The sequence below is a fragment of the Calliopsis andreniformis genome, unplaced genomic scaffold (assembly GCF_051401765.1).
Source record: "Calliopsis andreniformis isolate RMS-2024a unplaced genomic scaffold, iyCalAndr_principal scaffold0015, whole genome shotgun sequence".
In the NCBI taxonomy this organism is placed as follows: domain Eukaryota; kingdom Metazoa; phylum Arthropoda; class Insecta; order Hymenoptera; family Andrenidae; genus Calliopsis; species Calliopsis andreniformis.
In genome coordinates this window covers 5,118,857-5,190,945 of record NW_027480428.1, presented here as the reverse complement: position 1 = coordinate 5,190,945, position 72,089 = coordinate 5,118,857, and positions in this window count along the sequence as shown.

The following is a 72,089-nucleotide window of genomic DNA, read 5'->3' as shown; positions in this document are numbered from 1 at the left end:
GGTAATGGCATATCATTGTTCCGGTCAACCTAGGCTTCACCCTAGGGCGTTGCTCCAACACATTGAATAGTTAGGGCCATAGAAGTCAACGCCCGAAGCATAAAATGCAATAAAAATACAACAGTGGTTCCATCATATAACAGGAATAATTGCAACCAGTTTGAAAGTGATGACCAATTCTACGTTCCGGGCAACCTAGGCTTCACTCTAGGGCGTTGCACCACCAGACCGAATAGTTAGTGCCTTAGAAGTCAACGCCAGAAGCATAAAATACTATATAAATACAACAGCGTTTGCATTGTATAAAGCGAATAATTGCAACCAGTGTGAAAGCTATGGTCAGTTCAACATTCCGAGTAACCTGGGATCCACTCTAGGGCGTTGCTCCACCAGATCGAATAGTTAGGTCCATAGAAGTATACGCCAGAAGCATAAAATACGATATAAATACAACAGCGTTTGCAACGTATAAAACGAATAATTGCAACCAGTGTGAAAGTTATGGTCACTTCTACATTCCGAGCCACCTAGGATCCACTCTAGGGCGTTGCTCCACCAGATCGAATAGTTAGGTCCTTAGAAGCAAACGCCAGAAGCATAAAATACGATAGAAATACAACAGCGTTTCCATCGTATAAAACGAATAATTGCAACCAGTGTGAAAGTTACGGTCATTTCTACATTCCGAGCTACCTAGGATCCACTCTAGGGCGTTGCTCCACCAGATCGAATAGTTAGGTCCTTAGAAGTAAACGCCAGAAGGATAAAATACGATATAAATACAACAGCGTTTGCATCGTAAAAAACGAATATTTGCAACCAGTGTGAAAGTTATGGTTATTTCTACATTCCGAGCAGCCTAGGATTCACTCTAGGGCGTTGCTCCACCAGATCGAATAGTTAGGTCTTTAGAAGTAAACGCCAGAAGCATAAAAAACTATATAAATACAACAGCTTTTCCATCGTATAAAAGGAATAATTGCAAACAGTGTGAAGGTAATGGTCATATCTACGTTCCGGGCAAGCTAGGCTTCACCCTATGCCGTTGCTCCACCAGATCGAATAGTTAGGGCCTAAGAAGTGAACGCCAGAAGCATAAAATGCAATAAAAATACAACAGTTTTTCCAATCTATAACAGGATTAATTGCAACCAGTTTGAAAGTGATGGTCATTTCTCCTTTCCGGGCAACCTAGGCTTCACTCTAGGGCGTTGCTCCACTAGATCGAATAGCTAGGGCCTTAGAAGTCAACGCCAGAAGCATAAAATACAATATAAATTCAACAGTTTTTCCATCGTATAAAACGAATAATAGAAGCCAGTGTGAAAGTTATGGTCATTTCTACATTCCGGGCAACCTAGGCTTCCCTCTAGGGCGTTGCGCCACCAGATCAAACAGTTAGGGCCTCAGAAGCCAACGCTCGAAGCATTAAATACCAAATAAATAGAACAGTTTTTCCATTGTATAAAACGAATAATTGCTACCAGTGTAAAGGTTATGGTCATTTCTACGTTCCGGGCAACCTAGGCTTCACCTTAAGCCGTTGTTCCACCAGATCGAACAGTTAGGGCCTTAGAAGTCAACGCCCGAACCACAAAATGCAAAAAAAATACAACAGTGTTTCCATCATCTATCAGGAATAATTGCAACCAGTTTGAAAGTGATGGCCAATTCTACGTTCCGGGCAACCTAGGCTTCACCCTAAGCCGTTGTTCCACCAGATCGAATAGTTAGGGCCTAAGAAGTCAACGACAGAAGCATAAAATACAATATAAATATATCAGTTTTTCCATCGTATAAAACGAATAATAGCAGCCAGTGTGAAAGTTATGGTCATTTCTACATTCCGGGGAACCTAGGCTTCACTCTAGGGCGTTGCGCCACCAGATCAAACAGTTTGGGCCTCAGAAGCCAACGCTCGAAGCATTAAATACCAAATAAATAGAACAGTTTTTCCATTGTATAAAACGAATAATTGCTACCAGTGTAAAAGTTATGGCCAATTCTACGTTCCGGGCAACCTAGGCATCACTCTATTGCGTTGCTCCACCAGATCGAATAGTTAGTGCCTTAGAAGTCAACGCCAGAAGCATAAAATACAATATAAATACAACAGCTTTTCCATCGTATAAAACGAATAATTGAAACCAGTATGAAACTTATGGTCATTTCTACTTTCCGAGCAAGTTAGGCTTCACCTTAAGCCGTTGTTCCACCAGATCGAATAGTTAGGGCCTAAGAAGTGAACGCCAGAAGCATAAAATGCAATAAAAATACAACAGTTTTTCCATCGTATAACTGGATTAATTGCAACCAGTTTGAAAGTGATGGCCAATTCTACGTTCCGGGCAACCTAGGATTCACTCTAGGGCGTTGCTCCACCAGGTCGAATAGGTAGTGCCTTAGGAGCCAACGCCAGAAGCATAAAATACAATATAAATACAACAGATTTTCCATCGTATAAAACGAATAATTGCAACCAGTATGAAACTTATGGTCATTTCTACTTTCCGAGCAACCTAGGCTTCACCCTAGGGCGTTGCTCCAACAGATTGAATTGTTAGGGCCTTAGAAGTCAACGCCCGAAGCATAAAATGCAATAAAAATACAACAGTGTTTCCATCATATAACAGGAATAATTGCAACCAGTTTGAAAGTGATGGCCAATTCTACGCTCCGGGCAACCTAGGATTCACTCTAGGGCGTTGCTCCACCAGATCGAATAGTTAGTGCCTTAGAAGTCAACGCCAGAAGCATAAAATACGATATAAATACAACAGCTTTTCCATCGTATAACTCGATTAATTGCAACCAGTTTGAAAGTGATGGTCATTTCTCCTTTCCGGGCAACCTAGGCTACACTCTAGGGCATTGCTCTACTAGATCGAACAGCTAGGGCCTTAGAAGTCAACGCCAGAAGCATAAAGTACAATATAAATATATCAGTTTTTCCATCGTATAAAACGAATAATAGCAGCCAGTGTGAAAGTTATGGTCATTTCTTCGTTCCGGGCAACCTCGGCTTCACTCTAGGGCGTTGCTCCACCAGATCAAACAGTTAGGGCCTTAGAAGTCAACGCCCGAAGCATAAAATACAAAATAAATAGAACAGTTTTTCCATTGTATAAAACGAATAATTGCTACCAGTGTAAAAGTTATGGTCATTTCTACATTCCGGGCAACCTAGGCTTCACTCTATGGCGTTCTTCCACCACATCGAATAGCTACGGCCTCAGAAGTCAACGACAGAAGCATAAAATACAATATAAATATATCAGTTTTTCCATCGCATAAAACGAATAATAGCAGCCAGTGTGAAAGTTATGGTCATTTCTTCGTTCCGGGCAACCTAGGCTTCACTCTAGGGCGTTGCTCCACCAGATCAAAAAGTTAGGGCCTTAGAAGCCAACGCCCGAAGCATTAAATACCAAATAAATAGAACAGTTTTTCCATTGTATAAAACGAATAATTGCAACCAGTATGAAACTTATGGTCATTTCTACATTCCGAGCAACCTAGGCTTCACCCTAGGGCGTTGCTCCAACAGATTGAATAGTTAGGGCCTCAGAAGCCAACGCCCGAACCATAAAATGCAAAAAAAATACAACAGTGTTTCCATCATATAACAGGAATAATTGCAACCAGTTTGAAAGTGATGGCCAATTCTACGTTCTGGGCAACCTAGGATTCACTCTAGGGCGTTGCTCCACCAGATCGAATAGTTAGTGCTTTAGAAGTCAACGCCAGAAGCATAAAATAAAATATAAATACAACAGTTTTTTCATTGTATAAAACGAATAATTGCAGCCAGTATGAATCTTATGGACATTTCTACTTTCCGAGCAACCTAGGCTTCACCCTAGGGCGTTGCTCCAACAGATTGAATAGTTAGGGTCTTAGAAGTCAACGCCCGAACCATAAAATGCAAAAAAAATACAACAGTGTTTCCATCATATAACAGGAATAATTGCAACCAGTTTGAAAGTGATGGCCAATTCTACGTTCCAGGCAACCTAGACTGCACTCTAGGGCGTTGCTCCACCAGATCGAATAGTTAGTGCCTTAGAAGACAACGCCAGAATCATAAAATACAATATATATACAACAGTTTTTCCAGCGTATAAAACTAATAATTGCAACCAGTATGAAACTTATGGTCATTTCTACTTTCCGAGCTACCTAGGCTTCACCCTAGGGCGTTGCTCCAACAGATTCAATAGTTAGGGCCTTAGAAGTCAACGCCCGAACCATAAAATGCAAAAAAAATACAACAGTGTTTCCATCATCTATCAGGAATAATTGCAACCAGTTTGAAAGTGATGGCCAATTCTACGTTCCGGGCAACCTAGGCTTCACCCTAAGCCGTTGTTCCACCAGATCGAATAGTTAGGGCCTAAGAAGTCAACGACAGAAGCATAAAATACAATATAAATATATCAGTTTTTCCGTCGTATAAAACGAATAATAGCAGCCAGTGTGAAAGTTATGGTCATTTCTACATTCCGGGGAACCTAGGCTTCACTCTAGGGCGTTGCGCCACCAGATCAAACAGTTTGGGCCTCAGAAGCCAACGCTCGAAGCATTAAATACCAAATAAATAGAACAGTTTTTCCATTGTATAAAACGAATAATTGCTACCAGTGTAAAAGTTATGGCCAATTCTACGTTCCGGGCAACCTAGGCATCACTCTATTGCGTTGCTCCACCAGATCGAATAGTTAGTGCCTTAGAAGTCAACGCCAGAAGCATAAAATACAATATAAATACAACAGCATTTCCATCGTATAAAACGAATAATTGAAACCAGTATGAAACTTATGGTCATTTCTACTTTCCGAGCAAGTTAGGCTTCACCTTAAGCCGTTGTTCCACCAGATCGAATAGTTAGGGCCTAAGAAGTGAACGCCAGAAGCATAAAATGCAATAAAAATACAACAGTTTTTCCATCGTATAACTGGATTAATTGCAACCAGTTTGAAAGTGATGGCAAATTCTACGTTCCGGGCAACCTAGGATTCACTCTAGGGCGTTGCTCCACCAGGTCGAATAGTTAGTGCCTTAGAAGCCAACGCCAGAAGCATAAAATACAATATAAATACAACAGATTTTCCATCGTATAAAACGAATAATTGCAACCAGTATGAAACTTATGGTCATTTCTACTTTCCGAGCAACCTAGGCTTCACCCTAGGGCGTTGCTCCAACAGATTGAATTGTTAGGGCCTTAGAAGTCAACGCCCGAAGCATAAAATGCAATAAAAATACAACAGTGTTTCCATCATATAACAGGAATAATTGCAACCAGTTTGAAAGTGATGGCCAATTCTACGCTCCGGGCAACCTAGGATTCACTCTAGGGCGTTGCTCCACCAGATCGAATAGTTAGTGCCTTAGAAGTCAACGCCAGAAGCATAAAATACGATATAAATACAACAGCTTTTCCATCGTATAACTCGATTAATTGCAACCAGTTTGAAAGTGATGGTCATTTCTCCTTTCCGGGCAACCTAGGCTACACTCTAGGGCATTGCTCTACTAGATCGAACAGCTAGGGCCTTAGAAGTCAACGCCAGAAGCATAAAGTACAATATAAATATATCAGTTTTTCCATCGTATAAAACGAATAATAGCAGCCAGTGTGAAAGTTATGGTCATTTCTTCGTTCCGGGCAACCTCGGCTTCACTCTAGGGCGTTGCTCCACCAGATCAAACAGTTAGGGCCTTAGAAGTCAACGCCCGAAGCATAAAATACAAAATAAATAGAACAGTTTTTCCATTGTATAAAACGAATAATTGCTACCAGTGTAAAAGTTATGGTCATTTCTACATTCCGGGCAACCTAGGCTTCACTCTATGGCGTTCTTCCACCACATCGAATAGCTACGGCCTCAGAAGTCAACGACAGAAGCATAAAATACAATATAAATATATCAGTTTTTCCATCGCATAAAACGAATAATAGCAGCCAGTGTGAAAGTTATGGTCATTTCTTCGTTCCGGGCAACCTAGGCTTCACTCTAGGGCGTTGCTCCACCAGATCAAAAAGTTAGGGCCTTAGAAGCCAACGCCCGAAGCATTAAATACCAAATAAATAGAACAGTTTTTCCATTGTATAAAACGAATAATTGCAACCAGTATGAAACTTATGGTCATTTCTACATTCCGAGCAACCTAGGCTTCACCCTAGGGCGTTGCTCCAACAGATTGAATAGTTAGGGCCTCAGAAGCCAACGCCCGAACCATAAAATGCAAAAAAAATACAACAGTGTTTCCATCATATAACAGGAATAATTGCAACCAGTTTGAAAGTGATGGCCAATTCTACGTTCTGGGCAACCTAGGATTCACTCTAGGGCGTTGCTCCACCAGATCGAATAGTTAGTGCTTTAGAAGTCAACGCCAGAAGCATAAAATAAAATATAAATACAACAGTTTTTTCATTGTATAAAACGAATAATTGCAGCCAGTATGAATCTTATGGACATTTCTACTTTCCGAGCAACCTAGGCTTCACCCTAGGGCGTTGCTCCAACAGATTGAATAGTTAGGGTCTTAGAAGTCAACGCCCGAACCATAAAATGCAAAAAAAATACAACAGTGTTTCCATCATATAACAGGAATAATTGCAACCAGTTTGAAAGTGATGGCCAATTCTACGTTCCAGGCAACCTAGACTGCACTCTAGGGCGTTGCTCCACCAGATCGAATAGTTAGTGCCTTAGAAGACAACGCCAGAATCATAAAATACAATATATATACAACAGTTTTTCCAGCGTATAAAACGAATAATTGCAACCAGTATGAAACTTATGGTCATTTCTACTTTCCGAGCTACCTAGGCTTCACCCTAGGGCGTTGCTCCAACAGATTCAATAGTTAGGGCCTTAGAAGTCAACGCCCGAACCATAAAATGCAAAAAAAATACAACAGTGTTTCCATCATCTATCAGGAATAATTGCAACCAGTTTGAAAGTGATGGCCAATTCTACGTTCCGGGCAACCTAGGCTTCACCCTAAGCCGTTGTTCCACCAGATCGAATAGTTAGGGCCTAAGAAGTCAACGACAGAAGCATAAAATACAATATAAATATATCAGTTTTTCCGTCGTATAAAACGAATAATAGCAGCCAGTGTGAAAGTTATGGTCATTTCTACATTCCGGGGAACCTAGGCTTCACTCTAGGGCGTTGCGCCACCAGATCAAACAGTTTGGGCCTCAGAAGCCAACGCTCGAAGCATTAAATACCAAATAAATAGAACAGTTTTTCCATTGTATAAAACGAATAATTGCTACCAGTGTAAAAGTTATGGCCAATTCTACGTTCCGGGCAACCTAGGCATCACTCTATTGCGTTGCTCCACCAGATCGAATAGTTAGTGCCTTAGAAGTCAACGCCAGAAGCATAAAATACAATATAAATACAACAGCATTTCCATCGTATAAAACGAATAATTGAAACCAGTATGAAACTTATGGTCATTTCTACTTTCCGAGCAAGTTAGGCTTCACCTTAAGCCGTTGTTCCACCAGATCGAATAGTTAGGGCCTAAGAAGTGAACGCCAGAAGCATAAAATGCAATAAAAATACAACAGTTTTTCCATCGTATAACTGGATTAATTGCAACCAGTTTGAAAGTGATGGCAAATTCTACGTTCCGGGCAACCTAGGATTCACTCTAGGGCGTTGCTCCACCAGGTCGAATAGTTAGTGCCTTAGAAGCCAACGCCAGAAGCATAAAATACAATATAAATACAACAGATTTTCCATCGTATAAAACGAATAATTGCAACCAGTATGAAACTTATGGTCATTTCTATTTTCCGAGCAACCTAGGCTTCACCCTAGGGCGTTGCTCCAACAGATTGAATTGTTAGGGCCTTAGAAGTCAACGCCCGAAGCATAAAATGCAATAAAAATACAACAGTGTTTCCATCATATAACAGGAATAATTGCAACCAGTTTGAAAGTGATGGCCAATTCTACGCTCCGGGCATCCTAGGATTCACTCTAGGGCGTTGCTCCACCAGATCGAATAGTTAGTGCCTTAGAAGTCAACGCCAGAAGCATAAAATACGATATAAATACAACAGCTTTTCCATCGTATAATACGAATAATTGCAACCAGTGTGAAAGTAATGGTCATTTCTACGTTCCGAGCACCCTAGGCGTCTCTCTAGGGCGTTGCTCCACCACATCTAATAGCTACGGCCTTAGAAGTCAACGCCAGAGGCATAAAATACAATATAAATACAACAGTGTTTCCATCATATAACAGGAATAATTGCAACCAGTTTGAAAGTGATGGCCATTTCTACGTTCCGGGCATCCTAGGCTTCACTCTATGGCGTTCTTCCACCACATCGAATAGCTACGGCCTCAGAAGTCAACGCCTGAAGTATAAAATACAATAAAAATACAACAGCCTTTCCATCCTATAACCGGAATAATTGCAACCCGTGTGAAAGTGATGGTCATTTCTACGTTCCAGGCAACGTAGGCTTCACTCTAGGGCGTTGTTCCACCAGATCGAATAGTTAGGGCCTAAGAAGTGAACGCCAGAAGCATAAAATGCAATAAAAATACAACAGTTTTTCCATCGTATAACTCGATTAATTGCAACCAGTTTGAAAGTGATGGTCATTTCTCCTTTCCGGGCAACCTAGGCTACACTCTAGGGCGTTGCTCCACCAGATCAAACAGTTAGGGCCTTAGAAGTCAACGCCCGAAGCATAAAATACAAAATAAATAGAACAGTTTTTCCATTGTATAAAACGAATAATTGCTACCAGTGTAAAAGTTATGGTCATTTCTACATTCCGGGCAACCTAGGCTTCACTCTATGGCGTTCTTCCACCACATCGAATAGCTACGGCCTCAAAAGTCAACGACAGAAGCATAAAATACAATATAAATATATCAGTTTTTCCATCGCATAAAACGAATAATAGCAGCCAGTGTGAAAGTTATGGTCATTTCTTCGTTCCGGGCAACCTAGGCTTCACTCTAGGGCGTTGCTCCACCAGATCAAAAAGTTAGGGCCTTAGAAGCCAACGCCCGAAGCATTAAATACCAAATAAATAGAACAGTTTTTCCATTGTATAAAACGAATAATTGCAACCAGTATGAAACTTATGGTCATTTCTACATTCCGAGCAACCTAGGCTTCACCCTAGGGCGTTGCTCCAACAGATTGAATAGTTAGGGCCTCAGAAGCCAACGCCCGAACCATAAAATGCAAAAAAAATACAACAGTGTTTCCATCATATAACAGGAATAATTGCAACCAGTTTGAAAGTGATGGCCAATTCTACGTTCTGGGCAACCTAGGATTCACTCTAGGGCGTTGCTCCACCAGATCGAATAGTTAGTGCTTTAGAAGTCAACGCCAGAAGCATAAAATACAATATAAATACAACAGTTTTTACATTGTATAAAACGAATAATTGCAACCAGTATGAATCTTATGGACATTTCTACTTTCCGAGCAACCTAGGCTTCACCCTAGGGCGTTGCTCCAACAGATTGAATAGTTAGGGTCTTAGAAGTCAACGCCCGAACCATAAAATGCAAAAAAAATACAACAGTGTTTCCATCATATAACAGGAATAATTGCAACCAGTTTGAAAGTGATGGCCAATTCTACGTTCCGGGCAACCTAGGCTGCACTCTAGGGCGTTGCTCCACCAGATCGAATAGTTAGTGCCTTAGAAGACAACGCCAGAAGCATAAAATACAATATATATACAACAGTTTTTCCAGCGTATAAAACGAATAATTGCAACCAGTATGAAACTTATGGTCATTTCTACTTTCCGAGCTACCTAGGCTTCACCCTAGGGCGTTGCTCCAACAGATTCAATAGTTAGGGCCTTAGAAGTCAACGCCCGAACCATAAAATGCAAAAAAAATACAACAGTGTTTCCATCATCTATCAGGAATAATTGCAACCAGTTTGAAAGTGATGGCCAATTCTACGTTCCGGGCAACCTAGGCTTCACCCTAAGCCGTTGTTCCACCAGATCGAATAGTTAGGGCCTAAGAAGTCAACGACAGAAGCATAAAATACAATATAAATATATCAGTTTTTCCATCGTATAAAACGAATAATAGCAGCCAGTGTGAAAGTTATGGTCATTTCTACATTCCGGGGAACCTAGGCTTCACTCTAGGGCGTTGCGCCACCAGATCAAACAGTTTGGGCCTCAGAAGCCAACGCTCGAAGCATTAAATACCAAATAAATAGAACAGTTTTTCCATTGTATAAAACGAATAATTGCTACCAGTGTAAAAGTTATGGCCAATTCTACGTTCCGGGCAACCTAGGCATCACTCTATTGCGTTGCTCCACCAGATCGAATAGTTAGTGCCTTAGAAGTCAACGCCAGAAGCATAAAATACAATATAAATACAACAGCTTTTCCATCGTATAAAACGAATAATTGAAACCAGTATGAAACTTATGGTCATTTCTACTTTCCGAGCAAGTTAGGCTTCACCTTAAGCCGTTGTTCCACCAGATCGAATAGTTAGGGCCTAAGAAGTGAACGCCAGAAGCATAAAATGCAATAAAAATACAGCAGTTTTTCCATCGTATAACTGGATTAATTGCAACCAGTTTGAAAGTGATGGCCAATTCTACGTTCCGGGCGACCTAGGATTCACTCTAGGGCGTTGCTCCACCAGGTCGAATAGGTAGTGCCTTAGGAGCCAACGCCAGAAGCATAAAATACAATATAAATACAACAGATTTTCCATCGTATAAAACGAATAATTGCAACCAGTATGAAACTTATGGTCATTTCTACTTTCCGAGCAACCTAGGCTTCACCCTAGGGCGTTGCTCCAACAGATTGAATTGTTAGGGCCTTAGAAGTCAACGCCCGAAGCATAAAATGCAATAATAATACAACAGTGTTTCCATCATATAACAGGAATAATTGCAACCAGTTTGAAAGTGATGGCCAATTCTACGCTCCGGGCAACCTAGGATTCACTCTAGGGCGTTGCTCCACCAGATCGAATAGTTAGTGCCTTAGAAGTCAACGCCAGAAGCATAAAATACGATATAAATACAACAGCTTTTCCATCGTATAATACGAATAATTGCAACCAGTGTGAAAGTAATGGTCATTTCTACGTTCCGAGCACCCTAGGCGTCTCTCTAGGGCGTTGCTCCACCACATCTAATAGCTACGGCCTTAGAAGTCAACGCCAGAGGCATAAAATACAATATAAATACAACAGTGTTTCCATCATATAACAGGAATAATTGCAACCAGTTTGAAAGTGATGGCCATTTCTACGTTCCGGGCATCCTAGGCTTCACTCTATGGCGTTCTTCCGCCACATCGAATAGCTACGGCCTCAGAAGTCAACGCCTGAAGTATAAAATACAATAAAAATACAACAGTCTTTCCATCCTATAACCGGAATAATTGCAACCCGTGTGAAAGTGATGGTCATTTCTACGTTCCAGGCAACGTAGGCTTCACTCTAGGGCGTTGTTCCACCAGATCGAATAGTTAGGGCCTAAGAAGTGAACGCCAGAAGCATAAAATGCAATAAAAATACAACAGTTTTTCCATCGTATAACTCGATTAATTGCAACCAGTTTGAAAGTGATGGTCATTTCTCCTTTCCGGGCAACCTAGGCTACACTCTAGGGCGTTGCTCTACTAGATCGAACAGCTAGGGCCTTAGAAGTCAACGCCAGAAGCATAAAGTACAATATAAATATATCAGTTTTTCCATCGTATAAAACGAATAATAGCAGCCAGTGTGGAAGTTATGGTCATTTCTTCGTTCCGGGCAACCTCGGCTTCACTCTAGGGCGTTGCTCCACCAGATCAAACAGTTAGGGCCTTAGAAGTCAACGCCCGAAGCATAAAATACAAAATAAATAGAACAGTTTTTCCATTGTATAAAACGAATAATTGCTACCAGTGTAAAAGTTATGGTCATTTCTACATTCCGGGCAACCTAGGCTTCACTCTATGGCGTTCTTCCACCACATCGAATAGCTACGGCCTCAGAAGTCAACGACAGAAGCATAAAATACAATATAAATATATCAGTTTTTCCATCGCATAAAACGAATAATAGCAGCCAGTGTGAAAGTTATGGTCATTTCTTCGTTCCGGGCAACCTAGGCTTCACTCTAGGGCGTTGCTCCACCAGATCAAAAAGTTAGGGCCTTAGAAGCCAACGCCCGAAGCATTAAATACCAAATAAATAGAACAGTTTTTCCATTGTATAAAACGAATAATTGCAACCAGTATGAAACTTATGGTCATTTCTACATTCCGAGCAACCTAGGCTTCACCCTAGGGCGTTGCTCCAACAGATTGAATAGTTAGGGCCTCAGAAGCCAACGCCCGAACCATAAAATGCAAAAAAAATACAACAGTGTTTCCATCATATAACAGGAATAATTGCAACCAGTTTGAAAGTGATGGCCAATTCTACGTTCTGGGCAACCTAGGATTCACTCTAGGGCGTTGCTCCACCAGATCGAATAGTTAGTGCTTTAGAAGTCAACGCCAGAAGCATAAAATACAATATAAATACAACAGTTTTTTCATTGTATAAAACGAATAATTGCAACCAGTATGAATCTTATGGACATTTCTACTTTCCGAGCAACCTAGGCTTCACCCTAGGGCGTTGCTCCAACAGATTGAATAGTTAGGGTCTTAGAAGTCAACGCCCGAACCATAAAATGCAAAAAAAATACAACAGTGTTTCCATCATATAACAGGAATAATTGCAACCAGTTTGAAAGTGATGGCCAATTCTACGTTCCGGGCAACCTAGGCTGCACTCTAGGGCGTTGCTCCACCAGATCGAATAGTTAGTGCCTTAGAAGACAACGCCAGAAGCATAAAATACAATATATATACAACAGTTTTTCCAGCGTATAAAACGAATAATTGCAACCAGTATGAAACTTATGGTCATTTCTACTTTCCGAGCTACCTAGGCTTCACCCTAGGGCGTTGCTCCAACAGATTCAATAGTTAGGGCCTTAGAAGTCAACGCCCGTACCATAAAATGCAAAAAAAATACAACAGTGTTTCCATCATCTATCAGGAATAATTGCAACCAGTTTGAAAGTGATGGCCAATTCTACGTTCCGGGCAACCTAGGCTTCACCCTAAGCCGTTGTTCCACCAGATCGAATAGTTAGGGCCTAAGAAGTCAACGACAGAAGCATAAAATACAATATAAATATATCAGTTTTTCCATCGTATAAAACGAATAATAGCAGCCAGTGTGAAAGTTATGGTCATTTCTACATTCCGGGGAACCTAGGCTTCACTCTAGGGCGTTGCGCCACCAGATCAAACAGTTTGGGCCTCAGAAGCCAACGCTCGAAGCATTAAATACCAAATAAATAGAACAGTTTTTCCATTGTATAAAACGAATAATTGCTACTAGTGTAAAAGTTATGGCCAATTCTACGTTCCGGGCAACCTAGGCATCACTCTATTGCGTTGCTCCACCAGATCGAATAGTTAGTGCCTTAGAAGTCAACGCCAGAAGCATAAAATACAATATAAATACAACAGCTTTTCCATCGTATAAAACGAATAATTGAAACCAGTATGAAACTTATGGTCATTTCTACTTTCCGAGCAAGTTAGGCTTCACCTTAAGCCGTTGTTCCACCAGATCGAATTGTTAGGGCCTAAGAAGTGAACGCCAGAAGCATAAAATGCAATAAAAATACAACAGTTTTTCCATCGTATAACTGGATTAATTGCAACCAGTTTGAAAGTGATGGCAAATTCTACGTTCCGGGCAACCTAGGATTCACTCTAGGGCGTTGCTCCACCAGGTCGAATAGTTAGTGCCTTAGAAGCCAACGCCAGAAGCATAAAATACAATATAAATACAACAGATCTTCCATCGTATAAAACGAATAATTGCAACCAGTATGAAACTTATGGTCATTTCTACTTTCCGAGCAACCTAGGCTTCACCCTAGGGCGTTGCTCCAACAGATTGAATTGTTAGGGCCTTAGAAGTCAACGCCCGAAGCATAAAATGCAATAAAAATACAACAGTGTTTCCATCATATAACAGGAATAATTGCAACCAGTTTGAAAGTGATGGCCAATTCTACGCTCCGGGCAACCTAGGATTCACTCTAGGGCGTTGCTCCACCAGATCGAATAGTTAGTGCCTTAGAAGTCAACGCCAGAAGCATAAAATACGATATAAATACAACAGCTTTTCCATCGTATAATACGAATAATTGCAACCAGTGTGAAAGTAATGGTCATTTCTACGTTCCGAGCACCCTAGGCGTCTCTCTAGGGCGTTGCTCCACCACATCTAATAGCTACGGCCTTAGAAGTCAACGCCAGAGGCATAAAATACAATATAAATACAACAGTGTTTCCATCATATAACAGGAATAATTGCAACCAGTTTGAAAGTGATGGCCATTTCTACGTTCCGGGCATCCTAGGCTTCACTCTATGGCGTTCTTCCACCACATCGAATAGCTACGGCCTCAGAAGTCAACGCCTGAAGTATAAAATACAATAAAAATACAACAGTCTTTCCATCCTATAACCGGAATAATTGCAACCCGTGTGAAAGTGATGGTCATTTCTACGTTCCAGGCAACGTAGGCTTCACTCTAGGGCGTTGTTCCACCAGATCGAATAGTTAGGGCCTAAGAAGTGAACGCCAGAAGCATAAAATGCAATAAAAATACAACAGTTTTTCCATCGTATAACTCGATTAATTGCAACCAGTTTGAAAGTGATGGTCATTTCTCCTTTCCGGGCAACCTAGGCTACACTCTAGGGCGTTGATCCACCAGATCAAACAGTTAGGGCCTTAGAAGTCAACGCCCGAAGCATAAAATACAAAATAAATAGAACAGTTTTTCCATTGTATAAAACGAATAATTGCTACCAGTGTAAAAGTTATGGTCATTTCTACATTCCGGGCAACCTAGGCTTCACTCTATGGCGTTCTTCCACCACATCGAATAGCTACGGCCTCAAAAGTCAACGACAGAAGCATAAAATACAATATAAATATATCAGTTTTTCCATCGCATAAAACGAATAATAGCAGCCAGTGTGAAAGTTATGGTCATTTCTTCGTTCCGGGCAACCTAGGCTTCACTCTAGGGCGTTGCTCCACCAGATCAAAAAGTTAGGGCCTTAGAAGCCAACGCCCGAAGCATTAAATACCAAATAAATAGAACAGTTTTTCCATTGTATAAAACGAATAATTGCAACCAGTATGAAACTTATGGTCATTTCTACATTCCGAGCAACCTAGGCTTCACCCTAGGGCGTTGCTCCAACAGATTGAATAGTTAGGGCCTCAGAAGCCAACGCCCGAACCATAAAATGCAAAAAAAATACAACAGTGTTTCCATCATATAACAGGAATAATTGCAACCAGTTTGAAAGTGATGGCCAATTCTACGTTCTGGGCAACCTAGGATTCACTCTAGGGCGTTGCTCCACCAGATCGAATAGTTAGTGCTTTAGAAGTCAACGCCAGAAGCATAAAATACAATATAAATACAACAGTTTTTTCATTGTATAAAACGAATAATTGCAACCAGTATGAATCTTATGGACATTTCTACTTTCCGAGCAACCTAGGCTTCACCCTAGGGCGTTGCTCCAACAGATTGAATAGTTAGGGTCTTAGAAGTCAACGCCCGAACCATAAAATGCAAAAAAAATACAACAGTGTTTCCATCATATAACAGGAATAATTGCAACCAGTTTGAAAGTGATGGCCAATTCTACGTTCCGGGCAACCTAGGCTGCACTCTAGGGCGTTGCTCCACCAGATCGAATAGTTACTGCCTTAGAAGACAACGCCAGAAGCATAAAATACAATATATATACAACAGTCTTTCCAGCGTATAAAACGAATAATTGCAACCAGTATGAAACTTATGGTCATTTCTACTTTCCGAGCTACCTAGGCTTCACCCTAGGGCGTTGCTCCAACAGATTCAATAGTTAGGGCCTTAGAAGTCAACGCCCGAACCATAAAATGCAAAAAAAATACAACAGTGTTTCCATCATCTATCAGGAATAATTGCAACCAGTTTGAAAGTGATGGCCAATTCTACGTTCCGGGCAACCTAGGCTTCACCCTAAGCCGTTGTTCCACCAGATCGAATAGTTAGGGCCTAAGAAGTCAACGACAGAAGCATAAAATACAATATAAATATATCAGTTTTTCCATCGTATAAAACGAATAATAGCAGCCAGTGTGAAAGTTATGGTCATTTCTACATTCCGGGGAACCTAGGCTTCACTCTAGGGCGTTGCGCCACCAGATCAAACAGTTTGGGCCTCAGAAGCCAACGCTCGAAGCATTAAATACCAAATAAATAGAACAGTTTTTCCATTGTATAAAACGAATAATTGCTACCAGTGTAAAAGTTATGGCCAATTCTACGTTCCGGGCAACCTAGGCATCACTCTATTGCGTTGCTCCACCAGATCGAATAGTTAGTGCCTTAGAAGTCAACGCCAGAAGCATAAAATACAATATAAATACAACAGCTTTTCCATCGTATAAAACGAATAATTGAAACCAGTATGAAACTTATGGTCATTTCTACTTTCCGAGCAAGTTAGGCTTCACCTTAAGCCGTTGTTCCACCAGATCGAATAGTTAGGGCCTAAGAAGTGAACGCCAGAAGCATAAAATGCAATAAAAATACAACAGTTTTTCCATCGTATAACTGGATTAATTGCAACCAGTTTGAAAGTGATGGCCAATTCTACGTTCCGGGCAACCTAGGATTCACTCTAGGGCGTTGCTCCACCAGGTCGAATAGGTAGTGCCTTAGGAGCCAACGCCAGAAGCATAAAATACAATATAAATACAACAGATTTTCCATCGTATAAAACGAATAATTGCAACCAGTATGAAACTTATGGTCATTTCTACTTTCCGAGCAACCTAGGCTTCACCCTAGGGCGTTGCTCCAACAGATTGAATTGTTAGGGCCTTAGAAGTCAACGCCCGAAGCATAAAATGCAATAAAAATACAACAGTGTTTCCATCATATAACAGGAATAATTGCAACCAGTTTGAAAGTGATGGCCAATTCTACGCTCCGGGCAACCTAGGATTCACTCTAGGGCGTTGCTCCACCAGATCGAATAGTTAGTGCCTTAGAAGTCAACGCCAGAAGCATAAAATACGATATAAATACAACAGCTTTTCCATCGTATAATACGAATAATTGCAACCAGTGTGAAAGTAATGGTCATTTCTACGTTCCGAGCACCCTGGGCGTCTCTCTAGGGCGTTGCTCCACCACATCTAATAGCTACGGCCTTAGAAGTCAACGCCAGAGGCATAAAATACAATATAAATACAACAGTGTTTCCATCATATAACAGGAATAATTGCAACCAGTTTGAAAGTGATGGCCATTTCTACGTTCCGGGCATCCTAGGCTTCACTCTATGGCGTTCTTCCGCCACATCGAATAGCTACGGCCTCAGAAGTCAACGCCTGAAGTATAAAATACAATAAAAATACAACAGTCTTTCCATCCTATAACCGGAATAATTGCAACCCGTGTGAAAGTGATGGTCATTTCTACGTTCCAGGCAACGTAGGCTTCACTCTAGGGCGTTGTTCCACCAGATCGAATAGTTAGGGCCTAAGAAGTGAACGCCAGAAGCATAAAATGCAATAAAAATACAACAGTTTTTCCATCGTATAACTCGATTAATTGCAACCAGTTTGAAAGTGATGGTCATTTCTCCTTTCCGGGCAACCTAGGCTACACTCTAGGGCGTTGCTCTACTAGATCGTACAGCTAGGGCCTTAGAAGTCAACGCCAGAAGCATAAAGTACAATATAAATATATCAGTTTTTCCATCGTATAAAACGAATAATAGCAGCCAGTGTGAAAGTTATGGTCATTTCTTCGTTCCGGGCAACCTCGGCTTCACTCTAGGGCGTTGCTCCACCAGATCAAACAGTTAGGGCCTTAGAAGTCAACGCCCGAAGCATAAAATACAAAATAAATAGAACAGTTTTTCCATTGTATAAAACGAATAATTGCTACCAGTGTAAAAGTTATGGTCATTTCTACATTCCGGGCAACCTAGGCTTCACTCTATGGTGTTCTTCCACCACATCGAATAGCTACGGCCTCAGAAGTCAACGACAGAAGCATAAAATACAATATAAATATATCAGTTTTTCCATCGCATAAAACGAATAATAGCAGCCAGTGTGAAAGTTATGGTCATTTCTTCGTTCTGGGCAACCTAGGCTTCACTCTAGGGCGTTGCTCCACCAGATCAAAAAGTTAGGGCCTTAGAAGCCAACGCCCGAAGCATTAAATACCAAATAAATAGAACAGTTTTTCCATTGTATAAAACGAATAATTGTAACCAGTATGAAACTTATGGTCATTTCTACATTCCGAGCAACCTAGGCTTCACCCTAGGGCGTTGCTCCAACAGATTGAATAGTTAGGGCCTCAGAAGCCAACGCCCGAACCATAAAATGCAAAAAAAATACAACAGTGTTTCCATCATATAACAGGAATAATTGCAACCAGTTTGAAAGTGATGGCCAATTCTACGTTCTGGGCAACCTAGGATTCACTCTAGGGCGTTGCTCCACCAGATCGAATAGTTAGTGCTTTAGAAGTCAACGCCAGAAGCATAAAATACAATATAAATACAACAGTTTTTTCATTGTATAAAACGAATAATTGCAGCCAGTATGAATCTTATGGACATTTCTACTTTCCGAGCAACCTAGGCTTCACCCTAGGGCGTTGCTCCAACAGATTGAATAGTTAGGGTCTTAGAAGTCAACGCCCGAACCATAAAATGCAAAAAAAATACAACAGTGTTTCCATCATATAACAGGAATAATTGCAACCAGTTTGAAAGTGATGGCCAATTCTACGTTCCAGGCAACCTAGACTGCACTCTAGGGCGTTGCTCCACCAGATCGAATAGTTAGTGCCTTAGAAGACAACGCCAGAATCATAAAATACAATATATATACAACAGTTTTTCCAGCGTATAAAACGAATAATTGCAACCAGTATGAAACTTATGGTCATTTCTACTTTCCGAGCTACCTAGGCTTCACCCTAGGGCGTTGCTCCAACAGATTCAATAGTTAGGGCCTTAGAAGTCAACGCCCGAACCATAAAATGCAAAAAAAATACAACAGTGTTTCCATCATCTATCAGGAATAATTGCAACCAGTTTGAAAGTGATGGCCAATTCTACGTTCCGGGCAACCTAGGCTTCACCCTAAGCCGTTGTTCCACCAGATCGAATAGTTAGGGCCTAAGAAGTCAACGACAGAAGCATAAAATACAATATAAATATATCAGTTTTTCCATCGTATAAAACGAATAATAGCAGCCTGTGTGAAAGTTATGGTCATTTCTACATTCCGGGGAACCTAGGCTTCACTCTATGGCGTTGCGCCACCAGATCAAACAGTTTGGGCCTCAGAAGCCAACGCTCGAAGCATTAAATACCAAATAAATAGAACAGTTTTTCCATTGTATAAAACGAATAATTGCTACCAGTGTAAAAGTTATGGCCAATTCTACGTTCCGGGCAACCTAGGCATCACTCTATTGCGTTGCTCCACCAGATCGAATAGTTAGTGCCTTAGAAGTCAACGCCAGAAGCATAAAATACAATATAAATACAACAGCATTTCCATCGTATAAAACGAATAATTGAAACCAGTATGAAACTTATGGTCATTTCTACTTTCCGAGCAAGTTAGGCTTCACCTTAAGCCGTTGTTCCACCAGATCGAATAGTTAGGGCCTAAGAAGTGAACGCCAGAAGCATAAAATGCAATAAAAATACAACAGTTTTTCCATCGTATAACTGGATTAATTGCAACCAGTTTGAAAGTGATGGCCAATTCTACGTTCCGGGCAACCTAGGCTTCGCTCTAGGGCGTTGATCCACCAGATCAAACAGTTAGGGCCTTAGAAGTCAACGCCCGAAGCATAAAATACAAAATAAATAGAACAGTTTTTCCATTGTATAAAACGAATAATTGCTACCAGTGTAAAAGTTATGGTCATTTCTACATTCCGGGCAACCTAGGCTTCACTCTATGGCGTTCTTCCACCACATCGAATCGCTACGGCCTCAGAAGTCAACGACAGAAGCATAAAATACAATATAAATATATCAGTTTTTCCATCGCATAACTGGATTAATTGCAACCAGTTTGAAAGTGATGGCCAATTCTACGTTCCGGGCAACCTAGGATTCACTCTAGGGCGTTGCTCCACCAGGTCGAATAGGTAGTGCCTTAGAAGATAACGCCAGAAGCATAAAATACAATATATATACAACTGTTTTTCCATCGTATAAAACGAATAATTGCAACCAGTATGAAACTTATGGTCATTTCTACTTTCCGAGCTACCTAGGCATCACCCTAGGGCGTTGCTCCAACAGATTCAATAGTTAGGGCCTTAGAAGTCAACGCCCGAACCATAAAATGCAAAAAAAATACAACAGTGTTTCCTTCATCTATCAGGAATAATTGCAACCAGTTTGAAAGTGATGGCCAATTCTACGTTCCGGGCAACCTAGGCTTCACCCTAAGCCGTTGTTCCACCAGATCGAATAGTTAGGGCCTAAGAAGTGAACGCCAGAAGCATAAAATGCAATAAAAATACAACAGTCTTTCCATCGTATAACTGGATTAATTGCAACCAGTTTGAAAGTGATGGTCATTTCTCCTTTCCGGGCAACCTAGGCTACACTCTAGGGCGTTGCTGTACTGGATCGAATAGCTAGGGCCTTAGAAGTCAACGCCAGAAGCAAAAAGTACAATATAAATACAACACTTTTTCCATCGTATAAAACGAATAATTGCAACCAGTATGAAACTTATGGTCATTTCTACTTTCCGAGCAACCTAGGCTTCACCCTAGGGCGTTGCTCCAACAGATTGAATTGTTAGGGCCTTAGAGGTCAACGCCCGAAGCATAAAATGCAATAAAAATACAACAGTGTTTCCATCATATAACAGGAATAATTGCAACCAGTTTGAAAGTGATGGCCAATTCTACGCTCCGGGCAACCTAGGATTCACTTTAGGGCGTTGCTCCACCAGATCAAACAGTTAGGGCCTTAGAAGTCAACGCCCGAAGCATAAAATACAAAATAAATAGAACAGTTTTTCCATTGTATAAAACGAATAATTGCTACCAGTGTAAAAGTTATGGTCATTTCTACGTTCCGGGCAACCTAGGCTTCACTCTATGGCGTTCTTCCACCACATCGAATAGCTACGGCCTCAGAAGTCAACGCCTGAAGTATAAAATACAATAAAAATACAACAGTGTTTCCATCATATAACAGGAATAATTGCAACCAGTTTGAAAGTGATGGCCAATTCTACGTTCCGGGCAACCTAGGCTTCACTCTAGGGCGTTGCTCCACCAGATCGAATAGTTAGTGCCTTAGAAGACAACGCCAGAAGCATAAAATACAATATATATACAACAGTTTTTCCATCGTATAAAACGAATAATTGCAACCAATATGAAACTTATGGTCATTTCTATTTTCCGAGCTACCTAGGCTTCACCCTAGGGCGTTGCTCCAACAGATTGAATAGCTAGGGCCTTAGAAGTCAACGCCCGAACCATAAAATGCAAAAAAAATACAAGAGTGTTTCCATCATCTATCAGGAATAATTGCAACCAGTTTGAAAGTGATGGCCAATTCTACGCTCCGGGCAACCTAGGATTCACTCTAGGGCGTTGCTCCACCAGATCAAACAGTTAGGGCCTTAGAAGTCAACGCCCGAAGCATAACATACAAAATAAATAGAACAGTTTTTCCATTGTATAAAACGAATAATTGCTACCAGTGTAAAAGTTATGGTCATTTCTACGTTCCGGGCAACCTAGGCTTCACTCTATGGCGTTCTTCCACCACATCGAATAGCTACGGCCTCAGAAGTCAACGCCTGAAGTATAAAATACAATAAAAATACAACAGTCTTTCCATCCTATAACAGGAATAATTGCAACCCGTGTGAAAGTAATGGTCATTTCTACGTTCCAGGCAACCTAGGCTTCACTCTAGGGCGTTGTTCCACCAGATCGAATAGTTAGGGCCTAAGAAGTCAACGACAGAAGCATAAAGTACAATATAAATATATCAGTTTTTCCATCGTATAAAACGAATAATAGCAGCCAGTGTGAAAGTTATGGTCATTTCTACATTCCGGGCAACCTAGGCTTCACTCTAGGGCGTTGCGCCACCAGATCAAACAGTTAGGGCATTAGAAGCCAACGCTCGAAGCATTAAATACCAAATAAATGGAACAGTTTTTCCATTGTATAAAACGAATAATTGCTACCAGTGTAAAAGTTATGGTCATTTCTACGTTCCGGGCAACGTAGGCTTCACCTTAAGCCGTTGTTCCACCAGATCGAATAGTTAGGACCTAAGAAGTGAACGCCAGAAGCATAAAATGTAATAAAAATACAACAGTGTTTCCATCGTATAACTGGATTAATTGCAACCAGTTTGAAAGTGATGGTCATTTCTCCTTTCCGGGCAACCTAGGCTACACTCTAGGGCGTTGCTCTACTAGATCGAACAGGTAGGGCCTTAGAAGTCAACGCCAGAAGCATAAAGTACAATATAAATATATCAGTTTTTCCATCGTATAAAACGAATAATAGCAACCAGTGTGAAAGTTATGGTCATTTCTTCGTTCCGGGCAACCTCGGCTTCACCCTAGGGCGTAGCTCCACCAGATCAAACAGTTAGGGCCTTAGAAGCCAACGCCCGAAGCATTAAATACCAAATAAATAGAACAGTTTTTCCATTGTATAAAACGAATAATTGCTACCAGTGTAAATGTTATGGTCATTTCGACGTTCCGGGCAGCCTAGGCTTCACTCTATGGCGTTCTTCCACCACATCGAATAGCTACGGCCTCAGAAGTCTACGTCTGAAGTATAAAATACAATAAAAATACAACAGTCTTTCCATCCTATAACCGGAATAATTGCAACCCATGTGAAAGTGATGGTCATTTCTACGTTCCAGGCAACCTAAGCTTCACTCTAGGGCGTTGTTCCACCAGATCGAATAGTTAGGGCGTAAGAAGTCAACGACAGAAGCATAAAATACAATATAAATATATCAGTTTTTCCATCGTATAAAACGAATGATAGCAGCCAGTGTGAAAGTTATGGTCAATTCTTCGTTCCGGGCAACCTAGGCTTCACTGTAGGGTGTTGCTCCACCAAATCAAACAGTTAGGGCCTTAGAAGCCAACAACCGAAGCATTAAATACCAAATAAATAGAACAGTTTTTCCATTGTATAAAACGAATAATTGCTACCAGTGTAAAAGTTATGTTCATTTCTACGTTCCGGGCAACCTAGGCTTCACCCTAAGCGGTTGTTCCACCAGTTCGAATAGTTAGGGCCTAAGAAGTGAACGCCAGAAGCATAAAATGCAATAAAACTACAACAGTTTTTCCATCGTATAACTGGATTAATTGCAACCAGTTTGAAAGTGATGGCCAATTCTACGTTCCGGGCAACCTAGGATTCACTCTAGGGCGTTGCTCCACCAGATCGAATAGTTAGTGCTTTAGAAGTCAACGCCAGAAGCATAAAATACAATATATATACAACAGTTTTTCCATCGTATAAAACGAATAATTGCAACCAATATGAAACTTATGGTCATTTCTATTTTCCGAGCTACCTAGGCTTCACCCTAGGGCGTTGCTGCAACAGATTGAATAGCTAGGGCCTTAGAAGTCAACGCCCGAACCATAAAATGCAAAAAAAATACAACAGTGTTTCCATCATCTATCAGGAATAATTGCAACCAGTTTGAAAGTGATGGCCAATTCTACGCTCCGGGCAACCTAGGATTCACTCTAGGGCGTTGCTCCACCAGATCAAACAGTTAGGGCCTTAGAAGTCAACGCCCGAAGCATAACATACAAAATAAATAGAACAGTTTTTCCATTGTATAAAACGAATAATTGCTACCAGTGTAAAAGTTATGGTCATTTCTACGTTCCGGGCAACCTAGGCTTCACTCTATGGCGTTCTTCCACCACATCGAATAGCTACGGCCTCAGAAGTCAACGCCTGAAGTATAAAATACAATAAAAATACAATATCGTTTCCATCATATAACAGGAATAATTGCAACCGGTTTGAAAGTGATGGCCAATTCTACGTTCCGGGCGACCTAGGCTTCACTCTAGGGCGTTGCTCCACCAGATCGAATAGTTAGTGCCTTAGAAGACAACGCCAGAAGCATAAAATACAATATAAATACAACAGTTTTTCCATCGTATAAAACGAATAATTGCAACCAGTATGAAACTTATGGTCATTTCTACTTTCCGAGCTACCTAGGCTTCACCCTAGGTCGTTGCTCCAACAGGTTGAATAGTTAGGGCCTTAGAAGTCAACGCCCGAACCATAAAATGCAAAAAAAATACAACAGTGTTTCCATCATCTATCAGGAATAATTGCAACCAGTTTGAAAGTGATGGCCAATTCTACGTTCCGGGCAATATAGGTTTCACTCCAGGGCGTTGCTCCACCAGACCGAATAGTTACGGCCTAAGAAGTCAACGCCAGAAGCATAAAATACGATATAAATGCAACAGCTTTTCCATCGTATAAAACGAATAATTGCAACCAGTGTGAATGTTATGGTCACTTCTACATTCCGAGCAACCTAGGCTTCACTCTAGGGCGTTGCTCCACCTGATCGAATAGTTAGGGCCTTAGAAGTCAACGCCAGAAGCATAAAATACAATAAAGATGCAACAGTTTTTCCATCGTATAAAACGAATAATTGCAACCAGTGTGAAAGTAATGGTCATTTCTACGTTCCCGGCAACCTAGGTTTCACTCTAGGTCGTTGCTCCACCAGATCGAATAGTTAGGGCCTAAGAAGTCAACGACAGAAGCATAAAATACAATATAAATATATCAGTTTTTCTATCGTATAAAACGAATAATAACAGCCAGTGTGAAAGTTATGTTCATTTCTTCGTTCCGGGCAACCTAGGCTTCACTCTAGGGCGTTGCTCCACCAGATCAAACAGTTAGGGCCTTAGAAGCCAACGCCGAACCATAAAATGCAAAAAAAATACAACAGTGTTTCCATCATACAACAGGAATAATTGCAACCAGTTTGAAAGTGATGGCCAATTCTACGTTCCGGGCAACCTAGGTTTCACCCCAGGGCGTTGTTCCGCAAGATCGCATAGTTAGTGCCTTAGAAGTCAACGCCAGAAGCATAAAATACAATATTAATACAACAGCTATTCCATCGTATAAAACGAAGAATTGCAACCAGTATGAAAGTTATGGTCATATCTACGTTCCGGGCAACCTAGGCGTCACCCTGGGGCGTTGCTCCACCGCATCTAGTAGCTACGGCCTTAGAAGTCAACACCAGATGAATAAAATACAATAAAGGTGCAGCAGCTTTTCCATCGTACAAAGCGAATAATTGCAACCAGTGTGAAAGTTATGGTCATTTCTACTTTCCGGGCAACCTAGGCTTCACCCTAGGGCGTCGCTCCAACAGATTGAATAGTTAGGAGCTTAGAAGTCAATGACCGAAGCATAAAATGCAATAAAAATACAACAGTTTTTCCATCGTATAACAGGAATAACTGCAAACAGTATGCAAGTACTGGGCATTTCTACGTTCCGGGTAACCTTGGTTTCACTCTAGGGCGTTGCTCCACCAGATCGAATAGCTAGGGACTTAGAATTCAACGCCATAAGAATAAAATACAATATAAGTACAACAGTTTTTCCATCGTATAAAATGAATAATTGCAACCAGTGTGAAAGTTATGGTCATTTCTACATTCCGAGTAACCTAGGCTTCACTCTAGGGCGTTGCTCCACCTGATCGAATAGTTAGGGCCTTAGAAGTCAACGCCAGAAGCATAAAATACAATAAAGATGCAACAGTTTTTCCATCGTACAACAGGAATAACTGCAAACAGTGTGAAAGTACTGGTCATTTCTACGTTCCGGGCAACCTAGGATCCACTCTAGGGCGTTGCTCCACCAGATCGAATAGTTAGGGCCTTAGAAGTCAACGCCCGAACCATAAAATGCAAAAAAAATACAACAGTGTTTCCATCATCTATCAGGAATAATTGCATCCAGTTTGAAAGTGATGGCCAATTCTACGTTCCGGGCAATATAGGTTTCACTCCAGGGCGTTGCTCCACCAGACCGAATAGTTACGGCCTAAGAAGTCAACGCCAGAAGCATAAAATACGATATAAATGCAACAGCTTTTCCATCGTATAAAACGAATAATTGCAACCAGTGTGAAGGTTATGGTCATTTCTACATTCCGAGCAACCTAGGCTTCACTCTAGGGCGTTGCTCCACCTGATCGAATAGTTAGGGCCTTAGAAGTCAACGCCAGAAGCATAAAATACAATAAAGATGCAACAGTTTTTCCATCGTATAAAACGAATAATTGCAACCAGTGTGAAAGTAATGGTCATTTCTACGTTCCCCGCAAACTAGGTTTCACTCTAGGTCGTTGCTCCACCAGATCGAATAGTTAGGGCCTAAGAAGTCAACGACAGAAGCATAAAATACAACAGCTTTTCCATCGTATATAATGTATATTTGCAAGCAGTGTGAAAGTAATGGTCATATCCACGTTCCGAGCAACCTAGGCGTCTCTCTAGGGCGTTGCTCCACCACATCTAATAGCTACGGCCTTAGAAGTCAACGCCAGAGGCATAAAATACAATATAAATACAGCAGTCTTTCCATCCTATAACCGGAATAATTGCAACCAGTGTGAAAGTGATGGTCATTTCTACGTTCCAGGCAACCTAGGCTTCACTCTAGGGCGTTGTTCCACCAGATCGAATAGTTACGGCCTAAGAAGTCAACGACAGAAGCATAAAATACAATATAAATATATCAGTTTTTCTATCGTATAAAACGAATAATAACAGCCAGTGTGAAAGTTATGTTCATTTCTTCGTTCCGGGCAACCTAGGCTTCACTCTAGGGCGTTGCTCCACCAGATCAAACAGTTAGGGCCTAAGAAGTCAACGACAGAAGCATAAAATACAATATAAATATATCAGTTTTTCTATCGTATAAAACGAATAATAACAGCCAGTGTGAAAGTTATGTTCATTTCTTCGTTCCGGGCAACCTAGGCTTCACTCTAGGGCGTTGCTCCACCAGATCAAACAGTTAGGGCCTTAGAAGCCAACGCCGAACCATAAAATGCAAAAAAAATACAACAGTGTTTCCATCATACAACAGGAATAATTGCAACCAGTTTGAAAGTGATGGCCAATTCTACGTTCCGGGCAACCTAGGTTTCACCCCAGGGCGTTGTTCCGCAAGATCGCATAGTTAGTGCCTTAGAAGTCAACGCCAGAAGCATAAAATACAATATTAATACAACAGCTATTCCATCGTATAAAACGAAGAATTGCAACCAGTATGAAAGTTATGGTCATATCTACGTTCCGGGCAACCTAGGCGTCACCCTGGGGCGTTGCTCCACCGCATCTAGTAGCTACGGCCTTAGAAGTCAACACCAGATGAATAAAATACAATAAAGGTGCAGCAGCTTTTCCATCGTACAAAGCGAATAATTGCAACCAGTGTGAAAGTTATGGTCATTTCTACTTTCCGGGCAACCTAGGCTTCACCCTAGGGCGTCGCTCCAACAGATTGAATAGTTAGGAGCTTAGAAGTCAATGCCCGAAGCATAAAATGCAATAAAAATACAACAGTTTTTCCATCGTATAACAGGAATAACTGCAAACAGTATGCAAGTACTGGGCATTTCTACGTTCCGGGTAACCTTGGTTTCACTCTAGGGCGTTGCTCCACCAGTTCGAATAGCTAGGGACTTAGAATTCAACGCCATAAGAATAAAATACAATATAAGTACAACAGTTTTTCCATCGTATAAAATGAATAATTGCAACCAGTGTGAAAGTTATGGTCATTTCTACATTCCGAGCAGCCTAGGCTTCACTCTAGGGCGTTGCTCCACCTGATCGAATAGTTAGGGCCTTAGAAGTCAACGCCAGAAGCATAAAATACAATAAAGATGCAACAGTTTTTCCATCGTACAACAGGAATAACTGCAAACAGTGTGAAAGTACTGGTCATTTCTACGTTCCGGGCAACCTAGGCTCCACTCTAGGGCGTTGCTCCACCAGATCGAATAGTTAGGGCCTTAGAAGTCAACGCCCAAACCATAAAATGCAAAAAAAATACAACAGTGTTTCCATCATCTATCAGGAATAATTGCAACCAGTTTGAAAGTGATGGCCAATTCTACGTTCCGGGCAATATAGGTTTCACTCCAGGGCGTTGCTCCACCAGACCGAATAGTTACGGCCTAAGAAGTCAACGCCAGAAGCATAAAATACGATATAAATGCAACAGCTTTTCCATCGTATAAAACGAATAATTGCAACCAGTGTGAAGGTTATGGTCATTTCTACATTCCGAGCAACCTAGGCTTCACTCTAGGGCGTTGCTCCACCTGATCGAATAGTTAGGGCCTTAGAAGTCAACGCCAGAAGCATAAAATACAATAAAGATGCAACAGTTTTTCCATCGTATAAAACGAATAATTGCAACCAGTGTGAAAGTAATGGTCATTTCTACGTTCCCGGCAACCTAGGTTTCACTCTAGGTCGTTGCTCCACCAGATCGAATAGTTAGGGCCTAAGAAGTCAACGACAGAAGCATAAAATACGATATAAATACAACAGCTTTTCCATCGTATATAATGTATATTTGCAAACAGTGTGAAAGTAATGGTCATATCCACGTTCCGAGCAACCTAGGCGTCTCTCTAGGGCGTTGCTCCACCACATCTAATAGCTACGGCCTTAGAAGTCAACGCCAGAGGCATAAAATACAATATAAATACAGCAGTCTTTCCATTATATAACCGGAATAATTGCAACCCGTGTGAAAGTGATGGTCATTTCTACGTTCCAGGCAACCTAGGCTTCACTCTAGGGCGTTGTTCCACCAGATCGAATAGTTACGGCCTAAGAAGTCAACGACAGAAGCATAAAATACAATATAAATATATCAGTTTTTCCATCGTATAAAACGAATAATAACAGCCAGTGTGAAAGTTATGTTCATTTCTTCGTTCCGGGCAACCTAGGCTTCACTCTAGGGCGTTGCTCCACCAGATCAAACAGTTAGGGCCTTAGAAGCCAACGCCGAACCATAAAATGCAAAAAAAATACAACAGTGTTTCCATCATACAACAGGAATAATTGCAACCAGTTTGAAAGTGATGGCCAATTCTACGTTCCGGGCAACCTAGGTTTCACCCCAGGGCGTTGTTCCGCAAGATCGCATAGTTAGTGCCTTAGAAGTCAACGCCAGAAGCATAAAATACAATATTAATACAACAGATTTTCCATCGTATAAAACGAATAATTGCAACTAGTATGAAACTTATGGTAATTTCTACTTTCCGAGCAACCTAGGCTTCACCGTTGGGCGTTGCTCCAACAGATTGAATAGTTAGGGCCTTAGAAGCCAACGCCGAACCATAAAATGCAAAAAAAATACAACAGTGTTTCCATCATACAACAGGAATAATTGCAACCAGTTTGAAAGTGATGGCCAATTCTACGTTCCGGGCAACCTAGGTTTCACCCCAGGGCGTTGCTCCACCAGACCGAATAGTTACGGCCTAAGAAGTCAACGCCAGAAGCATAAAATACGATATAAATGCAACAGCTTTTCCATCGTATAAAACGAATAATTGCAACCAGTGTGGAAGTTATGGTCATTTCTACGTTCCGGGCAACCTAGGCTTCACTCTAGGGCGGTGCTCCAACATATCGAATAGCTACGGCCTTAGAAGTCTACGACTGAAGCATAAAATACAATAAAAATACAACAGTCTTTTCATCGTATAACAGGAATAATTGCAGCAAGCGTGATAGTAATGATCATTTCGGCGTTTCGGGCATCCTAGACTTATCTCTGAGGCATTGCTCCACCAGATCGAATGGTTAGGGCCTAAGAAGTCAATGCCAGAAGCATAAAATACAATATAAATACACCAGCTTTGCCATCGTATAAAATGAATAATTGCAAACAGTTCGAAGGATATGGACATTTCTACGTTCCGGGCTACCTAGGCTTCACTCTATGGCGTTCTTCCACCACATCGAATAGCAACGGCCTCAGAAGTCAACGCCAGAAGCATAAAATACAATATAAATATAACAGTTTTTCCATTGTATAAAACGAATAATAGCAACCAGTGTGAAAGTTATGGTCATTTCTACGTTCCGGGCAACCTAGGCTTCACTCTAGGGCGTTGCTCCACCAAATCGAATAGCTAGGGACTTATAATTAATCGCTAAAAGCATAAAATACAATTAAAATACAACAGTTTTTCCATCGTATATAATGTATATTTGCATACAGTGTGAAAGTAATGGTCGTTTCCATGTTCCGGGCAACCTAGTCTTCACTCTAGGGCGTTGTTCCACCAACACCTAATAGCTACGGCCTTAGAGGTCAACCCCAGATGAATAAAATACAATAAAGATGCCACAGCTTTTCCATCATATAAAACGAATAATTGCAACCAGGATGAAAGTTATGGTCATTTCTACTTTCCGGGCAACCTAGGCTTCACCCTAGGGCGTTGCTCCAACAGATTGAATAGTTAGGGCGTTAGAAGGCAATGCCCGAAGCATAAAATGCAAAATAAATAGAACAGTTTTTCCATTGTATAAAACGAATAATTGCTACCAGTGTGAAAGTTATGGTCATTTCTACTTTCCGGGCAACCCAGGCTTCACCCTAGGGCGTTGATCCACCAGATTGAATAGTTCGGACCTAAGAAGTCTACCCCAGAAGCATAAAATACGATATAAATAAAGCAGCTTTTCCATCGTATAAAACGAATAATTGCAACCAGTGTGATAGTTATGCTCATTTCTACGTTCCGGGCAACCTAGGCTTCACCCTAGGGCGTTGCTCCAACAGATTGAATAGATAGGGCCTTAAAAGTCAATGCCCGAAGCATAAAATGCTATAAAAATACAACAGTTTTTCCATCGTATAACAGGAATAATTGCAACCAGTGTGAAAGTAATGGTCATTTCTGCGTTCCGAGCATCCTAGGCGTCACTCTAGGGCGATGCTCCACCAAATCAAATAGCTAGGGACTTATAATTCATCGCTAAAAGCATAAAATACAATTAAAATACAACAGTCCTTCCATCGTATAACAGGAATATTTGCAACCAGTGTGAAAGTAATGGTCATTTCTACGTTCCGAGCAACCTAGGCGTCACTCTAGGGCGTTGCTCCACCAGATCGAATAGCTAGGGACTTATAATTCATCGCTAAAAGCATAAAATACAATTAAAATACAACAGTTTTTCCATCGTATAACAGGAATAATTGCAACCAGTGTGAAAGTTATGGACATTTCTACATTCCGGCCAACCTAGGCTTCACTCTAGCGCGTTGCTCCACCAGATCGAATAGTTAGTACCTTAGAAGTAAACGCCAGAAGCATAAAATACAATATGAATACAACAGTTTTTCCATCGTATAAAATGATTAATTGCAAACATTGTGAAAGTAATGGTCATTTCTACGTTCCGGGCAACCTAGGCATCACTCTAGGGCGTTGCTCCACCACATCTAATAGCTACGGCCTTAGAAGTCAACGCCAGAAGAATAAAATACAATAAAGTTGCAAAAGCTTTTCAATCGTATAAAACGAATAATTGCAAGCAGTGTGAAAGTTGTGGTCATTTCTACTTTCCGGGCAACCTAGGCTTCACCCTATGTCGTTGCTCCAACAGATTGAACAGTTAGGACCTTAGAAGTCAATGCCCGAAGCATAAAATGCAATAAAAATACAACAGTTTTTCCATCATATAACCGGAATAATTGCAACCAGTTTGAAAGTGATGGTCATTTCTTCGTTCCGGTCAACCTAGGCTTCACTCTAGGGCGTTCTTCCACTATATCGAACAGTTAGGGCCAAAGAAGTCAACGCCAGAAGCATAAAATACAACATAAATACAACAGATTTTCCACCATATATAATGTATATTTGCAAACAGTGTGAACGTACTGGTCATTTCCACGTTCCGGATAACCTAGGTTTCACTCTAGGGCGTTGCTCTACCAGATCGAGTAGCTAGGGACTTAGAATTCAACGCCAGAACGATAAAACACAACATAAGTACAACAGTTATTCCATCGTATAAAATGAGTAGTTGCAAACATTGTGAAAGTAATGGTCATTTCTACGTTCCGGGCAACCTAGGCGTCACTCTAGGGCGTTGCTCCACCACATCTAATAGCTACGGCCTTAGAAGTCAACGCCAGAGGCATAAAATACAATATAAATCCAACAGCTTTTCCATCGTACAAAATGAATAATAGCAAACAGTGTGAAAGTAATGGTCATTTCTACGTTCCGGGCAACCTAGGCTTCACTCTAGGGCGTTGCTCCACCAGACCGAATAGTTACGGCCTAAGAAGTCAACGCCAGAAGCATAAAATACGATATAAATGCAACAGCTTTTCCATCGTATAAAACGAATAATTGCAACCAGTGTGGAAGTTATGGTCATTTCTACGTTCCGGGCAACCTAGGCTTCACTCTAGGGCGGTGCTCCAACATATCGAATAGCTACGGCCTTAGAAGTCTACGACTGAAGCATAAAATACAATAAAAATACAACAGTCTTTTCATCGTATAACAGGAATAATTGCAGCAAGCGTGATAGTAACGATCATTTCGGCGTTTCGGGCATCCTAGACTTATCTCTGAGGCATTGCTCCACCAGATCGAATGGTTAGGGCCTAAGAAGTCAATGCCAGAAGCATAAAACACAATATAAATACAACAGCTTTGCCATCGTATAAAATGAATAATTGCAAACAGTTCGAAGGATATGGACATTTCTACGTTCCGGGCTACCTAGGCTTCACTCTATGGCGTTCTTCCACCACATCGAATAGCAACGGCCTCAGAAGTCAACGCCAGAAGCATAAAATACAATATAAATATAACAGTTTTTCCATTGTATAAAACGAATAATAGCAACCAGTGTGAAAGTTATGGTCATTTCTACGTTCCGGGCAACCTAGGCTTCACTCTAGGGCGTTGCTCCACCAAATCGAATAGCTAGGGACTTATAATTAATCGCTAAAAGCATAAAATACAATTAAAATACAACAGTTTTTCCATCGTATATAATGTATATTTGCATACAGTGTGAAAGTAATGGTCGTTTCCATGTTCCGGGCAACCTAGTCTTCACTCTAGGGCGTTGTTCCACCAACACCTAATAGCTACGGCCTTAGAGGTCAACCCCAGATGAATAAAATACAATAAAGATGCCACAGCTTTTCCATCATATAAAACGAATAATTGCAACCAGGATGAAAGTTATGGTCATTTCTACTTTCCGGGCAACCTAGGCTTCACCCTAGGGCGTTGCTCCAACAGATTGAATAGTTAGGGCGTTAGAAGGCAATGCCCGAAGCATAAAATGCAAAATAAATAGAACAGTTTTTCCATTGTATAAAACGAATAATTGCTACCAGTGTGAAAGTTATGGTCATTTCTACTTTCCGGGCAACCCAGGCTTCACCCTAGGGCGTTGATCCACCAGATTGAATAGTTCGGACCTAAGAAGTCTACCCCAGAAGCATAAAATACGATATAAATAAAGCAGCTTTTCCATCGTATAAAACGAATAATTGCAACCAGTGTGATAGTTATGCTCATTTCTACGTTCCGGGCAACCTAGGCTTCACCCTAGGGCGTTGCTCCAACAGATTGAATAGATAGGGCCTTAAAAGTCAATGCCCGAAGCATAAAATGCTATAAAAATACAACAGTTTTTCCATCGTATAACAGGAATAATTGCAACCAGTGTGAAAGTAATGGTCATTTCTGCGTTCCGAGCATCCTAGGCGTCACTCTAGGGCGATGCTCCACCAAATCAAATAGCTAGGGACTTATAATTCATCGCTAAAAGCATAAAATACAATTAAAATACAACAGTCCTTCCATCGTATAACAGGAATAATTGCAACCAGTGTGAAAGTAATGGTCATTTCTACGTTCCGAGCAACCTAGGCGTCACTCTAGGGCGTTGCTCCACCAGATCGAATAGCTAGGGACTTATAATTCATCGCTAAAAGCATAAAATACAATTAAAATACAACAGTTTTTCCATCGTATAACAGGAATAATTGCAACCAGTGTGAAAGTTATGGACATTTCTACATTCCGGCCAACCTAGGCTTCACTCTAGCGCGTTGCTCCACCAGATCGAATAGTTAGTACCTTAGAAGTAAACGCCAGAAGCATAAAATACAATATGAATACAACAGTTTTTCCATCGTATAAAATGATTAATTGCAAACATTGTGAAAGTAATGGTCATTTCTACGTTCCGGGCAACCTAGGCATCACTCTAGGGCGTTGCTCCACCACATCTAATAGCTACGGCCTTAGAAGTCAACGCCAGAAGAATAAAATACAATAAAGTTGCAAAAGCTTTTCAATCGTATAAAACGAATAATTGCAAGCAGTGTGAAAGTTGTGGTCATTTCTACTTTCCGGGCAACCTAGGCTTCACCCTATGTCGTTGCTCCAACAGATTGAACAGTTAGGACCTTAGAAGTCAATGCCCGAAGCATAAAATGCAATAAAAATACAACAGTTTTTCCATCATATAACCGGAATAATTGCAACCAGTTTGAAAGTGATGGTCATTTCTTCGTTCCGGTCAACCTAGGCTTCACTCTAGGGCGTTCTTCCACTATATCGAACAGTTAGGGCCAAAGAAGTCAACGCCAGAAGCATAAAATACAACATAAATACAACAGATTTTCCACCATATATAATGTATATTTGCAAACAGTGTGAACGTACTGGTCATTTCCACGTTCCGGATAACCTAGGTTTCACTCTAGGGCGTTGCTCTACCAGATCGAGTAGCTAGGGACTTAGAATTCAACGCCAGAACGATAAAACACAACATAAGTACAACAGTTATTCCATCGTATAAAATGAGTAGTTGCAAACATTGTGAAAGTAATGGTCATTTCTACGTTCCGGGCAACCTAGGCGTCACTCTAGGGCGTTGCTCCACCACATCTAATAGCTACGGCCTTAGAAGTCAACGCCAGAGGCATAAAATACAATATAAATCCAACAGCTTTTCCATCGTACAAAATGAATAATAGCAAACAGTGTGAAAGTAATGGTCATTTCTACGTTCCGGGCAACCTAGGCTTCACTCTAGGGCGTTGCTCCACCAGACCGAATAGTTACGGCCTAAGAAGTCAACGCCAGAAGCATAAAATACGATATAAATGCAACAGCTTTTCCATCGTATAAAACGAATAATTGCAACCAGTGTGGAAGTTATGGTCATTTCTACGTTCCGGGCAACCTAGGCTTCACTCTAGGGCGGTGCTCCAACATATCGAATAGCTACGGCCTTAGAAGTCTACGACTGAAGCATAAAATACAATAAAAATACAACAGTCTTTTCATCGTATAACAGGAATAATTGCAGCAAGCGTGATAGTAACGATCATTTCGGCGTTTCGGGCATCCTAGACTTATCTCTGAGGCATTGCTCCACCAGATCGAATGGTTAGGGCCTAAGAAGTCAATGCCAGAAGCATAAAACACAATATAAATACAACAGCTTTGCCATCGTATAAAATGAATAATTGCAAACAGTTCGAAGGATATGGACATTTCTACGTTCCGGGCTACCTAGGCTTCACTCTATGGCGTTCTTCCACCACATCGAATAGCAACGGCCTCAGAAGTCAACGCCAGAAGCATAAAATACAATATAAATATAACAGTTTTTCCATTGTATAAAACGAATAATAGCAACCAGTGTGAAAGTTATGGTCATTTCTACGTTCCGGGCAACCTAGGCTTCACTCTAGGGCGTTGCTCCACCAAATCGAATAGCTAGGGACTTATAATTAATCGCTAAAAGCATAAAATACAATTAAAATACAACAGTTTTTCCATCGTATATAATGTATATTTGCATACAGTGTGAAAGTAATGGTCGTTTCCATGTTCCGGGCAACCTAGTCTTCACTCTAGGGCGTTGTTCCACCAACACCTAATAGCTACGGCCTTAGAGGTCAACCCCAGATGAATAAAATACAATAAAGATGCCACAGCTTTTCCATCATATAAAACGAATAATTGCAACCAGGATGAAAGTTATGGTCATTTCTACTTTCCGGGCAACCTAGGCTTCACCCTAGGGCGTTGCTCCAACAGATTGAATAGTTAGGGCGTTAGAAGGCAATGCCCGAAGCATAAAATGCAAAATAAATAGAACAGTTTTTCCATTGTATAAAACGAATAATTGCTACCAGTGTGAAAGTTATGGTCATTTCTACTTTCCGGGCAACCCAGGCTTCACCCTAGGGCGTTGATCCACCAGATTGAATAGTTCGGACCTAAGAAGTCTACCCCAGAAGCATAAAATACGATATAAATAAAGCAGCTTTTCCATCGTATAAAACGAATAATTGCAACCAGTGTGATAGTTATGCTCATTTCTACGTTCCGGGCAACCTAGGCTTCACCCTAGGGCGTTGCTCCAACAGATTGAATAGATAGGGCCTTAAAAGTCAATGCCCGAAGCATAAAATGCTATAAAAATACAACAGTTTTTCCATCGTATAACAGGAATAATTGCAACCAGTGTGAAAGTAATGGTCATTTCTGCGTTCCGAGCATCCTAGGCGTCACTCTAGGGCGATGCTCCACCAAATCAAATAGCTAGGGACTTATAATTCATCGCTAAAAGCATAAAATACAATTAAAATACAACAGTCCTTCCATCGTATAACAGGAATAATTGCAACCAGTGTGAAAGTAATGGTCATTTCTACGTTCCGAGCAACCTAGGCGTCACTCTAGGGCGTTGCTCCACCAGATCGAATAGCTAGGGACTTATAATTCATCGCTAAAAGCATAAAATACAATTAAAATACAACAGTTTTTCCATCGTATAACAGGAATAATTGCAACCAGTGTGAAAGTTATGGACATTTCTACATTCCGGCCAACCTAGGCTTCACTCTAGCGCTTTGCTCCACCAGATCGAATAGTTAGTACCTTAGAAGTAAACGCCAGAAGCATAAAATACAATATGAATACAACAGTTTTTCCATCGTATAAAATGATTAATTGCAAACATTGTGAAAGTAATGGTCATTTCTACGTTCCGGGCAACCTAGGCATCACTCTAGGGCGTTGCTCCACCACATCTAATAGCTACGGCCTTAGAAGTCAACGCCAGAAGAATAAAATACAATAAAGTTGCAAAAGCTTTTCAATCGTATAAAACGAATAATTGCAAGCAGTGTGAAAGTTGTGGTCATTTCTACTTTCCGGGCAACCTAGGCTTCACCCTATGTCGTTGCTCCAACAGATTGAACAGTTAGGACCTTAGAAGTCAATGCCCGAAGCATAAAATACAACATAAATACAACAGATTTTCCACCATATATAATGTATATTTGCAAACAGTGTGAACGTACTGGTCATTTCCACGTTCCGGATAACCTAGGTTTCACTCTAGGGCGTTGCTCTACCAGATCGAGTAGCTAGGGACTTAGAATTCAACGCCAGAACGATAAAACACAACATAAGTACAACAGTTATTCCATCGTATAAAATGAGTAGTTGCAAACATTGTGAAAGTAATGGTCATTTCTACGTTCCGGGCAACCTAGGCGTCACTCTAGGGCGTTGCTCCACCACATCTAATAGCTACGGCCTTAGAAGTCAACGCCAGAGGCATAAAATACAATATAAATCCAACAGCTTTTCCATCGTACAAAATGAATAATAGCAAACAGTGTGAAAGTAATGGTCATTTCTACGTTCCGGGCAACCTAGGCTTCACTCTAGGGCGTTGCTCCACCAGATCGAATAGTTAGGTCCTTAGAAGTCAACGCCAGAAGCATAAAATACGATATACATACAACAGCATTTCCATCGTATTAAATGAATAATTGCAAACAGTGCGAAAGATATGGACATTTCTACGTTCAGGGCTACCTAGGCTTCACTCTATGGCGTTCTTCCACCACATCGAATAGCAACAGCCTCAGAAGTCAACGCCAGAAGCATAAAATACAATATAAATATAACAGTTTTTCCATTGTATAAAACGAATAATAGCAACCAGTGTGAAAGTTATGGTCATTTCCTCGTTCCGGGCAACCTAGGCTTCACTCTAGGGCGTTGCTCCACCAGATCAAAAAGTTAGGGCCTTAGAAGCCAACGCCCGAAGCATTAAATACCAAATAAATAGAACAGTTTTTCCATTGTATAAAACGAATAATTGCAACCAGTATGAAACTTATGGTCATTTCTACATTCCGAGCAACCTAGGCTTCACCCTAGGGCGTTGCTCCAACAGATTGAATAGTTAGGGCCTCAGAAGCCAACGCCCGAACCATAAAATGCAAAAAAAATACAACAGTGTTTCCATCATATAACAGGAATAATTGCAACCAGTTTGAAAGTGATGGCCAATTCTACGTTCTGGGCAACCTAGGATTCACTCTAGGGCGTTGCTCCACCAGATCGAATAGTTAGTGCTTTAGAAGTCAACGCCAGAAGCATAAAATACAATATAAATACAACAGTTTTTTCATTGTATAAAACGAATAATTGCAACCAGTATGAATCTTATGGACATTTCTACTTTCCGAGCAACCTAGGCTTCACCCTAGGGCGTTGCTCCAACAGATTGAATAGTTAGGGTCTTAGAAGTCAACGCCCGAACCATAAAATGCAAAAAAAATACAACAGTGTTTCCATCATATAACAGGAATAATTGCAACCTGTTTTGAAAGTGATGGCCAATTCTACGTTCCGGGCAACCTAGGCTGCACACTAGGGCGTTGCTCCACCAGATCGAATAGTTAGTGCCTTAGAAGACAACGCCAGAAGCATAAAATACAATATATATACAACAGTTTTTCCAGCGTATAAAACGAATAATTGCAACCAGTATGAAACTTATGGTCATTTCTACTTTCCGAGCTACCTAGGCTTCACCCTAGGGCGTTGCTCCAACAGATTCAATAGTTAGGGCCTTAGAAGTCAACGCCCGAACCATAAAATGCAAAAAAAATACAACAGTGTTTCCATCATCTATCAGGAATAATTGCAACCAGTTTGAAAGTGATGGCCAATTCTACGTTCCGGGCAACCTAGGCTTCACCCTAAGCCGTTGTTCCACCAGATCGAATAGTTAGGGCCTAAGAAGTCAACGACAGAAGCATAAAATACAATATAAATATATCAGTTTTTCCATCGTATAAAACGAATATTAGCAGCCAGTGTGAAAGTTATGGTCAATTCTTCGGTCCGGGCAACCTAGGCTTCACTCTAGGGCGTTGCTCCACCAGATCAAACAGTTAGGGCCTTAGAAGCCAACGACCGAAGCATTAAATACCAAATAAATAGAACAGTTTTTCCATTGTATAAAACGAATAATTGCTACCAGTGTAAAAGTTATGGTCATTTCTACGTTCCGGGCAACCTAGGCTTCACCCTAAGCCGTTGTTCCACCAGTTCGAATAGTTAGGGCCTAAGAAGTGAACGCCAGAAGCATAAAGTGCAATAAAAATACAACAGTTTTTCCATCGTATAACTGGATTAATTGCAACCAGTTTGAAAGTGATGGCCAATTCTACGTTCCGGGCAACCTAGGATTCACTCTAGGGCGTTGCTCCACCAGATCGAATAGTTAGTGCCTTAGAAGCCAACGACAGAAGCATAAAATACAATATAAATACAACAGATTTTCCATCGTATAAAACGAATAATTGCAACCAGTATGAAACTTATGGTCATTTCTACTTTCCGAGCAACCTAGGCTTCACCCTAGGGCGTTGCTCCAACAGATTGAATTGTTAGGGCCTTAGAAGTTAACGCCCGAAGCATAAAATGCAATAAAAATACAACAGTGTTTCCATCATATAACAGGAATAATTGCAACCAGTTTGAAAGTGATGGCCAATTCTACGCTCCGGGCAACCTAGGATTCACTCTAGGGCGTTGCTCCACCAGATCGAATAGTTAGTGCCTTAGAAGTCAACGCCAGAAGCATAAAATACGATATAAATACAACAGCTTTTCCATCGTATAATACGAATAATTGCAACCAGTGTGAAAGTAATGGTCATTTCTACGTTCCGAGCACCCTAGGCGTCTCTCTAGGGCGTTGCTCCACCACATCTAATAGCTACGGCCTTAGAAGTCAACGCCAGAGGCATAAAATACAATATAAATACAACAGTGTTTCCATCATATAACAGGAATAATTGCAACCAGTTTGAAAGTGATGGCCATTTCTACGTTCCGGGCATCCTAGGCTTCACTCTATGGCGTTCTTCCACCACATCGAATAGCTACGGCCTCAGAAGTCAACGCCTGAAGTATAAAATACAATAAAAGTACACCAGTCTTTCCATCCTATAACCGGAATAATTGCAACCCGTGTGAAAGTGATTGTCATTTCTACGTTCCAGACAACGTAGGCTTCACCCTAAGCCGTTGTTCCACCAGATCGAATAGTCAGTGCTTTAGAAGTCAACGCCAGAAGCATAAAATACAGTATAAATACAACAGTTTTTTCATTGTATAAAACGAATAATTGCAGCCAGTATGAATCTTATGGACATTTCTACTTTCCGAGCAACCTAGGCTTCACCCTAGGGCGTTGCTCCAACAGATTGAATAGTTAGGGTCTTAGAAGTCAACGCCCGAACCATAAAATGCAAAAAAAATACAACAGTGTTTCCATCATATAACAGGAATAATTGCAACCAGTTTGAAAGTGATGGCCAATTCTACGTTCCAGGCAACCTAGACTGCACTCTAGGGCGTTGCTCCACTAGATCGAATAGTTAGTGCCTTAGAAGACAACGCCAGAATCATAAAATACAATATATATACAACAGTTTTTCCAGCGTATAAAACGAATAATTGCAACCAGTATGAAACTTATGGTCATTTCTACTTTCCGAGCTACCTAGGCTTCACCCTAGGGCGTTGCTCCAACAGATTCAATAGTTAGGGCCTTAGAAGTCAACGCCCGAACCATAAAATGCAAAAAAAATACAACAGTGTTTCCATCATCTATCAGGAATAATTGCAACCAGTTTGAAAGTGATGGCCAATTCTACGTTCCGGGCAACCTAGGCTTCACCCTAAGCCGTTGTTCCACCAGATCGAATAGTTAGGGCCTAAGAAGTCAACGACAGAAGCATAAAATACAATATAAATATATCAGTTTTTCCATCGTATAAAACGAATAATAGCAGCCAGTGTGAAAGTTATGGTCATTTCTACATTCCGGGGAACCTAGGCTTCACTCTAGGGCGTTGCGCCACCAGATCAAACAGTTTGGGCCTCAGAAGCCAACGCTCGAAGCATTAAATACCAAATAAATAGAACAGTTTTTCCATTGTATAAAACGAATAATTGCTACCAGTGTAAAAGTTATGGCCAATTCTACGTTCCGGGCAACCTAGGCATCACTCTATTGCGTTGCTCCACCAGATCGAATAGTTAGTGCCTTAGAAGTCAACGCCAGAAGCATAAAATACAATATAAATACAACAGCATTTCCATCGTATAAAACGAATAATTGAAACCAGTATGAAACTTATGGTCATTTCTACTTTCCGAGCAAGTTAGGCTTCACCTTAAGCCGTTGTTCCACCAGATCGAATAGTTAGGGCCTAAGAAGTGAACGCCAGAAGCATAAAATGCAATAAAAATACAACAGTTTTTCCATCGTATAACTGGATTAATTGCAACCAGTTTGAAAGTGATGGCAAATTCTACGTTCCGGGCAACCTAGGATTCACTCTAGGGCGTTGCTCCACCAGGTCGAATAGTTAGTGCCTTAGAAGCCAACGCCAGAAGCATAAAATACAATATAAATACAACAGATTTTCCATCGTATAAAACGAATAATTGCAACCAGTATGAAACTTATGGTCATTTCTACTTTCCGAGCAACCTAGGCTTCACCCTAGGGCGTTGCTCCAACAGATTGAATTGTTAGGGCCTTAGAAGTCAACGCCCGAAGCATAAAATGCAATAAAAATACAACAGTGTTTCCATCATATAACAGGAATAATTGCAACCAGTTTGAAAGTGATGGCCAATTCTACGCTCCGGGCAACCTAGGATTCACTCTAGGGCGTTGCTCCACCAGATCGAATAGTTAGTGCCTTAGAAGTCAACGCCAGAAGCATAAAATACGATATAAATACAACAGCTTTTCCATCGTATAATACGAATAATTGCAACCAGTGTGAAAGTAATGGTCATTTCTACGTTCCGAGCACCCTAGGCGTCTCTCTAGGGCGTTGCTCCACCACATCTAATAGCTACGGCCTTAGAAGTCAACGCCAGAGGCATAAAATACAATATAAATACAACAGTGTTTCCATCATATAACAGGAATAATTGCAACCAGTTTGAAAGTGATGGCCATTTCTACGTTCCGGGCATCCTAGGCTTCACTCTATGGCGTTCTTCCACCACATCGAATAGCTACGGCCTCAGAAGTCAACGCCTGAAGTATAAAATACAATAAAAATACAACAGTCTTTCCATCCTATAACCGGAATAATTGCAACCCGTGTGAAAGTGATGGTCATTTCTACGTTCCAGGCAACGTAGGCTTCACTCTAGGGCGTTGTTCCACCAGATCGAATAGTTAGGGCCTAAGAAGTGAACGCCAGAAGCATAAAATGCAATAAAAATACAACAGTTTTTCCATCGTATAACTCGATTAATTGCAACCAGTTTGAAAGTGATGGTCATTTCTCCTTTCCGGGCAACCTAGGCTACACTCTAGGGCGTTGATCCACCAGATCAAACAGTTAGGGCCTTAGAAGTCAACGCCCGAAGCATAAAATACAAAATAAATAGAACAGTTTTTCCATTGTATAAAACGAATAATTGCTACCAGTGTAAAAGTTATGGTCATTTCTACATTCCGGGCAACCTAGGCTTCACTCTATGGCGTTCTTCCACCACATCGAATAGCTACGGCCTCAAAAGTCAACGACAGAAGCATAAAATACAATATAAATATATCAGTTTTTCCATCGCATAAAACGAATAATAGCAGCCAGTGTGAAAGTTATGGTCATTTCTTCGTTCCGGGCAACCTAGGCTTCACTCTAGGGCGTTGCGCCACCAGATCAAACAGTTTGGGCCTCAGAAGCCAACGCTCGAAGCATTAAATACCAAATAAATAGAACAGTTTTTCCATTGTATAAGACGAATAATTGCTACCAGTGTAAAAGTTATGGCCAATTCTACGTTCCGGGCAACCTAGGCATCACTCTATTGCGTTGCTCCACCAGATCGAATAGTTTGTGCCTTAGAAGTCAACGCCAGAAGCATAAAATACAATATAAATACAACAGCTTTTCCATCGTATAAAACGAATAATTGAAACCAGTATGAAACTTATGGTCATTTCTACTTTCCGAGCAAGTTAGGCTTCACCTTAAGCCGTTGTTCCACCAGATCGAATAGTTAGGGCCTAAGAAGTGAACGCCAGAAGCATAAAATGCAATAAAAATACAACAGTTTTTCCATCGTATAACTGGATTAATTGCAACCAGTTTGAAAGTGATGGCCAATTCTACGTTCCGGGCAACCTAGGATTCACTCTAGGGCGTTGCTCCACCAGGTCGAATAGGTAGTGCCTTAGGAGCCAACGCCAGAAGCATAAAATACAATATAAATACAACAGATTTTCCATCGTATAAAACGAATAATTGCAACCAGTATGAAACTTATGGTCATTTCTACTTTCCGAGCAACCTAGGCTTCACCCTAGGGCGTTGCTCCAACAGATTGAATTGTTAGGGCCTTAGAAGTCAACGCCCGAAGCATAAAATGCAATAAAAATACAACAGTGTTTCCATCATATAACAGGAATAATTGCAACCAGTTTGAAAGTGATGGCCAATTCTACGTTCTGGGCAACCTAGGATTCACTCTAGGGCGTTGCTCCACCAGATCGAATAGTTAGTGCTTTAGAAGTCAACGCCAGAAGCATAAAATACAATATAAATACAACAGTTTTTTCATTGTATAAAACGAATAATTGCAGCCAGTATGAATCTTATGGACATTTCTACTTTCCGAGCAACCTAGGCTTCACCCTAGGGCGTTGCTCCAACAGATTGAATAGTTAGGGTCTTAGAAGTCAACGCCCGAACCATAAAATGCAAAAAAAATACAACAGTGTTTCCATCATATAACAGGAATAATTGCAACCAGTTTGAAAGTGATGGCCAATTCTACGTTCCAGGCAACCTAGACTGCACTCTAGGGCGTTGCTCCACCAGATCGAATAGTTAGTGCCTTAGAAGACAACGCCAGAATCATAAAATACAATATATATACAACAGTTTTTCCAGCGTATAAAACGAATAATTGCAACCAGTATGAAACTTATGGTCATTTCTACTTTCCGAGCTACCTAGGCTTCACCCTAGGGCGTTGCTCCAACAGATTCAATAGTTAGGGCCTTAGAAGTCAACGCCCGAACCATAAAATGCAAAAAAAATACAACAGTGTTTCCATCATCTATCAGGAATAATTGCAACCAGTTTGAAAGTGATGGCCAATTCTACGTTCCGGGCAACCTAGGCTTCACCCTAAGCCGTTGTTCCACCAGATCGAATAGTTAGGGCCTAAGAAGTCAACGACAGAAGCATAAAATACAATATAAATATATCAGTTTTTCCATCGTATAAAACGAATAATAGCAGCCAGTGTGAAAGTTATGGTCATTTCTACATTCCGGGGAACCTAGGCTTCACTCTAGGGCGTTGCGCCACCAGATCAAACAGTTTGGGCCTCAGAAGCCAACGCTCGAAGCATTAAATACCAAATAAATAGAACAGTTTTTCCATTGTATAAAACGAATAATTGCTACCAGTGTAAAAGTTATGGCCAATTCTACGTTCCGGGCAACCTAGGCATCACTCTATTGCGTTGCTCCACCAGATCAAAAAGTTAGGGCCTTAGAAGCCAACGCCCGAAGCATTAAATACCAAATAAATAGAACAGTTTTTCCATTGTATAAAACGAATAATTGCAACCAGTATGAAACTTATGGTCATTTCTACATTCCGAGCAACCTAGGCTTCACCCTAGGGCGTTGCTCCAACAGATTGAATAGTTAGGGCCTCAGAAGCCAACGCCCGAACCATAAAATGCAAAAAAAATACAACAGTGTTTCCATCATATAACAGGAATAATTGCAACCAGTTTGAAAGTGATGGCCAATTCTACGTTCTGGGCAACCTAGGATTCACTCTAGGGCGTTGCTCCACCAGATCGAATAGTTAGTGCTTTAGAAGTCAACGCCAGAAGCATAAAATACAATATAAATACAACAGTTTTTTCATTGTATAAAACGAATAATTGCAACCAGTATGAATCTTATGGACATTTCTACTTTCCGAGCAACCTAGGCTTCACCCTAGGGCGTTGCTCCAACAGATTGAATAGTTAGGGTCTTAGAAGTCAACGCCCGAACCATAAAATGCAAAAAAAATACAACAGTGTTTCCATCATATAACAGGAATAATTGCAACCAGTTTGAAAGTGATGGCCAATTCTACGTTCCGGGCAACCTAGGCTGCACTCTAGGGCGTTGCTCCACCAGATCGAATAGTTAGTGCCTTAGAAGACAACGCCAGAAGCATAAAATACAATATATATACAACAGTCTTTCCAGCGTATAAAACGAATAATTGCAACCAGTATGAAACTTATGGTCATTTCTACTTTCCGAGCTACCTAGGCTTCACCCTAGGGCGTTGCTCCAACAGATTCAATAGTTAGGGCCTTAGAAGTCAACGCCCGAACCATAAAATGCAAAAAAAATACAACAGTGTTTCCATCATCTATCAGGAATAATTGCAACCAGTTTGAAAGTGATGGCCAATTCTACGTTCCGGGCAACCTAGGCTTCACCCTAAGCCGTTGTTCCACCAGATCGAATAGTTAGGGCCTAAGAAGTCAACGACAGAAGCATAAAATACAATATAAATATATCAGTTTTTCCACCGTATAAAACGAATAATAGCAGCCAGTGTGAAAGTTATGGTCATTTCTACATTCCGGGGAACCTAGGCTTCACTCTAGGGCGTTGCGCCACCAGATCAAACAGTTTGGGCCTCAGAAGCCAACGCTCGAAGCATTAAATACCAAATAAATAGAACAGTTTTTCCATTGTATAAAACGAATAATTGCTACCAGTGTAAAAGTTATGGCCAATTCTACGTTCCGGGCAACCTAGGCATCACTCTATTGCGTTGCTCCACCAGATCGAATAGTTAGTGCCTTAGAAGTCAACGCCAGAAGCATAAAATACAATATAAATACAACAGCTTTTCCATCGTATAAAACGAATAATTGAAACCAGTATGAAACTTATGGTCATTTCTACTTTCCGAGCAAGTTAGGCTTCACCTTAAGCCGTTGTTCCACCAGATCGAATAGTTAGGGCCTAAGAAGTGAACGCCAGAAGCATAAAATGCAATAAAAATACAACAGTTTTTCCATCGTATAACTGGATTAATTGCAACCAGTTTGAAAGTGATGGCCAATTCTACGTTCCGGGCAACCTAGGATTCACTCTAGGGCGTTGCTCCACCAGGTCGAATAGGTAGTGCCTTAGGAGCCAACGCCAGAAGCATAAAATACAATATAAATACAACAGATTTTCCATCGTATAAAACGAATAATTGCAACCAGTATGAAACTTATGGTCATTTCTACTTTCCGAGCAACCTAGGCTTCACCCTAGGGCGTTGCTCCAACAGATTGAATTGTTAGGGCCTTAGAAGTCAACGCCCGAAGCATAAAATGCAATAAAAATACAACAGTGTTTCCATCATATAACAGGAATAATTGCAACCAGTTTGAAAGTGATGGCCAATTCTACGCTCCGGGCAACCTAGGATTCACTCTAGGGCGTTGCTCCACCAGATCGAATAGTTAGTGCCTTAGAAGTCAACGCCAGAAGCATAAAATACGATATAAATACAACAGCTTTTCCATCGTATAATACGAATAATTGCAACCAGTGTGAAAGTAATGGTCATTTCTACGTTCCGAGCACCCTAGCCGTCTCTCTAGGGCGTTGCTCCACCACATCTAATAGCTACGGCCTTAGAAGTCAACGCCAGAGGCATAAAATACAATATAAATACAACAGTGTTTCCATCATATAACAGGAATAATTGCAACCAGTTTGAAAGTGATGGCCATTTCTACGTTCCGGGCATCCTAGGCTTCACTCTATGGCGTTCTTCCGCCACATCGAATAGCTACGGCCTCAGAAGTCAACGCCTGAAGTATAAAATACAATAAAAATACAACAGTCTTTCCATCCTATAACCGGAATAATTGCAACCCGTGTGAAAGTGATGGTCATTTCTACGTTCCAGGCAACGTAGGCTTCACTCTAGGGCGTTGTTCCACCAGATCGAATAGTTAGGGCCTAAGAAGTGAACGCCAGAAGCATAAAATGCAATAAAAATACAACAGTTTTTCCATCGTATAACTCGATTAATTGCAACCAGTTTGAAAGTGATGGTCATTTCTCCTTTCCGGGCAACCTAGGCTACACTCTAGGGCGTTGCTCTACTAGATCGTACAGCTAGGGCCTTAGAAGTCAACGCCAGAAGCATAAAGTACAATATAAATATATCAGTTTTTCCATCGTATAAAACGAATAATAGCAGCCAGTGTGAAAGTTATGGTCATTTCTTCGTTCCGGGCAACCTCGGCTTCACTCTAGGGCGTTGCTCCACCAGATCAAACAGTTAGGGCCTTAGAAGTCAACGCCCGAAGCATAAAATACAAAATAAATAGAACAGTTTTTCCATTGTATAAAACGAATAATTGCTACCAGTGTAAAAGTTATGGTCATTTCTACATTCCGGGCAACCTAGGCTTCACTCTATGGCGTTCTTCCACCACATCGAATAGCTACGGCCTCAGAAGTCAACGACAGAAGCATAAAATACAATATAAATATATCAGTTTTTCCATCGCATAAAACGAATAATAGCAGCCAGTGTGAAAGTTATGGTCATTTCTTCGTTCCGGGCAACCTAGGCTTCACTCTAGGGCGTTGCTCCACCAGATCAAAAAGTTAGGGCCTTAGAAGCCAACGCCCGAAGCATTAAATACCAAATAAATAGAACAGTTTTTCCATTGTATAAAACGAATAATTGCAACCAGTATGAAACTTATGGTCATTTCTACATTCCGAGCAACCTAGGCTTCACCCTAGGGCGTTGCTCCAACAGATTGAATAGTTAGGGCCTCAGAAGCCAACGCCCGAACCATAAAATGCAAAAAAAATACAACAGTGTTTCCATCATATAACAGGAATAATTGCAACCAGTTTGAAAGTGATGGCCAATTCTACGTTCTGGGCAACCTAGGATTCACTCTAGGGCGTTGCTCCACCAGATCGAATAGTTAGTGCTTTAGAAGTCAACGCCAGAAGCATAAAATACAATATATATACAACAGTTTTTCCAGCGTATAAAACGAATAATTGCAACCAGTATGAAACTTATGGTCATTTCTACTTTCCGAGCTACCTAGGCTTCACCCTAGGGCGTTGCTCCAACAGATTCAATAGTTAGGGCCTTAGAAGTCAACGCCCGAACCATAAAATGCAAAAAAAATACAACAGTGTTTCCATCATCTATCAGGAATAATTGCAACCAGTTTGAAAGTGATGGCCAATTCTACGTTCCGGGCAACCTAGGCTTCACCCTAAGCCGTTGTTCCACCAGATCGAATAGTTAGGGCCTAAGAAGTCAACGACAGAAGCATAAAATACAATATAAATATATCAGTTTTTCCATCGTATAAAACGAATAATAGCAGCCAGTGTGAAAGTTATGGTCATTTCTACATTCCGGGGAACCTAGGCTTCACTCTAGGGCGTTGCGCCACCAGATCAAACAGTTTGGGCCTCAGAAGCCAACGCTCGAAGCATTAAATACCAAATAAATAGAACAGTTTTTCCATTGTATAAAACGAATAATTGCTACCAGTGTAAAAGTTATGGCCAATTCTACGTTCCGGGCAACCTAGGCATCACTCTATTGCGTTGCTCCACCAGATCGAATAGTTAGTGCCTTAGAAGTCAACGCCAGAAGCATAAAATACAATATAAATACAACAGCATTTCCATCGTATAAAACGAATAATTGAAACCAGTATGAAACTTATGGTCATTTCTACTTTCCGAGCAAGTTAGGCTTCACCTTAAGCCGTTGTTCCACCAGATCGAATAGTTAGGGCCTAAGAAGTGAACGCCAGAAGCATAAAATGCAATAAAAATACAACAGTTTTTCCATCGTATAACTGGATTAATTGCAACCAGTTTGAAAGTGATGGCCAATTCTACGTTCCGGGCAACCTAGGCTTCGCTCTAGGGCGTTGATCCACCAGATCAAACAGTTAGGGCCTTAGAAGTCAACGCCCGAAGCATAAAATACAAAATAAATAGAACAGTTTTTCCATTGTATAAAACGAATAATTGCTACCAGTGTAAAAGTTATTGTCATTTCTACATTCCGGGCAACCTAGGCTTCACTCTATGGCGTTCTTCCACCACATCGAATCGCTACGGCCTCAGAAGTCAACGACAGAAGCATAAAATACAATATAAATATATCAGTTTTTCCATCGCATAACTGGATTAATTGCAACCAGTTTGAAAGTGATGGCCAATTCTACGTTCCGGGCAACCTAGGATTCACTCTAGGGCGTTGCTCCACCAGGTCGAATAGGTAGTGCCTTAGGAGCCAACGCCAGAAGCATAAAATACAATATAAATACAACAGATTTTCCATCGTATAAAACGAATAATTGCAACCAGTATGAAACTTATGGTCATTTCTACTTTCCGAGCAACCTAGGCTTCACCCTAGGGCGTTGCTCCAACAGATTGAATAGTTAGGGCCTCAAAAGCCAACGCCCGAACCATAAAATGCAAAGAAAATACAACATTGTTTCCATCATATAACAGGTATAATTGCAACCAGTTTGAAAGTAATGGCCAATTCTACGTTCCGGGCAACCTAGGATTCACTCTAGGGCGTTGCTCCACCAGGTCGAATAGTTAGTGCCTAAGAAGCCAACGCCAGAAGCATAAAATACAATATAAATACAACAGATTTTCCATCGTATAAAACGAATAATTGCAACCAGTATGAAACTTATGGTCATTTCTACTTTCCGAGCAACCTAGGCTTCACCCTAGGGCGTTGCTCCAACAGATTGAATTGTTAGGGCCTTAGAAGTCAACGCCCGAAGCATAAAATGCAATAAAAATACAACAGTGTTTCCATCATATAACAGGAATAATTGCAACCAGTTTGAAAGTGATGGCCAATTCTACGCTCCGGGCAACCTAGGATTCACTCTAGGGCGTTGCTCCACCAGATCGAATAGTTAGTGCCTTAGAAGTCAACGCCAGAAGCATAAAATACGATATAAATACAACAGCTTTTCCATCGTATAATACGAATAATTGCAACCAGTGTGAAAGTAATGGTCATTTCTACGTTCCGAGCACCCTAGGCGTCTCTCTAGGGCGTTGCTCCACCACATCTAATAGCTGCGGCCTTAGAAGTCAACGCCAGAGGCATAAAATACAATATAAATACAACAGTGTTTCCATCATATAACAGGAATAATTGCAACCAGTTTGAAAGTGATGGCCATTTCTACGTTCCGGGCATCCTAGGCTTCACTCTATGGCGTTCTTCCGCCACATCGAATAGCTACGGCCTCAGAAGTCAACGCCTGAAGTATAAAATACAATAAAAATACAACAGTCTTTCCATCCTATAACCGGAATAATTGCAACCCGTGTGAAAGTGATGGTCATTTCTACGTTCCAGGCAACGTAGGCTTCACTCTAGGGCGTTGTTCCACCAGATCGAATAGTTAGGGCCTAAGAAGTGAACGCCAGAAGCATAAAATGCAATAAAAATACAACAGTTTTTCCATCGTATAACTCGATTAATTGCAACCAGTTTGAAAGTGATGGTCATTTCTCCTTTCCGGGCAACCTAGGCTACACTCTAGGGCGTTGCTCTACTAGATCGTACAGCTAGGGCCTTAGAAGTCAACGCCAGAAGCATAAAGTACAATATAAATATATCAGTTTTTCCATCGTATAAAACGAATAATAGCAGCCAGTGTGAAAGTTATGGTCATTTCTTCGTTCCGGGCAACCTCGGCTTCACTCTAGGGCGTTGCTCCACCAGATCAAACAGTTAGGGCCTTAGAAGTCAACGCCCGAAGCATAAAATACAAAATAAATAGAACAGTTTTTCCATTGTATAAAACGAATAATTGCTACCAGTGTAAAAGTTATGGTCCTTTCTACATTCCGGGCAACCTAGGCTTCACTCTATGGCGTTCTTCCACCACATCGAATAGCTACGGCCTCAGAAGTCAACGACAGAAGCATAAAATACAATATAAATATATCAGTTTTTCCATCGCATAAAACGAATAATAGCAGCCAGTGTGAAAGTTATGTTCATTTCTTCGTTCCGGGCAACCTAGGCTTCACTCTAGGGCGTTGCTCCACCAGATCAAAAAGTTAGGGCCTTAGAAGCCAACGCCCGAAGCATTAAATACCAAATAAATATAACAGTTTTTCCATTGTATAAAACGAATAATTGCAACCAGTATGAAACTTATGGTCATTTCTACATTCCGAGCAACCTAGGCTTCACCCTAGGGCGTTGCTCCAACAGATTGAATAGTTAGGGCCTCAGAAGCCAACGCCCGAACCATAAAATGCAAAAAAAATACAACAGTGTTTCCATCATATAACAGGAATAATTGCAACCAGTTTGAAAGTGATGGCCAATTCTACGTTCTGGGCAACCTAGGATTCACTCTAGGGCGTTGCTCCACCAGATCGAATAGTTAGTGCTTTAGAAGTCAACGCCAGAAGCATAAAATACAATATAAATACAACAGTTTTTTCATTGTATAAAACGAATAATTGCAGCCAGTATGAATCTTATGGACATTTCTACTTTCCGAGCAACCTAGGCTTCACCCTAGGGCGTTGCTCCAACAGATTGAATAGTTAGGGTCTTAGAAGTCAACGCCCGAACCATAAAATGCAAAAAAAATACAACAGTGTTTCCATCATATAACAGGAATAATTGCAACCAGTTTGAAAGTGATGGCCAATTCTACGTTCCAGGCAACCTAGACTGCACTCTGGGGCGTTGCTCCACCAGATCGAATAGTTAGTGCCTTAGAAGACAACGCCAGAATCATAAAATACAATATATATACAACAGTTTTTCCAGCGTATAAAACGAATAATTGCAACCAGTATGAAACTTATGGTCATTTCTACTTTCCGAGCTACCTAGGCTTCACCCTAGGGCGTTGCTCCAACAGATTCAATAGTTAGGGCCTTAGAAGTCAACGCCCGAACCATAAAATGCAAAAAAAATACAACAGTGTTTCCATCATCTATCAGGAATAATTGCAACCAGTTTGAAAGTGATGGCCAATTCTACGTTCCGGGCAACCTAGGCTTCACCCTAAGCCGTTGTTCCACCAGATCGAATAGTTAGGGCCTAAGAAGTGAACGCCAGAAGCATAAAATGCAATAAAAATACAACAGTCTTTCCATCGTATAACTGGATTAATTGCAACCAGTTTGAAAGTGATGGTCATTTCTCCTTTCCGGGCAACCTAGGCTACACTCTAGGGCGTTGCTGTACTGGATCGAATAGCTAGGGCCTTAGAAGTCAACGCCAGAAGCAAAAAGTACAATATAAATACAACACTTTTTCCATCGTATAAAACGAATAATTGCAACCAGTATGAAACTTATGGTCATTTCTACTTTCCGAGCAACCTAGGCTTCACCCTAGGGCGTTGCTCCAACAGATTGAATTGTTAGGGCCTTAGAGGTCAACGCCCGAAGCATAAAATGCAATAAAAATACAACAGTATTTCCATCATATAACAGGAATAATTGCAACCAGTTTGAAAGTGATGGCCAATTCTACGCTCCGGGCAACCTAGGATTCACTTTAGGGCGTTGCTCCACCAGATCAAACAGTTAGGGCCTTAGAAGTCAACGCCCGAAGCATAAAATACAAAATAAATAGAACAGTTTTTCCATTGTATAAAACGAATAATTGCTACCAGTGTAAAAGTTATGGTCATTTCTACGTTCCGGGCAACCTAGGCTTCACTCTATGGCGTTCTTCCACCACATCGAATAGCTACGGCCTCAGAAGTCAACGCCTGAAGTATAAAATACAATAAAAATACAACAGTGTTTCCATCATATAACAGGAATAATTGCAACCAGTTTGAAAGTGATGGCCAATTCTACGTTCCGGGCAACCTAGGCTTCACTCTAGGGCGTTCTTCCACCACATCGAATAGCTACGGCCTCAGAAGTCAACGCCTGAAGTATAAAATACAATAAAAGTACACCAGTCTTTCCATCCTATAACCGGAATAATTGCAACCCGTGTGAAAGTGATGGTCATTTCTACGTTCCAGACAACGTAGGCTTCACCCTAAGCCGTTGTTCCACCAGATCGAATAGTTAGGGCCTAAGAAGTCAACGACAGAAGCATAAAATACAATATAAATATATCAGTTATTCCATCGTATAAAACGAATATTAGCAGCCAGTGTGAAAGTTATGGTCAATTCTTCGGTCCGGGCAACCTAGGCTTCACTCTAGGGCGTTGCTCCACCAGATCAAACAGTTAGGGCCTTAGAAGCCAACGCCCGAATCATTAAATACCAAATAAATAGAACAGTTTTTCCATTGTATAAGACGAGTAATTGCAACCAGTATGGAACTTATGGTCATTTCTACTTTCCGAGCAACCTAGGCTTCACCCTAGGGCGTTGCTCCAACAGATTGAATAGTTAGGGCCTTAGAAGTCAACGCCCGAACCATAAAATGCAAAAAAAATACAACAGTGTTTCCATCATCTATCAGGAATAATTGCAACCAGTTTGAAAGTGATGGCCAATTCTACGCTCCGGGCAACCTAGGATTCACTCTAGGGCGTTGCTCCACCAGATCAAACAGTTAGGGCCTTAGAAGTCAACGCCCGAAGCATAACATACAAAATAAATAGAACAGTTTTTCCATTGTATAAAACGAATAATTGCTACCAGTGTAAAAGTTATGGTCATTTCTACGTACCGGGCAACCTAGGCTTCACTCTATGGCGTTCTTCCACCACATCGAATAGCTACGGCCTCAGAAGTCAACGCCTGAAGTATAAAATACAATAAAAATACAATAGCGTTTCCATCATATAACAGGAATAATTGCAACCGGTTTGAATGTGATGGCCAAATCTACGTTCCGGGCAACCTAGGCTTCACTCTAGGGCGTTGCTCCACCAGATCGAATAGTTAGTGCCTTAGAAGACAACGCCAGAAGCATAAAATACAATATAAATACAACAGTTTTTCCATCGTATAAAACGAATAATTGCAACCAGTATGAAACTTATGGTCATTTCTACTTTCCGAGCTACCTAGGCTTCACCCTAGGGCGTTGCTCCAACAGATTGAATAGTTGGGGCCTTAGAAGTCAACGCCAGAGGCATAAAATGCAAAAAAAATACAACAGTGATTCCATCATATAACAGGAATAATTGCAACCAGTTTGAAAGTGATGGCCATTTCTACGTTCCGGGCAACCTAGGCTTCACTCTATGGCGTTCTTCCACCACATCGAATAGCTACGGCTTCAGAAGTCAACGCCTGAAGTATAAGATACAATAAAAATACAACAGTCTTTCCATCCTATAACCGGAATAATTGCAACGCGTGTGAAAGTGATGGTCATTTCTACGTTCCAGGCAACCTAGGCTTCACTCTAGGGCGTTGTTCCACCTGATCGAATAGTTAGGGCCTAAGAAGTCAACGACAGAAGCATAAAATACAATATAAATATATCAGTTTTTCCATCGTATAAAACGAATAATAGCAGCCAGTGTGAAAGTTATGGTCATTTCTTCGTTCCGGGCAACCTAGGCTTCACTCTAGGGCGTTGCTCCACCAGATCAAACAGTCAGGGCCTTAGAAGCCAACGCCCGAAGCATTAAATACCAAATAAATGGAACAGTTTTTCCATCGTATAAAATGAATAATTGCAACCAGTGTGAAAGTTATGGTCATTTCTACATTCCGAGCAACCTAGGCTTCACTCTAGGGCGTTGCTCCACCTGATCGAATAGTTAGGGCCTTAGAAGTCAACGCCAGAAGCATAAAATACAATAAAGATGCAACAGTTTTTCCATCGTATAACAGGAATAACTGCAAACAGTGTGAAAGTACTGGTCATTTCTACGTTCCGTGTAACCTAGGTTTCACTCTGGGGCGTTGCTCCACCACATCGAATGGTTAGGGCCTTAGAAGTCAACGCCCGAAGCATAAAATACAAAATAAATAGAACAGTTTTTCCATCGTATAAAAGGAATAATTGCAACCAGTGTGAAAGTAATGGTCATTTCTACGTTCCCGGCAACCTAGGTTTCATTCTAGGTCGTTGCTCCACCAGATCGAATAGTTAGGGCCTAAGAAGTCAACGACAGAAGCATAAAATACGATATAAATACAACAGCTTTTCCATCGTATATAATGTATATTTGCAAACAGTGTGAAAGTAATGGTCATATCCACGTTCCGAGCAACCTAGGCTTCACTCTAGGGCGTTGCTCCACCAGGTCGAATAATTAGGGCCTTAGAAGTCAGCGCAAAGAAGCATAAAATACAATATAAACACAACGGCTTTTACGTCGTATAGAAGGAATAATTGCAACCAGTGTTAAAGTTGTGGTCATTTCTACGTTCCGAGCAACCTAGGCGTCACTATACGGCGTTGCTCCACCACACCTAATAGCTACGGCCTTAGAAGTCAACCCCAGATGAATAAAATACAATAAAGGTGCCACAGCATTTCCATCGTATAGAACGAATAATTGCAACCAGTGTGAAAGTTATGGTCATTTCTACTTTCCGGGCAACCTAGGCCTCACCATAGGGCTTTGTTCTACCAGATCGAACAGCTAGGGCCTAAGAAGTCAACGCCAGAAGCATAAAATACAATACAAATATAACAGTTTTTCTATCGTATAAAACGAATGATAGCAACCAGTGTGAAGGTTATGGTCATTTCTACGTTCCGGGCAACCTAGGCTTCACCCTAGGGCGTTGTTCCACCAGATCTAATAGTTAGGTCCTTAGAAGTCAACGCCAGAAGCATAAAATACGATATACATACAACAGCATTTCCATCGTATTAAATGAATAATTGCAAACAGTGCGAAAGATATGGACATTTCTACGTTCCGGTCTACCTAGGCTTCACTCTATGGCGTTCTTCCACCACATCGAATAGCAACGGCCTCAGAAGTCAACGCCAGAAGCATAAAATACAATATAAATATAACAGTTTTTCCACTGTATAAAACGAATAATAGCAACCAGTGTGAAAGTTATGGTCATTTCTACGTTCCGGGCAACCTAGGCTTCACTCTAGGGCGTTGCTCCACCAGATGGAATAGTTAGGGCCTTAGAAGTCAACGCCAGAAGCATAAAATACAATAGAGATGCAACAGTTTTTCCATTGTATAAAACGAATAATAGCAACCAGTGTGAAAGTTATGGTCATTCCTACGTTCCGGGCAACCTAGGCTTCGCTCTAGGGCGTTGTTCCACCAGATCAAACAGTTAGGGCCTTAGAAGTCAACGCCAGAAGCATAAAATACAATATAAATACAACACTTTTTCCATCGTATAAAACGAATAATTGCAACCAGTATGAAACTTACGGTCATTTCTACTTTCAGAGCAACCTACACTTCACCCTAGGGCGATGCTCCAACAGATTGAATAGTTAGGGCCTTAGAAGTCAACGCCCGAAGCATAAAATGCAATAAAAATACAACAGTGCTTCCATCATATAACAGGAATAATTGCAACCAGTTTGAAAGTGATGGCCAATTCTACGTTCCGGGCAACCTAGGCTTCACTCTAGGGCGTTGCTCCACCAGGTCGGATAGTTAGGGCCTTAGAAGTCAACGCCCGAAGCATAAAATACAGAATAAATAGAACAGTTTTTCCATCGTATAAAACGAATAATTGCAACCAGTATGAAACTTATGGTCATTTCTACGTACCGGGCAACCTAGGCGTCGCTATAGGGCGTTGCTCCACCAGGGCAAACAGTTAGGGCCTTAGAAGCCAACGCCCGAAGCATTAAATACAAAATAAATAGAACAGTTTTTCCATTGTATAAAACGAATAATTGCTACCAGTGTAAAAGTTATGGTCATTTCTACGTTCCGGGCGACATAGGCTTCGCCCTAGGCCGTTGTTCCACCAGATCGAATAGTTAGGGCCCAAGAAGTGAACGCCAGAAGCATAAAATACAATATAAATACAACAGTTTTTCCATCATATAAAACGAATAATTGCAACCAGTATGAAAGTTATGGTCATTTCTACTTTCCGGGCAACCTAGGCTTCACCCTAGGGCACTGCTCCAACAGATTGAATAGTTAGGGACTGGGAAGTCAACGCCTCAACCATAAAATGCAAAAAAGATACAACAGTGGTTCCATCATATAACAGGAATAATTGCAACCAGTTTGAAAGTGATGGACATTTCTACGTTCCGAGCACCCTAGGCGTCACTCTAGGGCGTTGCTCCACCAGATCGAATAGTTACGGCCTTAGAAGTCAACGCCAGAAGCATAAAATACGATATAAATACAACAGCTTTTCCATCGTATAAAACGAATAATTGCTACCAGTGTGAAAGTTATGGTCATTTCTACTTTCCGGGCAACTTAGGCTTCACCCTAGGGCGTTGTTCCACCTGATGGAATAGTTAGGGCCCAAGAAGTCAACGCCAGAAGCATAGAATACGATATAAATACAACAGTTTTTCCATCATATAGAACGAATAATTGCAACCAGTATGAAAGTTATGGTCATTTCTACTTTCCGGGCAACCTAGGCTTCACCCTAGGGCGCTGCTCCAACAGATTGTATAGTTAGGGCCTTAGAAGTCAATGCCCGAAGCATAAAATGCAATAAAAATACAACAGTTTTTCCATCATATAACAGGAATAATTGCAACCAATTTGAAAGTGATGGTCATTTATACGTTCCGGGCAACCTACGCTTCACTCGAGGGCGTTGCTCCACCAGATCGAATAGTTAGGGCCTTAGAAGTCAACGCCCGAAGCATAAAATACAGAATAAATAGAACAGTTTTTCCATTGCATAAAACGAATAATTGCTACCAGTGTGAAAGTTATGGTCATTTCTACTTTCCGGGCAACCTAGGCTTCACCCTAGGGCGTTGCTCCAACAGATTGAATAGTTAGGGCCTTAGAAGTCAATGCCCAAAGCATAAAATACAATGTAAATACAACAGTTTTTCCATCATATAAAACGAATAATTGCAACCAGTATGAAGGTTATGGTCATTTCTACTTGTCGGGCAACCAAGGCTTCACCCTAGGGCGTTGCTCCACCAGGTCAAACAGTTAGGGCCTTAGAAGCCAACGCCCGAAGCATTAAATACAAAATAAATAGAACAGTTTTTCCATTGTATAAAACGAATAATTGCTACCAGTGTAAAAGTTATGGTCATTTCTACGTTCCGGGCGACCTAGGCTTCACCCTAGGCCGTTGTTCCACCAGATCGAATAGTTAGGGCCTAAGAAGTGAACGCCAGAAGCATAAAATACAATATAAATACAACAGTTTTTCCATCATATAAAACGAATAATTGCAACCAGTATGAAAGCTTTGGTCATTTCTACTTTCCGGGCAACCTAGGCTTCACCCTAGGGCGCTGCTCCAACAGATTGTATAGTTAGGGCCTTAGAAGTCAATGCCCGAAGCATAAAATGCAATAAAAATACAACAGTTTTTCCATCATATAACAGGAATAATTGCAACCATTTTGAAAGTGATGGTCATTTATACGTACCGGGCAACCTAGGCTTCACTCGAGGGCATTGCTGCACCAGATCGAATAGTTAGGGCCGTAGAAGTCAACGCCCGAAGCATAAAATACAGAATAAATAGAACAGTTTTTCCATTGCATAGAACGAATAATTGCTACCAGTGTGAAAGTTATGGTCATTTCTACTTTCCGGGCAACCTAGGCTTCACCCTAGGGCGTTGCTCCAACAGATTGAATAGTTAGGGCCTTAGAAGTCAATGCCCAAAGCATAAAATACAATATAAATACAACAGTTTTTCCATCATATAAAACGAATAATTGCAACCAGTATGAAGGTTATGGTCATTTCTACTTGTCGGGCAACCAAGGCTTCACCCTAGGGCGTTGCTCCAACAGATTGCGTAGATAGGGCCTTAGAAGTCAATGCCCGAGGCATAAAATGCAATAAAAATACAACAGTTTTTCCATCGTATAACACGGTTAATTGCAACCAGTTTGAAAGTTATGGTCATTTCTACCTTCCGGGCAACCCAGGCTTCACACTAGGGCGTTGCTCCACTAGATCGAATAGCTAGGGCCTTAGAAGTCAACGCCAGAAGCATAAAATACAATATAAATACAACACATTTTCCATCGTATAAAGCGAATAATTGCAACCAGTATGAAACTTACGGTCATTTCTACTTTTTGAGCAACCTACACTTCACCCTAGGGCGATGCTCCAACAGATTGAATAGTTAGGGCCTTAGAAGTCAACGCCCGAAGCATAAAATGCAATAAAAATACAACAGTGTTTCCATCATATAACAGGAATAATTGCAACCAGTTTGAATGTGATGGTCATTTATACGTACCGGGCAACCTAGGCTCCACTCTAGGGCGTTGCTCCACCAAACCGAATAGCTAGGTCCTTAGAAGTCAACGAAAGAAGCATAAAATACAATAAAGATGCAAAAGTTTTTCCATCGTATAACAGGAATAACTGCAAACAGTATGAAAGTACTGGTCATTTCTACGTTCTGGGTAACCTAGGTTTCACGCTAGGGCGTTGCTCCACCAGATCGAATAGCTAGGGACTTAGAATTCAACGCCTTAAGAATAAAATACAATATAAGTACAACAGTTTTTCCATCGTATGAAATGAATAATTGCAACCAGTGTGAAAGCTATGGTCATTTGCACATTTCGAGCGACCTAGGCTTCACTCTAGGGCGTTGTTCCACCAGATCGAATAGGTAGGGCCTAAGAAGTGAACGCCAGAAGCATAAAACACAATATAAATACAACAGTTTTTCCATCGTTTAAAACGAATAATTGCAACCACAATGAAACTTATGGTCATTTCTACGTTCCGGGCAACCTAGGCTTCACTCTACGGCGTTCTTCCACCACATCGAATAGCTACGGCCTCAGATGTCAACACCTGAAGTCTAAAATACAATAAAAATACAACAGTCTTTCCATCCTATAACAGGAATAATTGCAACCAGTTTGAAAGTGATGGTCATTTCTACGTACCGGGCAACCTAGGCTTCACGCTAGGGCGTTGTTCCACCAGATCGAATAGTTAGGGCCTAAGAAGTCAACGCCAGAAGCATAAAATACGATATGAATATAACAATTTTTCCATCGTATAAAACGAATAATTGCAACCAGTTTGAAAGTGATGGTCATTTCTACGTACCGGGCAACCTAGGCTTCACTATAGGGCGTTGCTCCACCAGGTCAAACAGTTAGGGCCTTAGAAGCCAACGCCCGAAGCATTAAATACAAAATAAATAGAACAGTTTTTCCATTGTATAAAACGAATAATCGCTACCAGTGTAAAAGTTATGGTCATTTCTACGTTCCGAGCACCCTAGGCGTCACTCTAGGGCGTTGCTCCACCAGATCGAATAGTTACGGCCTTAGAAGTCAACGCCAGAAGCATAAAATACGATATAAATACAACAGCTTTTCCATCGTATAAAACGAATAATTGCTACCAGTGTGAAAGTTATGGTCATTTCTACTTTCCGGGCAACTTAGGCTTCACCCTAGGGCGTTGTTCCACCTGATGGAATAGTTAGGGCCCAAGAAGTCAACGCCAGAAGCATAGAATACGATATAAATACAACAGTTTTTCCATCATATAGAACGAATAATTGCAACCAGTATGAAAGTTATGGTCATTTCTACTTTCCGGGCAACCTAGGCTTCACCCTAGGGCGCTGCTCCAACAGATTGTATAGTTAGGGCCTTAGAAGTCAATGCCCGAAGCATAAAATGCAATAAAAATACAACAGTTTTTCCATCATATAACAGGAATAATTGCAACCAATTTGAAAGTGATGGTCATTTATACGTTCCGGGCAACCTACGCTTCACTCGAGGGCGTTGCTCCACCAGATCGAATAGTTAGGGCCTTAGAAGTCAACGCCCGAAGCATAAAATACAGAATAAATAGAACAGTTTTTCCATTGCATAAAACGAATAATTGCTACCAGTGTGAAAGTTATGGTCATTTCTACTTTCCGGGCAACCTAGGCTTCACCCTAGGGCGTTGCTCCAACAGATTGAATAGTTAGGGCCTTAGAAGTCAATGCCCAAAGCATAAAATACAATGTAAATACAACAGTTTTTCCATCATATAAAACGAATAATTGCAACCAGTATGAAGGTTATGGTCATTTCTACTTGTCGGGCAACCAAGGCTTCACCCTAGGGCGTTGCTCCACCAGGTCAAACAGTTAGGGCCTTAGAAGCCAACGCCCGAAGCATTAAATACAAAATAAATAGAACAGTTTTTCCATTGTATAAAACGAATAATTGCTACCAGTGTAAAAGTTATGGTCATTTCTACGTTCCGGGCGACCTAGGCTTCACCCTAGGCCGTTGTTCCACCAGATCGAATAGTTAGGGCCTAAGAAGTGAACGCCAGAAGCATAAAATACAATATAAATACAACAGTTTTTCCATCATATAAAACGAATAATTGCAACCAGTATGAAAGCTTTGGTCATTTCTACTTTCCGGGCAACCTAGGCTTCACCCTAGGGCGCTGCTCCAACAGATTGTATAGTTAGGGCCTTAGAAGTCAATGCCCGAAGCATAAAATGCAATAAAAATACAACAGTTTTTCCATCATATAACAGGAATAATTGCAACCATTTTGAAAGTGATGGTCATTTATACGTACCGGGCAACCTAGGCTTCACTCGAGGGCATTGCTGCACCAGATCGAATAGTTAGGGCCGTAGAAGTCAACGCCCGAAGCATAAAATACAGAATAAATAGAACAGTTTTTCCATTGTATAAAACGAATAATTGCTACCAGTGTGAAAGTTGTTGTCATTTCTACTTTCCGGACAACCTAGGCTTCACTCTAGGGCGTTGCTCCACCAGATCAAACAGTTAGGGCCTTAGAAGCCAACGACCGAAGCATTAAATACCAAATAAATAGAACAGTTTTTCCATTGTATAAAACGAATAATTGCTAACAGTGTAAAAGTTATGGTCATTTCGACGTTCCGGGCGACCTAGGCTTCACACTAGGCCGTTGTTCCACCAGATCGAATAGTTAGGGCCTAAGAAGTGAACGCCAGAAGCATAAAATACAATATAAATACAACAGCTCTTCCATCGTATAAAACGAATAATTGCAACCAGTATAAAGCTTATGGTCATTTCTACGTTCAGGGCAACCTAGGCTACACTGTATGGCGTACTTCCACCACATCGAATAGCTACGGCCTCAGAAGTCAACGCCTGAAGTATAAAATACAATAAAAATACAACAGACTTTCCATCCTATAACAGGAATAATTGCAGCCCGTGTGAAAGTGATGGTCATTTCTGCGTTCCAGGCAACCTAGGCTTCACTCTAGGGCGTTGCACCACCATATCGAATGGTTAGGGCCTAAGAAGAGAACGCCAGAAGCCGAAAATACAATATAAATACAACAGTTTTTTCATCGTATAAAACGAATAATTGCAACCAGTATGAAAGATATGGTCATTTCTACTTTCCGGGCAACCTAGACTTCACCCTAGGGCGTTGCTCCAACAGATTGAATAGTTAGGGCCTTAGAAGTCAATGCCGGAAGCATAAATTGCAAAATAAATAGAACAGTTTTTCCATCGTATAAAACGAATAATTGCTACCAGTGTGAAAGCAATGGTCATTTCTACGTTCCGACCAACCTAGGCGTCACTCTAGGGCGTTGCTCCACCAGATCGAATAGCTAGGGACTTATAACTCATCGCTAAAAGCATAAAATACAATTAAAATACAACAGTTTTTCCATCGTATAACAGGAATAATTGCAACCAGTGTGAAAGTTATGGTCATTTCTACCTTCCGGGCAACCTAGGTTTCACTCCAGGGCGTTGCTCCACCAGATCGAATAGCTAGGGACTTAGAATTCAACGCCATAAGAATAAAATACAATATAAATAAAACACTTTTTCCATCGTATAAAACGAATAATTGCTACCAGTGTGGAAGTTATGGTCATTTCTACGTTCCGGGCAACCTGGGCTTCACTCTAGGGCGGTGCTCCACCAGATCAAATAGTTAGGGCCTAAGAAGTCAACGACAGAAGCATAAAATACAACATAAATACAACAGATTTTCCATCGTATATAATGTGTATTTGCAAACAGTGTGAATGTAATGGTCATTTCTACGTACCGGGCCACCTAGGCTCCACTCTAGGGCGTTGCTCCACCAAACCGAATAGCTAGGGCCTTAGAAGTCAACGCCCGAAGCATAAAATACAGGATAAATAGAACAGTTTCTCCATTGTATAAAGCGAATAATTGCTACCAGTGTGAAAGTTGTGGTCATTTCTACTTTCCGGGCAACCTAGGCTTCACCCTAGGGCGTTGCTCCAACAGATGGAATAGTTAGGGCCTTAGAAGTCGATGCCGGAAGCATAAAATACAATATAAATATAACAGTTTTTCCATCGTATAAAACGAATAATTGCTACCAGTGTAAAAGTTATGGTCATTTCTACTTTCCGGGCAACCTAGGCTTCACCCTAGGGCGCTGCTCCAACAGATTGTATAGTTAGGGCCTTAGAAGTCAATGCCCGAAGCATAAAATGCAATAAAAATACAACAGTTTTTCCATCATATAACAGGAATAATTGCAACCAATTTGAAAGTGAAGGTCATTTGTACGTACCGGGCAACCTAGGCTTCACTCGAGGGCGTTGCTCCACCAGATCGAATAGTTAGGGCCTTAGAAGTCAACGCCCGAAGCATAAAATACAGAATAAATAGAACAGTTTTTCTATTGTATAAAACGAATAACTGCTACCAGTGTGAAAGTTATGGTCATTTCTACTTTCCGGGCAACCTAGGCTTCACCCTAGGGCGTTGCTCCAACAGATTGTATAGCTAGGGCCTTAGAAGTCAATGCCCGAAGCATAAAATGCAATAAAAATACAACAGTTTTTCCATCATATAACAGGAATAATTGCAACCAATTTGAAAGTGATGGTCATTTCTACGTACCGGGCAACCTAGGCTTCACTCGAGGGCGTTGGTCCACCAAATCGAATAGTTAGGGCCTTAGAAGTCAACGCCCGAAGCATAAAATACAGAATAAATAGAACAGTTTTTCCATCGTATAAAACGAATAATTGCTAGCAGGGTGAAAGTTATGGTCATTTCTACTTTCCGGGCAACCTACGCTTCACTCTAGGGCGTTGCACCACCAGATCGAATAGTTAGGGCCTTAGAAGTCAACGCCCGAAGCATAAAATACAGAATAAATAGAACAGTTTTTCCATCGTATAAACCGAATAATTGCTAGCAGTGTGAAAATTATGGTCATTTCTACTTTCCGGGCAACCTAGGCTTCACCCTAGGGTGTTGCTCCAACAGATTGAATAGTTAGGGCCTTAGAAGTCAATGCCCAAAGCATAAAATACAATATAAATACAACAGTTTTTCCATCATATAAAACGAATAATTGCAACCAGTATGAAGGCTATGGTCATTTCTACTTGCCGGGCAACCAAGGCTTCACCCTAGGGCGTTGCTCCAACAGATTGCGCAGTTAGGGCCTTAGAAGTCAATGCCCGAGGCATAAAATTCAATAAAAATACAACAGTTTTTCCATCGTATAACACGGTTAATTGCAACCAGTTTGAAAGTTATGGTCATTTCTACGTTCCGGGCAACCCAGGCTTCACACTAGGGCGTCGCTCCACTAGATCGAATAGCTAGGGCCTTAGAAGTCAACGCCAGAAGCATAAAATACAATATAAATACAACACTTTTTCCATCGTATAAAACGAATAATTGCAACCAGTATGAAACTTACGGTCATTTCTACTTTCAGAGCAACCTACACTTCACCCTAGGGCGATGCTCCAACAGATTGAATAGTTAGGGCCTTAGAAGTCAACGCCCGAAGCATAAAATGCAATAAAAATACAACAGTGCTTCCATCATATAACAGGAATAATTGCAACCAGTTTGAAAGTGATGGCCAATTCTACGTTCCGGGCAACCTAGGCTTCACTCTAGGGCGTTGCTCCACCAGGTCGGATAGTTAGGGCCTTAGAAGTCAACGCCCGAAGCATAAAATACAGAATAAATAGAACAGTTTTTCCATCGTATAAAACGAATAATTGCAACCAGTATGAAACTTATGGTCATTTCTACGTACCGGGCAACCTAGGCGTCGCTATAGGGCGTTGCTCCACCAGGGCAAACAGTTAGGGCCTTAGAAGCCAACGCCCGAAGCATTAAATACAAAATAAATAGAACAGTTTTTCCATTGTATAAAACGAATAATTGCTACCAGTGTAAAAGTTATGGTCATTTCTACGTTCCGGGCGACATAGGCTTCGCCCTAGGCCGTTGTTCCACCAGATCGAATAGTTAGGGCCCAAGAAGTGAACGCCAGAAGCATAAAATACAATATAAATACAACAGTTTTTCCATCATATAAAACGAATAATTGCAACCAGTATGAAAGTTATGGTCATTTCTACTTTCCGGGCAACCTAGGCTTCACCCTAGGGCACTGCTCCAACAGATTGAATAGTTAGGGACTGGGAAGTCAACGCCTCAACCATAAAATGCAAAAAAGATACAACAGTGGTTCCATCATATAACAGGAATAATTGCAACCAGTTTGAAAGTGATGGACATTTCTACGTTCCGAGCACCCTAGGCGTCACTCTAGGGCGTTGCTCCACCAGATCGAATAGTTACGGCCTTAGAAGTCAACGCCAGAAGCATAAAATACGATATAAATACAACAGCTTTTCCATCGTATAAAACGAATAATTGCTACCAGTGTGAAAGTTATGGTCATTTCTACTTTCCGGGCAACTTAGGCTTCACCCTAGGGCGTTGTTCCACCTGATGGAATAGTTAGGGCCCAAGAAGTCAACGCCAGAAGCATAGAATACGATATAAATACAACAGTTTTTCCATCATATAGAACGAATAATTGCAACCAGTATGAAAGTTATGGTCATTTCTACTTTCCGGGCAACCTAGGCTTCACCCTAGGGCGCTGCTCCAACAGATTGTATAGTTAGGGCCTTAGAAGTCAATGCCCGAAGCATAAAATGCAATAAAAATACAACAGTTTTTCCATCATATAACAGGAATAATTGCAACCAATTTGAAAGTGATGGTCATTTATACGTTCCGGGCAACCTACGCTTCACTCGAGGGCGTTGCTCCACCAGATCGAATAGTTAGGGCCTAAGAAGTGAACGCCAGAAGCATAAAATACAATATAAATACAACAGTTTTCCATCATATAAAACGAATAATTGGAACCGGTATGAAAGTAATGGTCATTTCTACGTTCCGAGCACCCTAGGCGTCACTCTAGGGCGTTGCTCCACCAGATCGAATAGATACGTCCTTAGAAGTCAACGCCAGAAGCATAAAATACGATATAAATACAACAGCTTTTCCATCGTATAAAACGAATAATTGCTACCAGAGTGAAAGTTATGGTCATTTCTACTTTCCGGGCAACCTAGGCTTCACCCTAGGGCGTTGTTCCACCTGGTGGAATAGTTAGGGCCCAAGAAGTCAACGCCAGAAGCATAAAATACGATATAAACACAACAGCTTTTCCATCGTATAAAACGAATAATTGCAACCAGTTTGAAAGTGATGGTCATTTCTACGTACCGGGCAACCTAGGCTTCACTATAGGGCGTTGCTCCACCAGTTCAAACAGTTAGGGCCTTAGAAGCCAACGCCCGAAGCATTAAATACAAAATAAATAGAACAGTTTTTCCATTGTATAAGACGAATAATTGCTACCAGTGTAAAAGTTATGGTCATTTCTACGTTCCGGGCGACCTAGGCTTCACCCTAGGCCGCTCTTCCACCAGATCGAATAGTTAGGGCCTAAGAAGTGAACGCCAGAAGCATAAAATACAAAATAAATACAACAGTTTTTCCATCATATAAAACGAATAATTGCAACCAGTATGAAAGTTATGGTCATTTCTACTTTCCGGGCAAGCTAGGCTTCACCCTAGGGCGCTGCTCCAACAGATTGAATAGTTAGGGCCTTAGAAGTCAACGCCCGAAGCATAAAATGCAATAAAAATACAACAGTGTTTCTATCATATAACAGGAATAATTGCAACCAGTTTGAAAGTGATGGCCAATTCTACATTCCGGGCGACCTAGGCTTCACTCTAGGGCGTTGTTCCACCAGGTCGGATAGTTAGGGCCTTAGAAGTCAACGCCCGAAGCATAAAATACAGAATAAATAGAACAGTTTTTCCATCGTATAAAACGAATAATTGCAACCAGTATGAAACTTATGGTCATTTCTACTTTCCGAGCAACCTACGCTTCACCCTAGGGCGATGCTCCAACAGATTGAATTGTTAGGGCCTTAGAAGTCAATGCCCGAAGCATAAAATACGATATAAATAAAACAGTTTTTCCATCGTATAAAACGAATAATTGCTACCAGTGTGAAAGTTATGGTCATTTCTACGTTCCGCGCAACCTGGGCTTTACCCCAGGGCGTTATTCCACCAGACGGAATAGTTAGGGTTTGGAAGAAGTCAACGCCAGAAGCATAAAATACGATATAAATACAACAGCTTTTCCATCGTATATAATGTATATTTGCAAACAGTGTCAAAGTAATGGTCATTTCTACGTACCTGGCAAGCTAGGCTCCACTCTAGGGCGTTGCTCCAACAGATTGAGTAGTTAGGGCCTTAGAAGTCAATGCACGAAGCATAAACTACAATATAAATACAACAGTTCTTCCATCATATATAACGAATAATTGCAACCAGTATGAAGGTTATGGTCATTTCTACTTGCCGGGCAACCTAGGCTTCACCCTAGGGCGCTGCTCCAACAGATTGTATAGTTAGGGCCTTAGAAGTCAATGCCCGAAGCATAAAATGCAATAAAAATACAACAGTTTTTCCATCATATAACAGGAATAATTGCAACCAATTTGAAAGTGATGGTCATTTATACGTACCGGGCAACCTAGGCTTCACTCGAGGGCGTTGCTCCACCAGATCGAATAGTTAGGGCTTTAGAAGTCACTGCCCGAAGCATAAAATACAAGATAAATAGAACAGTTTTTCCATCGTATAAAACGAATAATTGCTGCCAGTGTGAAAGTTATGGTCATTTCTACTTGCCGGGCAACCTAGGCTTCACGCTAGGGCGTTGTTCCGCCTGATGGAATAGTTAGGGCCTAAGAAGTCAACGCCAGAAGCATAAAATACGATATAAATACAACAGTTCTTCCATCGTATAAAACGAATAATTGCAACCAGTGTGAAAGTAATGGTCATTTCTACGTTCCGAGCACCCTAGGCGTCACTCTAGGTCGTTGCTCCACCACATCTAATAGCTACGGCCTTAGAAGTCAACGCCAGAGGCATAAAATGCAGTATAAATACAACAGCTTTTCCATCGTATAAAACGAATGATTGCAACCAGTGTGAAAGTAATGGTCATTTCTACATTCCGAGCAACCTAGGCTTCACGCTAGGGCGCTGCTGCACCAGATCGAATAGTTAGGGCCTTAGAAGTCAACGCCCGAGGCATAAAATACAAAATAAATAGAACAGTTTTTCCATTGTATAAAACGAATAATTGCTACCAGTGTAAACGCTATGGTCAATTCTACGTTCCGGGCAACCTAGGCTTCACCCTAGGGCGTTGTTCCAGCAGATTGAATAGTTCGGGCCTAAGAAGTGAACGCCAGAAGAATAAAATACAATATAAATATAACAGTTTTTCCATCGTATAAAACGAATAATAGCAACCAGTGCGAAAGTTGTGGTCATTGCTACGTTCCGGGCAACCTAGGTTTCATTCTAGGGCGTCGCTCCACCAGATCAAACTGTTAGGGCCCTAGAAGCCAACGCCCGAAGCATTAAATACAAAATAAGTAGAACAGTTTTTCCATTCTATAAAACGAATAATTGCTACCAGTGTAAAAGTTATGGTCATTTCTACGTTCCCTGCAACCTAGGCTTCACCCTAGGCCGTTGTTCTACCAGATCGAATAGTTAGGGCCTAAGAAGTGAACGCCAGAAGCATAAAATACAAAATAAGTAGAACAGTTTTTCCATTCTATAAAACGAATAATTGCTACCAGTGTAAAAGTTATGGTCATTTCTACTTTCCGGGCAACCTAGGCTTCACCCTAGGGCGTTGCTCCACCAGATTGAATAGTTAGGGCCTTAGAAGTCAATGCCCGAAGCATAAAATGCAATAAAAATACAACAGTTTTTCCATCGTATAACAGGATTAATTGCAACCACTTTGAAAGTGACGGTCATTTCTACGTTCCGGGCAACCTAGGCTTCACTCTAGGGCGTTGCTCCACCAGATCGAATAGTTAGGGCCTAAGAAGTGAACGCCAGAAGCATAAAATACAATATAAATGCAACAGTTTTTCCATCGTATAAAACGAATAATTGCAACCAGTGTGAAAGTAATGGTCATTTCTACGTTCCGAGCACCCTAGGGGTCACTCTAGGGCGTTGCTCCACCACATCTAATAGCTACGGCCTTAGAAGTCAACGCCAGAGGCATAAAATACAGTATAAATACAACAGCTTTTCCATCGTATAAAACGAATGATTGCAACCAGTGTGAAGGTAATGGTCATTTCTACATTCCGAGCAACCTAGGCTTCACGCTAGGGCGCTGTTGCACCAGATCGAATAGTTAGGTCCTTAGATGTCAACGCCAGAAGCATAAAGTACGATATAAATACAACAGCTTTTCCATTGTATAAAAGGAGTAATTGCAAACAGTGTGAAAGTAATGGTTATTTCTACGTTCCGGGCAACCTAGGCTTCACTCTACGGTGTTGTTCCACCAGATCGAATAGTTAGGGCCTAAGAAGTGAACGCCAGAAGCATAAAATACAATATAAATCTAACAGTTTTTCCATCGTATAAAACGAATAATAGCAACCAGTGTTAATGTTATGGTCATCTCTACGTTCCGGGCAAGCTAGGCTTCACCCTAGGGCGTTGCTCCACCAGATCAAACAGTTAGGGCCTTAGAAGTCAACGCCCGAACCATAAAATACAGAATAAATAGAACAGTTTTTCCATTGTATAAAACGAATAATTGCTGCCAGTGTGAAAGTTATGGTCATTTCTACTTTCCGGGCAACCTAGGCTTCATCCTAGGGCATTGCTCCAACAGATTGAATAGTTAGGGCCTTAGAAGTCAGTGCCCGAAGCATAAAATACAATATAAATACAACAGTCTTTCCATCATAAAAAACGAATAATTGCAACCAGTATGAAGGTTATGGTCATTTCTACTTACCGGGCAACGTACGCGTCACTCGAGGGCGTTGCTCCACCAGATCGAATAGTTAGGGCTTTAGAAGTCAAAGCCCGAAGCATAAAATACAAGATAAATAGAACAGTTTTTCCATCGTATAAAACGAATAATTGCTACCAGTGTAAAAGTTATGGTCATTTCTACGTTCCGGGCGACCTAGGCTTCACCCTAGGCCGTTGTTCCACCAGATCGAATAGTTAGGGCCTAAGAAGTGAACGCCAGAAGCATAAAATACAATATAAATACAACAGTTTTTCCATCATATAAAACGAATAATTGCAACCAGTATGAAAGCTTTGGTCATTTCTACTTTCCGGGCAACCTAGGCTTCACCCTAGGGCGCTGCTCCAACAGATTGTATAGTTAGGGCCTTAGAAGTCAATGCCCGAAGCATAAAATGCAATAAAAATACAACAGTTTTTCCATCATATAACAGGAATAATTGCAACCAATTTGAAAGTGATGGTCATTTATACGTACCGGGCAACCTAGGCTTCACTCGAGGGCATTGCTGCACCAGATCGAATAGTTAGGGCCTTAGAAGTCAACGCCCGAAGCATAAAATACAGAATAAATAGAACAGTTTTTCCATTGCATAGAACGAATAATTGCTACCAGTGTGAAAGTTATGGTCATTTCTACTTTCCGGGCAACCTAGGCTTCACCCTAGGGCGTTGCTCCAACAGATTGAATAGTTAGGGCCTTAGAAGTCAATGCCCAAAGCATAAAATACAATATAAATACAACAGTTTTTCCATCATATAAAACGAATAATTGCAACCAGTATGAAGGTTATGGTCATTTCTACTTGTCGGGCAACCAAGGCTTCACCCTAGGGCGTTGCTCCAACAGATTGCGTAGATAGGGCCTTAGAAGTCAATGCCCGAGGCATAAAATGCAATAAAAATACAACAGTTTTTCCATCGTATAACACGGTTAATTGCAACCAGTTTGAAAGTTATGGTCATTTCTACCTTCCGGGCAACCCAGGCTTCACACTAGGTCGTTGCT